Here is a 72,089-nt window from a genome sequence, read left to right on the forward strand (position 1 = left end):
TGGAATGGGAAGGACTTGGATATCACATCTCATGCTATAGGCAGGGTCTCAGGTTTGGAAAGGGAAGGAGATGGATATCACATTTCATGTTAGAGGTAGGATCTCAGGTTTGGTATTAGAGGCATTGAGATATCACATCTCATGCTATCAGAAGGGTCTCAGGATTGGAATGGGAAGGAGTTGGATATCACATTTCATGCTAAAGGGAGGGTCTCAGGTTTGGAAGGGGAAGGATTTGGAAATCACATCTCATATTATAGGAAGGATCTCAGGTTTGGTATTAGAAGCATTGAGATATCACATCTCATGCTTTCGGAAGGATCTCAGGTTTGGTATAAGAGGCATTGAGATATCACATCTCATGCTATCATAAGGGTCTCAGGATTGGAATGGGAAGGAGTTGGATATCACATCTCATGTTATAGGAAGGATCTCAGGTTTGGTATTAGAAGCATTGAGACATCACATCTCATGCTATAGGAAGGGTCTCAGGATTGGAATGGGAAGGAGTTGGATATCACATCTCATGCTATAGGAAGGGTCTCAGGTTTGGTATAAGCATTGAGATATCACATCTCATGCTATAGGAAGGGTCTCAGGATTGGAATAGGAAGGATTTGGATATCACATCTTATGCTATATGAAGGGTCTCAGGATTGGAATGGGAAGGTGTTGGATATCACATCTCATGCTATAGGAAGGGTCTCAGGATTGGAATGGGAAGGAGTTGGATATCACATCTCATGCTATAGGAAGGGTCTCAGATTTGGTATAAGCATTGAGATATCACATCTCATGCTATAGGAAGGGTCTCAGGATTGGAATGGGAAGGAGTTGTATATGACATCTCAGGCCATAGGAAGGGTCTCAGATTTGGTATAAGCATTGAGATATCACATCTCATGATATCGGAAGGGTCTCAGGATTGGAATGGGAAGGAGTTGGATATCACATCTCATGATAATGGAAGGGTCTAAGGTTTGGAAGGGGAAGGATTTGGATATCACATCTCATGTTATAGGACGCGTCTCAGGTTTGGTATTAGAAGCATTGAGATATCAAGTCTCATGGTATAAGAAGGGTCTCAGGATTGGAATGGGAAGGAGTTTGATATCACATCTCATGCCATAGTATGGGTCTCAGGTTTGGTAGAAGCATTGGGATATCACATCTCATGCTATCGGAAGGGTATCAGTATTGGATTTGGAAGGAGTTGGATATCCCATCTCATGCTATAGGAAGGGTCTCAGGTTGGAATGGGAAGGAGTTGGATATCACATTTCATGTTATAGGAAGGGTCTCAGGATTGGAATGGGAAGGACTTGGATATCATATCTCATGCTATAGGAAGGCTCTCAGGTTTGGAAGGGGAAGGAGTTGGATATCACATTTCATGTTAAAGGAAGGATCTCAGGTTTGGTATTAGAGGCCTTGAGATATCACATCTCATGCTATAGGAAGGGTCTCAGGATTGGAATGGGAAGGAGTTGGATATCACATCTCAAGCTATAGGAAGGGTCTCAGGATTGGAATGGGAAGAAGTTGGATATCACATCTCATGCTATAGGAAGGGTCTCAGGATTGGAATGGGAAGGAGTTGTATATGCCATCCCATGCCATAGGAAGGGTCTCAGGTTTGGTATAAGCATTGAGATATCACATCACATGCTATAGGAAGGGTCTCAGGATTGGAATGGGAAGGACTTGGATATCACATATCATGCTATAGGCAGGGTCTCAGGTTTGGAAAGGGAAGGAGATGGATATCACATTTCATGTTAGAGGTAGGATCTCAGGTTTGGTATTAGAGGCCTTGAGATATCACATCTCATGCTATAGGAAGGGTCTCAGGATTGGAATGGGAAGAAGTTGGATATCACATCTCATGCTATAGGAAGGGTCTCAGGATTGGAATGGGAAGGAGTTGTATATGCCATCCCATGCCATAAGAAGGGTCTCAGGTTTGGTATAAGCATTGAGATATCACATCACATGCTATAGGAAGGGTCTCAGGATTGGAATGGGAAGGACTTGGATATCACATATCATGCTATAGGCAGGGTCTCAGGTTTGGAAAGGGAAGGAGATGGATATCACATTTCATGTTAGAGGTAGGATCTCAGGTTTGGTATTAGAGGCATTGAGATATCACATCTCATGCTATCAGAAGGGTCTCAGGATTGGAATGGGAAGGAGTTGGATATCACATTTCATGCTATAGGAAGGGTCTCAGGTTTGGTATAAGCATTGAGATATCACATCTCATGCTATAGGAAGGGTCTCAGGGTTGGAATGGGAAGGAGTTGTATATGACATCTCATGCCATAGGAAGGGTCTCAGGTTTGGTATAAGCATTGAGATATCACATCACATGCTATAGGAAGGGTCTCAGGATTGGAATGGGAAGGACTTGGATATCACATCTCATGCTATAGGCAGGGTCTCAGGTTTGGAAAGGGAAGGAGATGGATATCACATTTCAAGTTAGAGGTAGGATCTCAGGTTTGGTATTAGAGGCATTGAGATATCACATCTCATGCTATCAGAAGGGTCTCAGGATTGGAATGGGAAAGAGTTGGATATCACATTTCATGCTAAAGGGAGGGTCTCAGGTTTGGAAGGGGAAGGATTTGGAAATCACATCTCATATTATAGGAAGGATCTCAGGTTTGGTATTAGAAGCATTGAGATATCACATCTCATGCTATCGGAAGGATCTCAGGTTTGGTGTAAGAGGCATTGAGATATCACATCTCATGCTATCATAAGGGTCTCAGGATTGGAATGGGAAGGAGTTGGATATCACATCTCATGTTATAGGAAGGATCTCAGGTTTGGTATTAGAAGCATTGAGACATCACATCTCATGCTATAGGAAGGGTCTCAGGATTGGAATGGGAAGGATTTGGATATCACATCTTATGCTATAGGAAGGGTCTCAGGTTTGATATAAGCATTGAGATATCATATCTCATGCTATAGGAAGGGTCTCAGGATTGGAATGGGAAGGAGTTGGATATCACATCTCATGCTATAGGAAGGGTCTCAGGTTTGGTATAAGCATTGAGATATCACATCTCATGCTATCGGAAGGGTCTCAGGATTGGAATAGGAAGGATTTGGATATCACATCTTATGCTATAGGAAGGGTCTCAGGATTGGAATGGGAAGGTGTTGGATATCACATCTCATGCTATAGGAAGGGTCTCAGATTTGGTATAAGCATTGAGATATCACATCTCATGCTATAGGAAGGGTCTCAGGATTGGAATGGGAAGGAGTTGTATATGACATCTCAGGCCTTAGGAAGGGTCTCAGGTTTGGTATAAGCATTGAGATATCACATCTCTGCTATCGGAAGGGTCTCAGGATTGGAATGGGAAGGAGTTGGATATCCCATCTCATGTTATAGGAAGGGTCTCAGGTTTGGTATTAGAAGCATTGAGATATCACATCTCATGCTATAGGAAGGGTCTCAGGATTGGAATGGGAAGGACTTGGATGTCACATCTCATGCTATAGGGAGGGTCTCAAGTTTGATATTAGAAGCATTGAGATAACAAATCTCATGCTATCGGAAGGGTCTCAGGATTGGAATGGGAAGGAGTTGGATATCACATCTCATGATAAAGGAAGGGTCTAAGGTTTGGAAAGGGAAGGATTTGGATATCACATCTCATGTTATAGGACGGGTCTCAGGTTTGGTATTAGAAGCATTGAGATATCAAGTCTCATGGTATAAGAAGGGTCTCAGAATTGGAATGGGAAGGAGTTGGATATCACATCTCAAGCTACAGGAAGCGTCTCAGGATTGGAATGGGAAGGAGTTTGATATCACATCTCATGCCATAGTATGGGTCTCAGGTTTGGTAGAAGCATTGGGATATCACATCTCATGCTATAGGAAGGGTATCAGTATTGGATTTGGAAGGAGTTGGATATCCCATCTCATGCTATAGGAAGGGTCTCAGGTTAGAATGGGAAGGAGTTGGATATCACATTTCATGTTATAGGAAGGGTCTCAGGATTGGAATGGGAAGGACTTGGATATCATATCTCATGCTATAGGAAGGCTCTCAGGTTTGGAAGGGGAAGGAGTTGGATATCACATTTCATGTTAGAGGAAGGATCTCAGGTTTGGTATTAGAGGCCTTGAGATATCACATCTCATGCTATAGGAAGGGTCTCAGGATTGGAATGGGAAGGAGTTGGATATCACATCGCAAGCTATAGGAAGGGTCTCAGGTTTGGTATAAGCATTGAGATATCACATCTCATGCTATAGGAAGGGTCTCAGGATTGGAATGGGAAGAAGTTGGATATCACATCTCATGCTATAGGAAGGTTCTCAGGTTTGGTATAAGCATTGAGATATCACATCTCATGCTATAGGAAGGGTCTCAGGGTTGGAATGGGAAGGAGTTGTATATGACATCTCATGCCATAGGAAGGGTCTCAGGTTTGGTATAAGCATTGAGATATCACATCACATGCTATAGGAAGGGTCTCAGGATTGGAATGGGAAGGACTTGGATATCACATCTCATGCTATAGGCAGGGTCTCAGGTTTGGAAAGGGAAGGAGATGGATATCACATTTCATGTTAGAGGTAGGATCTCAGGTTTGGTATTAGAGGCATTGAGATATCACATCTCATGCTATCGGAAGGATCTCAGGTTTGGTGTAAGAGGCATTGAGATATCACATCTCAAGCTATCATAAGGGTCTCAGGATTGGAATGGGAAGGAGTTGGATATCACATTTCATGTTAGAGGTAGGATCTCAGGTTTGGTATTAGAGGCATTGAGATATCACATCTCATGCTATCAGAAGGGTCTCAGGATTGGAATGGGAAGGAGTTGGATATCACATTTCATGCTAAAGGGAGGGTCTCAGGTTTGGAAGGGGAAGGATTTGGAAATCACATCTCATATTATAGGAAGGATCTCAGGTTTGGTATTAGAAGCATTGAGATATCACATCTCATGCTATCGGGAGGATCTCAGGTTTGGTATAAGAGGCATTGAGATATCACATCTCATGCTATCATAAGGGTCTCAGGATTGGAATGGGAAGGAGTTGGATATCACATCTCATGTTATAGGAAGGATCTCAGGTTTGGTATTAGAAGCATTGAGACATCACATCTCATGCTATAGGAAGGGTCTCAGGATTGGAATGGGAAGGATTTGGATATCACATCTCATGCTATAGGAAGGTTCTCAGGTTTGGTATAAGCATTGAGATATCACATCTCATGCTATAGGAAGGGTCTCAGGATTGGAATAGGAAGGATTTGGATATCACATCTTATGCTATAGGAAGGGTCTCAGGTTTGGTATAAGCATGGAGATATCACTTCTCATGCTATAGGAAGTGTCTCAGGATTGGAATGGGAAGGAGTTGGATATCACATCTCATGCTATAGGAAGGGTCTCAGATTTGGTATAAGCATCGAGATATCACATCTCATGCTATAGGAAGGGTCTCAGGATTGGAATGGGAAGGAGTTGTATATGACATCTCAGGCCATAGGAACGGTCTCAGATTTGGTATAAGCATTGAGATATCACATCTCATGATATCGGAAGGGTCTCAGGATTGGAATGGGAAGGAGTTGGATATCACATCTCATGATAATAGAAGGGTCTAAGGTTTGGAAGGGGAAGGATTTGGATATCACATCTCATGTTATAGGACGGGTCTCAGGTTTGGTATTAGAAGCATTGAGATATCAAGTCTCATGGTATAAGAAGGGTCTCAGGATTGGAATGGGAAGGAGTTTGATATCACATCTCATGCCATAGTATGGGTCTCAGGTTTGGTAGAAGCATTGGGATATCACATCTCATGCTATCGGAAGGGTATCAGTATTGGATTTGGAAGGAGTTGGATATCCCATCTCATGCTATAGGAAGGGTCTCAGGTTGGAATGGGAAGGAGTTGGATATCACATTTCATGTTATAGGAAGGGTCTCAGGATTGGAATGGGAAGGACTTGGATATCATATCTCATGCTATAGGAAGGCTCTCAGGTTTGGAAGGGGAAGGAGTTGGATATCACATTTCATGTTAGAGGAAGGATCTCAGGTTTGGTATTAGAGGCCTTGAAATATCACATCTCATGCTATAGGAAGGGTCTCAGGATTGGAATGGGAAGGAGTTGGATATCACATCTCAAGCTATAGGAAGGGTCTCAGGTTTGGTATAAGCATTGAGATATCACATCCCATGCTATAGGAAGGGTCTCAGGATTGGAATGGGAAGAAGTTGGATATCACATCTCATGCTATAGGAAGGGTCTCAGGATTGGAATGGGAAGGAGTTGTATATGCCATCTCATGCCATAGGAAGGGTCTCAGGTTTGGTATAAGCATTGAGATATCACATCACATGCTATAGGAAGGGTCTCAGGATTGGAATGGGAAGGACTTGGATATCACATATCATGCTATAGGCAGGGTCTCAGGTTTGGAAAGGGAAGGAGATGGATATCACATTTCATGTTAGAGGTAGGATCTCAGGTTTGGTATTAGAGGCATTGAGATATCACATCTCATGCTATCAGAAGGGTCTCAGGATTGGAATGGGAAGGAGTTGGATATCACATCTCATGCTAAAGGGAGGGTCTCAGGTTTGGAAGGGGAAGGATTTGGAAATCACATCTCATATTATAGGAAGGATCTCAGGTTTGGTATTAGAAGCATTGAGATATCACATCTCATGCTATCGGAAGGATCTCAGGTTTGGTATAAGAGGCATTGAGATATCACATCTCATGCTATCATAAGGGTCTCAGGATTGGAATGGGAAGGAGTTGGATATCACATCTCATGTTATAGGAAGGATCTCAGGTTTGGTATTGGAAGCATTGAGACATCACATCTCATACTATAGGAAGGGTCTCAGGATTGGAATGGGAAGGAGTTGTATATGACATCTCAGGCCATACGAAGGGTCTCATGTTTGATATAAGCATTGAGATATCACATCTCTGCTATCGTAAGGGTCTCAGGATTGGAATGGGAAGGAGTTGGATATCCCATCTGAGTTGGATATCCCATCTCATGTTATAGGAAGGGTCTCAGGTTTGGTATTAGAAGCATTGAGATATCACATCTCATGCTATAGGAAGGGTCTCAGGATTGGAATGGGGAGGACTTGGATGTCACATCTCATGCTATAGGGAGGGTCTCAAGTTTGATATTAGAAGAATTGAGATAACAAATGTCATGATATCGGAAGGGTCTCAGGATTGGAATGGGAAGGAGTTGGATATCACATCTCATGATAAAGGAAGGGTCTAAGGTTTGGAAGGGGAAGGATTTGGATATCACATCTCATGTTATAGGACGGGTCTCAGGTTTGGTATTAGAAGCATTGAGATATCAAGTCTCATGGTATAGGAAGGGTCTCAGAATTGGAATGGGAAGAAGTTGGATATCACATCTCAAGCTATAGGAAGGGTCTCAGGATTGGAATGGGAAGGAGTTTGATATCACATCTCATGCCATAGTATGGGTCTCAGATTTGGTAGAAGCATTGGGATATCACATCTCATGCTATCGGAATGGTATCAGTATTGGATTTGGAAGGAGTTGGATATCCCATCTCATGCTATAGGAAAGGTCTCAGGTTGGAATGGGATGGAGTTGGATATCACATTTCATGTTATAGGAAGGGTCTCAGGATTGGAATGGGAAGGACTTGGATATCATATCTCATGCTATAGGAAGGCTCTCAGGTTTGGAAGGGGAAGGAGTTGGATATCACATTTCATGTTAGAGGAAGGATCTCAGGTTTGGTATTAGAGGCCTTGAGATATCACATCTCATGCTATAGGAACGGGTCTCAGGTTTGGAATGGGAAGGAGTTGGATATCACATCTCAAGCTATAGGAAGGGTCTCAGGTTTGGTATAAGCATTGAGATATCACATCTCAGGATTGGAATGGGAAGGAGTTGGATATCACATCTCATGTTATAGGAAAGATCTCAGGTTTGGTATTAGAAGCATTGAGACATCACATCTCATGTTATAGGAAGGGTCTCAGGATTGGAATGGGAAGAAGTTGGATATCACATCTCATGCTATAGGAAGGGTCTCAGGTTTGGAAGGGGAAGGAGTTGGATATCCAATCTCATGTTATAGGACTGGTCTCAGGTTTGGTATTAGAAGCATTGAGATATCACATCGCATGCTGTAGGAAGGTTCTCAGGTTTGGAATGGGGAGGAATTGGATATCACATCTCATGTCATAGGAAGGATCTCAGGTTTGGTATTAGAAGCATTGAGATATCACTTCTCATGCTATAGGAATGGTCTCAGGGTTGGAATGGGAAGGAGTTGGATATTACATTCTTGCTATAGGAAGGGTCTCATGTTTGGAATGGGAAGGAGTTGGATATCACATATGCTATAGGAAGGGTCTCAGGTTTGGAACGGGAAGGAGTTGGATATCCGATCTCATGTTATAGGAAGGGTCTCAGGTTTGGTATAAGCATTGAGATATCACATCTCTGCTATCAGAAGTGTCTCAGGATTGGAATGGGAAGGAGTTGGATATCCCATCTCATGTTATAGGACGGGTCTCAGGTTTGTTATTAGAATCATTGAGATATCATATTGCACGCTGCAGGAAGGGTCTAAGGATTGGAATGGGAAGGACTTGGATATCACATCTCATGCTATAGATAGGCTCTCAGATTTGGAAAGGGAAGGAGTTGGATATCACATTTCATGTTAGAGGAAGGATCTCAGGTTTGGTATTAGAGGCATTGAGATATCACATCTCATGCTATAGGAAGCGTCTCGGGATTGGAATGGGAAGGAGTTGGGTATCAAATCTCATGCTATAGGAAGGGTTTCAGGATTGGTATAAGTATTGAGATACAACATCTCATGCTATAGGAAGGGTCTCAGGATTGGAATGGAAGGAGTTGGATATCACATCTCATGTTATAGGAAGGATCTCAGGTCTGGTATTAGAAGCATTGAGACATCACATCTCATGCTATAGGAAGGGTCTCAGGATTGGAATGGGAAGGAGTTGGATATCACATCTCATGCTATAGGAAGGGTCTCAGGTTTGGTATAAGCATTGAGATATCACATCTCATGCTATAGGAAGGGTCTCAGGATTGGAATGGGAAGGAGTTGTATATGACAGCTCATGCCGTAGGAAGGGTCTCAGGTTTCGTATAAGCATTGAGATATCACATCTCTGCTATCGGAAGGGTCTCAGGATTGGAATGGGAAGGAGTTGGATATCCCATCTCATGTTATAGGAAGAGTCTCAGGTTTGGTATTAGAAGCATTGGATATCACATATCATGCTATAGGAAGTGTCTCAGGATTGGAATGGGAAGGACTTGGATATCACATCTCATGCTATAGGGAGGGTCTCAAGTTTGATATTAGAAGCATTGAGATATCACATCTCATGCTATAGGAAGGGTCTCAGGATTGGAATGGGAAGGAGTTTTATATGACATCTCATGCCATAGGAAGGATCTCAGGTTTGGTATTAGAAGCATTGAGACATAACATCTCATGTTATAGGAAGGGTCTCAGGATTGGAATGGGAAGGAGTTGGATATCACATCTCATGCTATAGGAAGGGTTTCAGGTTTGGTATAAGTATTGAGATATCACATCTCATGCTATAGGAAGGGTCTCAGGATTGGAATGGGAAGGAGTTGTATATGACATCTCATGCCACAGGAAGGGTCTCAGGTTTGGTATAAGCATTGAGATATCACATCTCTGCTATCGGAAGGGTCTCAGGATTGGAATGGGAAGGAGTTGGATATCCCATCTTGCGTTATAGGAAGGGTCTCAGGTTTGGTATTAGAAGCATTGAGATATCACATCTCATGCTATAGGAAGGGTCTCAGGATTGGAATGGGAAGGACTTGGATATCACATCTCATTCTATAGGGAGGGTCTCACGTTTGGAAAGGGAAGGAGTTGGATATCACATTTCATGTTAGATGTAGGATCTCAGGTTTGGTATTAGAGGCATTGAGATATCACATCTCATGCTATTAGAAGGGTCTCAGGATTGGAATGGGAAGGAGTTGGATATCACATCTCATGCTAAAGGGAGGGTCTCAGGAATGGAAGGGGAAGGATTTGGATATCACATCTCATGTTATAGGAAGGATCTCAGGTTTGGTATTAGAAGCATTGAGATATCACATCTCATGCTATCGGAAGGATCTCAGGTTTGGTATTAGAGGCATTGAGATATCACATCTCATGCTAAAGGGAGGGTCTCAGATTTGGAAGGGGAAGGATTTGGATATCACATCTCTTGTTATAGGAAGGATCACAGGTTTGGTATTAGAAGCATTGAGATATCACATCTCATGCTATGGGAAGGGTCTCAGGATTGGAATGGGAAGGAGTTGGATATCGCATCTCATGCTATAGGAAGGGTCTCAGGTTTGGAACGGGAAGGAGTTAGATATCACATCTCATGTTATAGTAAGAGTCTCAGGTTTGGTATAAGCATTGAGATTTCACATCTCTGCTATCGGAGGTGTCTCAGGATTGGGATGGGAAGGAATTGGATATCACATCTCATGCTATAGGAAGGGTATCAGGTTTGGAACGGGAAGGAGTTGGATATCCCATCTCATGTTATAGGACGGGTCTCAGTTTTGATATTAGAAGCATTGAGATATCACATCACATGCTGTAGGAAGGGTCTCAGGTTTGGAATGAGAAGGATTTAGATATCACATCTCATGTCATAGGAAGGATCTCACGTTTGGTATAAGCATTGAGATATCACATCTCTGCTATTGGAAAGGTCTCAAGATTGGAATGGGAAGGACTTGGATATCACAATTCATGTTATAGGAAGGGTCTCAGGTTTGGTATTAGAAGCATTGAGATATGACATCTCATGCTATAGGAAGGGTCTCAGGATTGGAATGGGAAGGACTTGGATATCACATCTCATGTTATAGGAAGGGTCTCAGGTTTGGTATTAGAAGCATTGAGATATCACATCTCATGCTTTAGGAAGGGTCTCAGGAGTGGAATGGGAAGGAGTTGGATATCACATCTCATGATAAAGGAAGGGTCTAAGGTTTGGAATGGGAAGGATTTGGATATCACATCTCATGTTATTGGACTGGTCTCAGGTTTGGTATTAGAAGCATTGAGATATCAAGTCTCATGGTATAGGACGGGAGTTTGATATCACATCTCATGCCATGGTATGGGTCTCAGGTTTTGTAGAAGCATTGGGATATCACATCTCATGCTATCGGAAGAATATCAGGATTAGATTTGGAAGGAGTTGGATATCCCATCTCATGCTATAGGAAGGGTCTCAGGTTGGAATGGGAAGGAGTTGGATATCACATCTCATGTTATAGGAAGGGTCTCAGGATTTGAATGGGAAGGACTTGGATATCACATCTCATGCTGTAGGAAGGCTCTCAGGTTTGGAAAGGGAAGGAGTTGGATATCACATCTCATGTTATAGGAAGGATCTCAGGTTTGGTATTAGAAGCATTGAGATATCACATTTCATCCTATCAGAAGGGTATCAGGATTGGAATGGGAAGGAATTGGATATCACATCTCCTGCTAAAGGGAGGGTCTCAGGTTTGGTATTAGAAGCATTGAGATATCACATCTCATGCTATCGGAAGGATCTCAGGTTTGGTATTAGAAGCATTGAGATATTACATCTCATGCTATAGGAAGGGTCTCAGGATTGGAATGGGAAGGAGTTGGATATCACATCTCATGTTATAGGAAGGATCTCAGGTTTGGTATTAGAAGCATTGAGATATCACATTTCATGCTATAGGAAGGGTCTCAGGATTGGAATGGGAAGGAGTTGGATATCACATCTCATGCTAAAGGAAGGGTCTCAGTTTTGGTAGAAGCATTGAGATATCACATCTCATGCTATAGGAAGGGTCTCAGGATTGGAATGGGAAGGAGTTGGATATCACATCTCGTGCTATAGGAAGGGTCTCAGGTTTGGTATAAGCATTGAGATATCACATCTCTGCTATCGGAAGGGTCTCAGGATTGGAATGGGAAGGACTTAGATATCACATCTCATGCTATAGGGAGGGTCTCAGTATTGATATTAGAAGCATTGAGATATCACATCTCATGCTATCGGAAGGGTCTCAGGATTGGAATGGAAGGAGCTGGATATCACATCTCATGCTAAGACCTGATATACCCTTCCTATAAAATGAGATGGGAATATCCAACTCCTTCATATTCCAATCCTGAGACCCTTCCGATAGCAGAGATGTGATATCTCAATGCTTATACCAAACCTGAGATCCTTCCTATAACATGAGGTGTGATATCCAACTCCTTCCCATTCCAATCCTGAGACACTTCCTATAGCATGCGATGTGATATCTCACTGCTTATACCAAACCTGATACCCTTCCTATAGCATGAGATGTGATATCCAACTCCTTCCCATTCCAATCCTGAGTCCCTTCCTATAGCATGAGATGTGATATCTCAATGCTTCTAATATCAAACTTGAGACCCTCCCTATAGCATGAGATGTGATATCCAAGTCCTTCACATTCCAATCCTGAGACACTTCCTATAGCATGAGATGTGATATCTCAATGCTTCTAATACCAAACCTGAGACTCTTCCTATAACATGAGATGGGATATCCAACTCCTTCCCATTCCAATCCTGAGACCCTTCCAAAAGCAGAGATGTGATATCTCAATGCTTATACCAAACCTGAGACCCTTCCTATGGCATGAGATGTCATATACATATCCTTCCCATTCCAATCCTGAGACCCTTCCTATAGCATAAGATGTGATATCTCAATGCTATACCAAACCTGAGACCCTTCCTATAGCATGAGATGTGATATCCAACTCCTTCCCATTCCAATCCTGAGACCCTTCCTATAGCATGAGATGTGATATCTCAATGCCTCTAATACCAAACCTGAGATCCTTCCTCTAACATGAAATGTGATATCCAACTCCTTCCCTTTCCAAACCTGAGAGCCTACCTATAGCTTGAGATGTGATATCCAAGTCCTTCCCATTCCAATCCTTAGACCCTTCCTACAGCATGCAATATGATATCTCAATGATTCTAATAACAAACCTGAGACCCGTCCTATAACATGAGATGGGATATCCAACTCCTTCCCATTCCAATCCTGAGACACTTCCGATAGCAGAGATGTGATATCTCAATGCTTATACCAAACCTGAGACCCTTACTATAACATGAGATGTGATATCCAACTCCTTCCAAATCCAATCCTGATACCGTTCCGATAGCATGAGATGTGATATCCCAATGCTTCTACCAAACCTGAGACCCATACTATGGCATGAGATGTGATATCAAACTCCTTCCCATTCCAATCCTGAGACCCTTCCTATAGCTTGAGATGTGATATCCAACAACTTCCCATTCCAATTTTGAGACCCTTCCTATACCATGAGACTTGATATCTCAATGCTTCTAATACCAAACCTGAGACCCGTCCTATAACATGAGATGTGATATCCAAATCCTTCCCCTTCCAAACCTTAGACCCTTCCTTTATCATGAGATGTGATATCCAACTCCTTCCCATTCCAATCCTGATAGCCTTCCTATAGCATGAGATGTGATATCTCAATGCCTCTAATACCAAACCTGAGATCCTTCCTCTAACATGAAATGTGATATCCAACTCCTTCCCTTTCCAAACCTGAGAGCCTACCTATAGCATGAGATGTGATATCCAAGTCCTTCCCATTCCAATCCTTAGACCCTTCCTATAGCATGCAATATGATATCTCAATGATTCTAATAACAAACCTGAGACCCGTCCTATAACATGAGATGGGATATCCAACTCCTTCCCATTCCAATCCTGAGACACTTCCGATAGCAGAGATGTGATATCTCAATGCTTATACCAAACCTGAGACCCTTCTTATAACATGAGATGTAATATCCAACTCCTTCCCATTCCAAACCTGAGACCCTTCCTATAGCATATGTGATATCCAACTCCTTCCAATTCCAAACATGAGACCGTTCCCATAGCAAGAATGTAATATCCAACTCCTTCCCATTCCAATCCTGAGACCATTCCTATAGCATGAGATGTGATATCTCAATGCTTCTAATACCAAACCTGAGATCCTTCCTATGACATGAGATGTGATATCCAATTCCTTCCCATTCCAAACCTGAGACCCTTCCTACAGCATGCGATGTGATATCTCAATGCTTCTAATACCAAACCTGAGACCAGTCCTATAACATGAGATGGGATATCCAACTCCTTCCCGTTCCAATCCTGAGACACTTCCGATTGCAGAGATGTGATATCTCAATGCTTATACCAAACCTGAGACTCTTCCTATAACATGAGATGTGATATCCAACTCCTTCCCGTTCCAAACCTGAGACCCTTCCTATAGCATGAGATGTGATATCCAACTCCTTCCCATTCCAATCCTGAGACCCTTCCGATAGCATGAGATGTGATATCTCAATGCCTCTAATACCAAACCTGAGATCCTTCCTATAACATGTGATGTGATATTCAATTCCTTCCCCTTCCAAACCTGAGACCCTCCCTTTAGCATGAGATGTGATATCCAACTCCTTCCCATTCCAATCCTGAGACCCTTATGATAGCATGAGATGTGATATCTCAATGCCTCTAATACCAAACCTGAGATCCTACCTCTAGCATGAAATGTGATATCCAACTCCTTCCCTTTCCAAACCTGAGAGCCTACCTATAGCATGAGATGTGATATCCAAGTCCTTCCCATTCCAATCCTTAGACCCTTCCTATAGCATGCAATATGATATCTCAATGATTCTAATAACAAACCTGAGACCCGTCCTATAACATGAGATGGGATATCCAACTCCTTCCCATTCCAATCCTGAGACACTTCCGATAGCAGAGATGTGATATCTCAATGCTTATACCAAACCTGAGACCCTTCCTATAACATGAGATGTGATATCCAACTACTTCCAATTCCAAACATGAGACCCTTCCCATAGCAAGAATGTAATATCCAACTCCTTCCCATTCCAATCCTGAGACCATTCCTATAGCATGAGATGTGATATCTCAATGCTTCTAATACCAAACCTGAGATCCTTCCTATGACATGAGATGTGATATCCAATTCCTTCCCATTCTCAACCTGAGACCCTTCCTACAGCGTGCGATGTGATATCTCAATGCTTCTAATACCAAACCTGAGACCAGTCCTATAACATGAGATGGGATATCCAACTCCTTCCCGTTCCAATCCTGAGACACTTCCGATTGCAGAGATGTGATATCTCAATGCTTATACCAAACCTGAGACTCTTCCTATAACATGAGATGTGATATACAACTCCTTCCCGTTCCAAACCTGAGACCCTTCCTATAGCATGAGATGTGATATCCAACTCCTTCCCATTCCAATCCTGAGACCCTTCCGATAGCATGAGATGTGATATCTCAATGCCTCTAATACCAAACCTGAGATCCTTCCTATAACATGTGATGTGATATTCAATTCCTTCCCCTTCCAAACCTGAGACCCTCCCTTTAGCATGAGATGTGATATCCAACTCCTTCCCATTCCAATCCTGAGACCCTTATGATAGCATGAGATGTGATATCTCAATGCCTCTAATACCAAACCTGAGATACTTCCGATAGCATGAGATGTGATATCTCAATGCTTCTAATACCAAACCTGAGATCCTTCCTATAACATGAGATGTGATATCCAACTCCTTCCCATTCCAATCCTGAGACCCTTCTGATAGCATGAGATGTGATATCTCAATGCCTCTAATACCAAACCTAAGATCCTACCTCTAAAATGAAATGTGATATCCAACTCCTTCCCTTTCCAAACCTGAGACCCTGCCTATAGCATGAGATGTGATATCCAAGTCCTTCCCATTCCAATCCTGAGACCCTTCCTATAGCATGAGATGTGATATCTCAATGTCTCGTCGTCGTGTTGAGTCTGCAGCAGCAGAGTTGAGTAAAAGACGTCCCAAACGAAGGAACCCGCACAGTTTGTTACCACAGCAGGGCAATGGAGCGGCGGTGTGTATCTGAGCCAAATGTACACTACTCACTTCAGACCTGGGAACGCCAAGTGTACGAATCATGTGAGAGTGACAAGGACTCGATATACTGCACAACCTGGCAGCGGTTACAGAGCAAGACTCCTGTGTAGGCTGGTCAGTCTGCTGGATGGCCCAGAGACGCTTCCGAAGGCTTACTAGCAGGAGATGGTGAAGATGCCGAAAATAGCTGTCCCCGCTATTCCAAGGGTCGAAGTATCAGTACAGGCCTTCTGGTTCGATCAAAGGTGAAAAGGGTTTCACAAGGCGACAGCAGTGCAGAGGAGCAGTCCTTCAGCGGGTCACCAGCGATTCCTCGGTTCAGCCTCTTGGTTGCAGGATACTTGGCTCCTGTATTCCTTCGTTCGTGAGAACTCAGGAGATCGACATGGTAGTGGTGTTTCCAGCCCCCTCTTATCCACGGTTCCCTTCGCGCCAAAACGGAGGGGACCCAATGGGAGATCCGCTCATCAACACTCACACCATTCGTGGACCTATCACGGACCACGGTGGTCCCAGGCATTCACACCACCCTAGACTCTCTGGCACCCAGGATGTGTATTGGGACCAGACATCCCAGCCCACATCCTGGAGGCACACACAACACATGTAGAAGCCAGCGAAAGCATCTGTGTTTCGCGGGAAAGTACATGCCCAAATAAGGAAGGCCCCAGGTCGGCTCGACCTGGGGAAGGTGAAGGGAGCAAGATGGTCAGCGGACAGGACAAAGGAGCCTCGTGGTCTGGCCATTTTGGGCTCTAGGCCACCCTTTTGGGTTAAGCGCGAGAAACGCGCTTAGAACGCCAAGAGGAGCTCAAAACACAATAAACGATCGCTGCCACCATTCCCATCCGTGAATCACTTGCACTGATCAGTTACAATCCTGGAAGAGTATCTAGGGCCTGTAGAAGGCTAGAGACCCAAGAGAGCAGTAACTTATCTTACAGTGCCCTCTTGTGTCATGTTGCACGAAAGCCGCAACATGATAAAAGAAACTACGGAAACGAGCGTTTCCTGGTACTGACTGTCTTAAGGGCATGACAGTTTCCCCGTAAGAAAGGAGCGAAAGCCCAGAGGAGTGAGGCAGAAGGCTGCACTTCTCTGGCAAAGTCGAGAACAAGGTGAAAAACAACAGCAAAAAGTTTAGGGGTTGCCACATGGAAGGAAAATTACCTACAATTACGAAATCTTTCCTAACACTCGCCCCTCCCAGACTATGGACAGGGGGAACTAATCCACCCCTGGATGAGTCTCTTGTTCAGGTCGGTTAAACATTCTGCACAACCCATCAGCATTGCTATGTTGGACACCTGGCCTATGCTCAATAGTGAAGTCGAAGCCTTGTAGACTTATGGACCACCTAAGCAACTTTGGACTCTCCCCCTTCATGTTTATTAGCCACTTTAAGGGCTTATGGTCAGTTTGCACAGTGAAGTGGGTCCCATAGAGGTAGGGCCTCAGCTTCCTTAGGGCCCACACAACAGAGTAACATTCTTTCTCTACCGTGGACCATCTGAGCTCTCTGTCCTTAAACTGGCGACTAATAAAACCAATAGGGTGTTCCTTACCCTTCTCATCTACTTGCGATAGTACAGCTCCTATCCCAGTGTCAGAGGCGTCCGTCTGCACGATAAAAGGTCTTTGATAATCAGGGGCCCTGAGGACAGGGGCCTGGCACAAGGAGTCTTTTAAGCCATTGAAGGCCTTCTCACACTCGTCGGTCCAAGTTACCTTCTTGGGTTTCTTCAGAGTTGTGAGGGCAGTCAGAGGGGCAGCTATGGTGCCATAGTCTGCCACAAAATTGCGGTAATACCCCGTGAGTCCTAAGAAGGATCTCACTTGGGTTTGTGTAGTGGGGGTAGGCCAGTCTTGTACTGCTTGTACTTTACTGGGTACAGGCTGTATCCTCCCGCCACCTACTTCATGTCCAAGGTAAAACACTGAGCCTTGTCCAATCTGGCATTTACTAGCCTTTATGGTCAAGTGTGCTTTCTGAAGAGCCTGGAGCACAATCCCGAGGTGTTTCACATGGTCTTCCCAGGTGGCACTGAAAACTGCTATATCGTCCAACCCATTCAAAACATGATGCACAAGCCTCTGGAAAGTGGCAGGTGCATTCTTCAACCCGATCGGCATTCCCCGGAATTGGTAAAGGCCGTCTGGAGTAGAAAACGCTGTCTTCTCCTTGGCATGTTCTGCTAAAGCTATTTGCCAATAGCCAGCAGTGAGGTCAAACGTGCTGAGGTACTTGGAGGCACCCTAAGTATCCACCAGCTCATCTGTTCGAGGCAAGGGGTGTGCATCTGTCTTGGTGACAGCATTCAGAGCCCTGTAATCCACGCAGAACCTCAATTCAGAAGTGCCTGCCTTTGGAACGAAAACCACAGGGCTGGACCAAGGACTACTAGAGGGTTCAATCACCCCAAGGTCTAACATCTTGTTGACCTCGGTCTTAATATAAGACCGTACTTTGTCTGACATCCTGTATCCCCTACTTTTGGTAGGTACACTGTCTCCTGTGTCTATGTTATGTTTGCACCAAGGTGTCAAACCAGGCGACTGTGAAAACAGGGGGGAAAACTGCCTAAGCAAACTTTTCACCTCAGCCTGCTGATCAGAAGTCAGGTGAGGGGCCCCTCGGACACCCTCAAAGGAGCTATCTGAAGGACCGCTTTGGAACAGGTCGGGGAGAGGTTCAGACTCCTCTTCCTCAACATCTGAAGCCAGTAACAGTGCTGCGATTTCGACTCTTGGGACGAAAGCCTTCAGCCTATTCACGTGAAACACTTTTGGAGCCTGTCCAGGCCTTCCAAGGTCCACTAAATAGTTAACCTCACCCAGGGGCTCCGCCACTGTGTAAGGGCCTGACCATTTGTCCTGTAAAGCTCAAGGCCTTATGGGATTCATGATCAGGACTTGCTGACCAGGTGTAAAGTTGATGAGGGAAGCTTTCTGGTCGTACCAATGTTTCACCAGTGCTTGTCCTGCCTTCAATTTATCACTAGCCAAGCCCATCAGAAGTACCATCCGTTTTCTGAGCCCTAGCACATAATCAACTACGTTGGTAGTAACAGGGGGAGTGGGCATCTCCCATCCCTCTTTGACTATGGCTAAGGGTCCCCGTACAGGATGACCAAACAGAAGTTTGAAGGGGCTGAAGCCAACACCCTCCTGTGGTACCTCTCGGTAGGCAAACAGTAAGCATGGTAAAAGAAGATCCCATTGTCTTCTCTGAAGCTTCTCCAGAGCCCCAATCATGCTTTTTAACGTTCTGTTGAAACGTTCCACCAGACCATTGGTCTGGGGGTGGTATGCAGAAGAGAACTTGTAGGTGACCCCACATTCTTTCCACATAGCCTGCATATACTTCGACATAAAGTTGCTGCCACGATCTGACACAACTTCTTTAGGGAAGCCAACCCTAGTAAATATGCCAAGTAAAGCTTTTGCAACTGACTTGGCAGTTACAGTTTTCAATGGGATGGCCTCAGGATATCTGGTTGCATGGTCGACCAGCACCAGGATAAACCTATTGCCCGAGGATGTTTGCGGGTCAAGGGGACCAACGATGTCGATCCCTACCCTTTCAAATGGTACCCCCACAACTGGGAGCGGTACCAACGGAGCTTGGATTGTCGAGCCAACCTTACCAGATAACTGGCAGGAGGCACAACTCCTGCAGTGACTTTCTACTTGCACCCCCATCTTGGGCCAGTAGAAGTGCATGGATAACCTTTGCTTGCTCCTCTTAATACCAAGGTGACCAGCAAGGAGCACTTCATGCGCCAACTGCAGGAGGAAGGGCCTAACAGCAAGGGGAACCACCAACCTCCTATGGTCTCCTTCTGTAGACTCTGTGGGCTCACTATACAGGAGTCCACCTTCCCAATACATCCTATGCGTCCCAGGAGGTTCACCCTCAAGCTGGGAGCAGGCCTGTCTCCTTAGGCCTTCCAGAGATGGGCACTCACGTTGGCCTTTACTGAATTGGTCCCTGTCAGGACCTCCTTCAACTTACAAGTCTTTTAGTTCAGGATGGTCGTTGGGGTCAAATACTTCAGGCATCGCCACCTCCTCGTCAGGCCCGGGCGATTGACCAACTTCCTCCACCACAGTGGTAGGCGAGCTCGGGGGAATATTCTCTTTCCCTCGTCTTGACTTGTTGACTCCTTTCGCCTTGGGTTTCCCCTTCGGCTGGGGCGGCGTATTGGTCTTGGCCAATGCTGCCCGTGCTTGAGACCGTGTGTAGGGTCTTTCGGCAGTGTCTCCTACGAGCCCTAAAGCTCTGAGATCATTACCTAACAAGACCTTTCCCGGGACATTTCTCTGAATGCTCACTGGAATCCTGACTGCTGTACCATTTAAAGTAAGATTTACAGGTATTACTGGGAACATACAGAGTGGGCCGTCAGCCAACTTAGTGGGCATCAGAGTACCTCTGGCAACTTCCTCTGAGTCTACCAAGGTAGAATCCACTACAGTGCGACTGCACCCACTATCCCTAAGAGCTGGAGTATCCACTCCATTGATCAGCACACTGTCTTTAAAGTAGTGCTTGGTATTATCCGGAATCCTAGCATAAGCCTCTGCGACTTTAGGCTCCCAGGAACCCAGGGACACTAAAACTACCTCAGCCTCTATCCCGCTGGGAAATGAGTCTGAGGAGAAGGATGCTCCTGTAATCTCTTCTTCCTCGTAGGAGGAGAAGGCCAGATTAGCGGAGTGGACCCCCAAAGGTCTAACCTTACAACGGGGATCCCCCTTCACATGGTCAGTTGATCCACAAGCAAAACACGATCCATTGGGTCTGTTTACATAGGGAGGCTTATTGTAACCAGAGTTCTGTTTCGGAGGCGGACCTCCACTACCCTGCGAGTTCTCTTGTGTCTTACCCTTATTTTTCTTTTTGTGGCCCTTATGAGAAGAAGATTTAGCAGATTCTCCACCCTCCATATCTTTGGACTTTTTCCCTTCCTCCTGCTTACCAGGATGAGTTTTGTCCTTATGGGACACTCGATGTGACACCCATAAGTCTGCTGCAATGGCCAGCTTCTTAGGATCTATCTCCTTCGAATCGGCCAAATGCTGCTTAAGCTACGGGGAAGAAGAAGCAAAAATGTGTTCCAGCATGACAAGATTTATCATGCCTTCGAAGGTAGAACCTTATAACCTTCGACCCAGCCAGTTAAGTTTTTCAAGGATTCAGTGACATAAGATACCCAAGTACCACCTTCCTTTTTCTTATACTCTCTGAAACGTTTCAAATATTGGGCCGGAGTCTTCCCAAACTTTAAAATGAGAGTTTGCTTTAACATTGCGAAATCAGCTCGCTCAGCCTTCGACATTTCCATAATGGCACTACAGCCAGAATGGGGCAGTCTGCTGAGTAACCAGGCAATCTTATCAGCATTGTCAACTTGTTGAACTTCGCATGCAGACTCAAGCGCATTCAGCCAGTCCATAATGTCATTCCGTTCTTCATACACACTGAGCAGATCTTTCGGAAACCGTGGATGAGAGGAAGCCCCAGACCCATGTCCAGGACCCTTGGACCCATTTGCAAACTGAAGCTTGGCCAGTTCCAACTGGTGATCCCTGTCTTTTTGTTTTTCTGCCTGTTCGATTTTTAGTTTGGCTATGCTGAATTCAAGCTCCTGCTGCCTAAACCGCAGCTCTTGCTTCTTGAATTCAAGCATAGCCTCCCCATCAACACTGGCAGAGGAAACATTAGACATCACATCCTCCCTGTCCTCGTGGTCGCGATGGATCAGTGCAGCGGCAGAACCGTCGGTTCTACCAGTGAGAGCAGCCCCACCACCTTCTGCACTGTCCTCAGAAGTTATAGCGTCAAGCTGCGCTTCTTGCCACGCCACGATTCTTTGGATCATTTCCAATTTAGTGCCTTGAGAGGAAACACCTCTCTCCGCACACATCTTCTTCAATGTTTCTGATTTGGAAGCATTTAAAGTTAACAAGGTATTTGTTTCCATACTGTTAGATAGGACTATGGCCTTTTTAAAGTTATACTACAACAATTCACTACGTGTCCTGGTTGGAATAACCTGAAATGCCCTAGTTCGTGCGCAACACTGGATACCTTCAGTCGTATCCCACCACTGTACACCAATTTGTTAAGACGGATTTCTGAACTCTGTCCTGGTGGCGCAGAAGTTCAGAAGGCCAACCTAATTATTTGGAACAGGGTAACTTCTGGACGAGCCAGACCAATCAAGGTAGCGATCGCGGCGGTCAAGACTAGGTCTCAAGAGGGGTGAGGGTGACTGAAAGCCCGCAATGAGCACACAAAGCAAGATCACTTACAAACTACTCCAAACAGTTGTTATATCAAAAATATATACAAATTTATTTTAAGGCCTTTAAAACAATGACCGTAGCGAGAAAATCACAATATCACAATATTAAGCCAACACATACCATATCAACACAATATATATACAAATACGACAGTCGCAAGCGTTATATGCACGAAATGTGTAGTCCACCTGAAAGGGAAGGAAAACAGGCAGTGCGATAATGCTTTAGACTCAGTTCGCCTTCAGGGGCACCTAACTAGATGGAAGTCCGAGCCCTGCGAAGAGTGGAGCCTTGTGCTCAAAGTACCTGCACACGCTGGTGCCAACGGGCAAAAGGAGAAGCTCTTCGGAGGAAGTCAGGCAGTTCGGGTTAGTGCACAACAGAAGAAGAACAGGTTCCGCGACTCAAGCGCAGCCTCCACAGTGAGCAGAAGCAGAGCGCTAGTACGGACAAAAGGGTGCTGTTTTTACACAGCGGGGAAAAGCAATGGGCTACTGCAGGAGGGCGACCAGATCCTAGCTATACTACTCACCGGTCCCCGATGCAAGCAGACCCAGGCTTCTCCACATTAGTTTCAGCAGCTGGCAGGTTCAGAAGAGCCGGGAATGCCTTGTCGTCGTGTAGAGAAAAAAGACGTCCCAATCGAAGAAACCTGCACAGTTTTGTCACCACAGCAGGGCAACGGAGCGGCCGTGTTTATCTGAGCCAAATGTACACTACTCACTTCAGACTTGGGAACGCCAAGTGTACTAAGCGTGTGAGAGTGACAAGGACTCGAAATACAACACAACCTGGCGGCGGTTACAGAGCAGGACTCCCGTGTAAGCTGGTCAGTCAACTGGATGGCCCAGAGACACTTCCGAAGGCTTACTGGCAGGAGATGATGAAGTCGCCGAGAATAGCTGTTCCTGCTATTCCAAAGGTCGAAGCACCAGTACAGGCCTTCTGGTTCGATCAAAGGAGGAAAGGGTTTCACAGGACGACAGCAGTGCAAAGGAGGAGTCCTTCAGCGGGTCACCAGCGATTCCTGCTTGTCATGCTGGAACACATTTTTGCATCTTTTTCCCCGGAGCTTAAGCAGCATTTGGCCTATTCGAAGGAGATAGATCCTAAGAAGCTGGCCATTGCAGCAGACTTATGGGTGTCACATCGAGTGTCCCATAAGGACAAACCTCATCCTGGTAAGCAGGAGGAAGGGAAAAAGTCCAAAGATAAGGAGGGTGGAGAATCTGATAAATCTTCTTCTCAAAAGGGCCACAAAAAGAAAAATAAGGGTAAGACACAAGAGAACTCACAGGGTAGTGGAGGTCAGCCTCCGAAACAGAACTCTGGTTACAATAAGCCTCCCTATGTAAACAGACCCAATGGATCTTGTTTTGCTTGTGGAGCAACTGACCACGTGAAGGGGGATCCCTGGTGTAAGGTTAGACCTTTGGGGGTCCACTCCGCTAATCTGGCCTTCTCCTCCTACGAGGAAGAAGAGATTACAGGAGCATCCTTCTCCTCAGACTCATTTCCCAGCGGGATAGAGGCTGAGGTAGTTTTAGTTTCCCTGGGTTCCTGGGAGCCTAAAGTCGCAGAGGCTTATGCTAGGATTCCAGATAATACCAAGCACTACTTTAAAGACAGTGGCCCTCATTACGACCCTGGCGGAAATCGAAAAACGATGGCGGAAATGGAATACCGCCATCGAATAGCGCTCGGTGCGATTATGACCCGTCACCGTAAAGTACGATGCCATTAGCGACACCGTAGTGAACGCCAACGCTAACTGCACCAAGTACGCGCACGCGCGCCATGCCAAACCGTAATTACCACCATGGCGCAATGGTACGCGAATTCTGACCCTAGCGGACATGTACCTAACGCCATCAAGCATGGCGGAAAGTACCATTCCGCCATGGTGAGAAGTACGGCATCGCGAATCAACCGTAAACGGCCCTACTGAGTGCCTGTACACCACTCCCTGGCCACATTGCACAACTCCTCGTAGGTGCAATGAAGTCACACAATGCAACCAGTCAAATGTACAAGTCACCCATGCATGCCAACGAACAAATGAATCTAGGGGCTCCAAGTGCCTTGTGAGTGGCCATCCATATTTGCCATGGCACCATTGCCGCACTGATGCAGCACAGGCATGTGAAGGTTCAAGTACAGCAACATGAGCAGAAAAATGAGACAAACAAAAACAGGCCCCCCCATCGACTGACACCAGTGTAAGGCAACAATCAAAGCAGTATCCTGAGTGAGACTGCACCAGCCCTGTACTCCTGCCAGTAAACAAACCAACCATCAGCATAAGCATGTACCACACAAGTTGGCAGAGTGACTGAGCAGCCAGGCACATCTCAAGAGGGGCCAATGGGAGCTGCAGGGCACAGATGGCACGAATACAGAAGCTATTCCAATGGACATGACCTCAGTCTCCCTCCAAGAAGCGCACGCAAACACAGGCACCTGTGACCAGCCATATACTGATAATCACATCATTCCACCAATCCACCTGGCTGACCGGCATCTGTTACACAAAAGCTAATCCCCCGCCCCTGAGCATGACATCATCAAAACAGTCATAATGGTAGCCCCTATCCCTGACCACACTGGGCTTCGTAGGCAAACGCGGCCAGTACAGTACCACGCAACTATACTCAGAAGCCGGAACCCAATGCAGATCTACTCACAATACATCGCTCCACAAATAGGAATATGCTACATTACTTGCAAAGAATAACGCTACACGGTTAATATCAGAATAGAAATTTAATGCACCACAAAATCACCAAGCCCATACAGCCATTAGGTCATGAACCCCAAAATATATTTCATCATTGTGGGCTGCATCCGCAATAAATGACCAGCTTCTTCTTGTGTGACGCCCTGTTCCTTCATGGTACACAGGGGCTACATTCACGTTAAAAAAGGCAACATGGAAGCGCCTAGAACCGCAGGGCCGTCCCATTAGGTAGGCACTAGTCCAGCTGAAAGGTCGAAATGTTGCTCCTAGCCACTAGTACCGCGTAAGGGCATGTGGCCCATTGGCGATCGTCCCATAAGATCGTAATGGTGCTCCACTGATTAACTCGAAGCAGCAGGTGTCGGGAGTAAAAGCCATCTGCAGGAGTGGCATACAGATGGCAGCGGCAAAAGGGGAGGAGATACCTGTCACCCAAATGAAATGAAAAAGAATAGTATGGCCATCAGAACTTGATTTGTATTACTCACTTCAATGATCACACTAAATCTACAGCCATATGCATGCTAGCCCACTCCAAAGGATTATTCCCACCCAAATATCACTTGCGAATCATAACTATAAATATCGAGGTGAAAACACTATTACAAACGAGTGTTTGTGTGCATGCGTCTGTCAAAACAGAATCCATTCGATGGGATTAGTAACGTGCATAGACACAAGTGTTTGAAGGCGCGTCGAGACAGGGAGGGTTCAACAAGGCCAGATAGACGATGGTCCCACTATGGCAGCTCTGCATCACATAGCGCAGGGGAGGTGGATAGATTCCAAAAAGCCCTGTACATGGCAAACTCTCCATCAAATCATCTGTCCATGCATCCATACATCATTCCCTCATCCCGGTATGAAAACGCCTGATTATGTACTCACATAACATGTGAAATTTCCATTGAGTCTGTGCGTAATGCAGTCTGCAAAATCCACTGTGCTCCAGGTCGGAATTCCAGTGTTGTGAAGTAACATGTATTTGGGAACGTCCTGACTTATCGTCCACCACGCTATTGCGCATCCCATACTATTCATATCAATCATTGCATTCTCGCCATGGCCCCTGTCCCAAGGACATTAAACAATAGAACGTTATATTTGCAGTCAGACCTGTGGGCGTCTCCTCGCCGCTAGCTGAAGACCGAAAGCGCCGTCCTTCGAATTCCTCATTTGCAACATCACGTCGAAAAGGCATCTGTGACCGCTTGAAATAACAAATCCATCCATGTAGTGCGGCAATGTGTGAAAATGCAAAGTGGCTTCACTCACAAATGGGACGCCCCGCCCGTCGGTGAACCGCGGTACAGTGCTGCATGAGGGTCCACCGTTAATCGAGTACTACATTCCACTGACCCTTCACAAGTTTGTTCGCGACTGCAAAGATAGTATGTGAAACAATGGGACCATAGCAGAATGAACATATGAACCAATATTTCACTGCCATCGGGATCAAATACATGATTGTAATAGCAAGATGCCATGCGTCGAATTGCAGCGTTGCGTGCGGGACGTGCTCGCCCAAAGGGGATTGCAGCTTGCACAGGTGGAATGAATCACCACAGGTGGAGGCAATACAGCTTGAAAACACATAAATTGCACACCCAACCCCCTCACACAACCACACCCACTCCAAAATGCTACCGGCAGGACTAGCGATGTTGGCCCTGGGGGACCTGATAGCACTGCAAGTACTCCAACTTCAAGAAGAAGACGAACACCAACTACTACAACAACCGGCCGCACAGAGGAGACGCAGGAGGAGGAGGAGGGCAAGGCAGGGCCAGCAAGGCCCGCCAGCACAGCCACTACCACCACGCAGGCAGCCCGCAATCCCACGCCTCCGAGCACATCCGTTCAACCTCACGGATGAGCAGATCCACACCCTCTACCGTTTGGACCGGGACACTATAACCGCCATTGTGGACATGACACAGGCTGACCTTGTCAGCATGGTAGATAGCCCAACCGCCATCCCACCCCTACTGAAGGTGGTGTCTGTACTCCACTTCCTGGCCACAGGCACCTACCAGCACACAGTCGGACAGTTGCATGGCATTTCACAGCCAGTGTTCTCACGGACACTATTGTAAGTGCTCGATGCCCTCCTGAAGCACGCAGACGACTACATCTCTCTACCACGCTCGGAGCAGGAAATTACGAACACAAAAGTGGGATTCCATGCACTTGGCGGCATACCGGGTTGCATTGGTGCCATCGACTGCACCCATGTTGAATTGGTCGTCCCACATGCCATGGAGGCTCAGTACCGCAACCGAAAACAATTTCATTCTCTTAATGTACAAATGGTGTGTGACTCCAACAGGATCATTACACATTGTTGTGCACGCTTTCCTGGATCAACCCATGATTCTATGGTCTTGAGGAACTCTAGAATACCACGCTACATGGAGCGACACGCAGGGAACAGATCCTGGCTACTCGGTGAGTCTCATTTCATGCATGATAATGTGGGGTATGTGATGCGGCAATGACCTGGCAGGAGGGGGGGGGGCGTACGTAGCAATGTCATTCCACAAACATCCTTTATTGTCCACATACAGGTGATGCCGGGTATCCACTGAAGAGATGGCTCCTTACACCACTCCGGAACCCACAGAACCAGCCTGAGGAGGACTACAACCATGCCCACTCACGTACCCGTGTAGTCATAGAACAGGCATTCGGCCTACTGAAGACTTGTTTCCGCTGCCTCAGCTGGTCTGGCGGGGCACTCCTGTACCGCCATGAGAAGGTTGCAAAGATGGTCATGGCATGTGTCATGCTACACAACATGTGCGTACGTAGAAATGTGCCCATGCCCCCTGACGCAGAACTGCAAGCACCTGAAGATGGTCATGATGAGGGTGGGGATGTGGCAGCACCTCAAGGAGTCCGCGAGGCACAGGAGGGCCGTGAGATTCGTCAGAATATCATAGATGCATGCTTCTAGCACTCACGCCTGGTGGCTGTTACATGGACACGGGACTTGTGGCACTGTGTGTGTCTGGAACATGCACAATGTGGACTGTACGCCTATAAAGGCCTCGTACACAAAGATCAATGTCCACACATCTCATTGGATGATTATGAAATGTTTATAGCATATGTGAAATTATGTTACACACCCCATCGACCCGCCACCCAAGTGAGCCCAACACACCCCCTCCACCCTCCTACCTCCCCCCCGAACACCAGTGTCCGAAGATGCTCATTGTCAGTGGGCAGACGCTATTGCAAGCCCCCTCTCCGGGTATCAGGGGCACCCCTGCCTGTGGAGCGCAGGTTCCTCCCAGATCTACGTGGGGGGCTGCCCTGGACGGAACTTGCAACGGATGATGTCTCTGCCTGCTCACGTCCATGCATGTCCCTAAGGGTTTGTGAGAGCTCAGTGAGCACACGGCGCACAGCGGCAAGTTCAGCACATACGTCTTTGGACGTCGCATGCAGTTGCCCCCTCAGGCTCTCGGTGCTTCTCTCCATTTGTGCCCTTAGTGTCTCTGTACTTCTCTCCATTTCTGCCCTAAGTGTCTCAGTTGATGTTTCTATGGCTGCCTTAGTGCCCCCACATTCATCAGCATGGTCCTTGAGGAGCGTGGCCAGTTGCTGCTGTTGCACGATCACCTGGTCGAGGGACTGTTGCCTCTGCTGTGCCATGGCCATTTGCGGTGGTGTCACAGAGGGGCTGGACACCTCATGTTGCCTTGCCACAGGGCTTGTGGGGGATGGCCAGTCATCGTCTTGTGGGTTCCCCTGCGTGGTATCCTCATGGTGTACGGGATGGAACAAACAGGGGGATTGAGACAGGTCATGGATGGATCTTACTTCGACATCCCCGTTTTCTGTGTCGGAGCATGCTGCCATTAATGCAGTGTCACCTATGGTGCTGCTGCCACCAGAAGCAGTGCCTTCTGTGGCATCCATTGGGGGGACCTGTGGTGGTGCTGTTGTGGGCATGCTGGCTGCTGGGGTGCCTGTTGAAGTTCCCTCCTGTGTGCTGCCACTTGATTTGTGCTGCTGCCGTGTCTTGATGCGTGCAGCTGAGGTGGAGGGTCTTTGGCCGTTGGTCTTGGCCGTCTTTGCAGGTGTGCTGGTAGGGGTGTCCTGGAGCTCGTCATTTGAATCGGACCCTGTGGTGGAGTAAAGGAGGGCGAGCGTTATTAATGGGTCTGTTGAAATTGGAATGGCAATGTATCACATGCATTGGGGTGGTACCTAAGGGTGATTTGGGTCGGGGCCTTGGAGGTGGTTTCATTTTTGTGTGGATTGAGGATGCAGTTGTTTTGCAGCCTGCAGTTAGGGTGTGCCTGCTGCACGTGTAGAGGGTGTTTTTAGGATTTTTAATGATTTCTGTATTTAATGTGAGTTTTAAAGTGCGCTATCAGGCCAATGTATGTGGACGTTCTCCTGGACATGTGTTACTGTTGCACTATGTGGACACATGGTACTTCACATGATTGGACATTGTGAATTTAGCATTGTTTTATTTGGCCCACCTACCTGATTCTTCGGATGTCTGCACTCCTTTCTCCATCCCTCCGACTCCCTCTATACTCTCCATTCCAATGGTGGAGGCACAGATTTCTTCCCAGGGGGTCAACTTGATGGGTGATTCCGATCCTCCCCCGGTAGCTGTGGCAATGTTACGGTTGGCGGATAGTATGCTCCGTACGCGTATCCGCAGGTCGTCCCATCGCTTTCTGCATTGCTGTGGGTTGCGGGGTGCGGTCCCCACCGCATTTACCCGCTGTGCCACCAGGGCCCATATGGCCTTCTTGTTCGCAAGTGCTGCCCTGGTCATTTGCGTCGAGAAGACGACGGCAGCATTCTCCTGGAGGGTCTCTGTGAGCACGGTGAGTTCCTCACGGGAGAAGTGGACCTGCCGCTTGTGGTCGCACGCTTTTTTCGCTACTTTTCCCATTTTTATTGCTTTCACTGGGGTGGATGACGGGTTGGGATGTGTCTCAGGGTAGTATTTTTTATGGTTGTGTGGGAATTCAGATTTTATAGGTGTATGCCGTGCTGTTTCCCGTTCCGGGACCATTTTTTAACTTCCGCTTCCGTATATTTACGGTCACCGTACTTTCCGATTGCCGCTCATTACGGTGACCGCTCAGATGGGTGGCGGAATTGCACCTAGGGCGCCGTACGACGGCGGTGAGGGGCGTTTTGGGGACATTTCCGCCATCGCAGACTTTGCACTTCCGCCATGGCGTAGTGCTCGTGCACGATGGGTCGGAATTAGCCAAACTTTGCTACGTCGTGCAATGGCGGAAACGCTATTTACGCTATGGCGGTCAGGTCAGTCACTTTCCGCCAGGGTCGTAATGAGGGCCAGTGTGCTGATCAATGGAGTAGATACTCCAGCTCTTAGGGATATTGGGTGCAGTCGAACTGTAGTGGATTCTACTTTGGTAGACTCAGAGGAAGTTGCCAGAGCTACTCTGATGCCCACTAAGTTGGCTGACGGCCCACTCCGTATGTTCCCAGTAATACCTGTAAATCTTACTTTAAATGGTACAGCAGTCAGGATTCCAGTGAGCATTCAGAGAAACGTCCCGGGAAAGGTCTTGTTAGGTAATGATCTCAGAGCTTTAGGGCTCGTAGGAGACACTGCCGAAAGACCCAACACACGGTCTCAAGCACGGGCAGCATTGGCCAAGACCAATACGCCGCCCCAGCCGAAGGGGAAACCCAAGGCGAAAGGAGTCAACAAGTCAAGACGAGGGAAAGAGAATATTCCCCCGAGCTCGCCTACCACTGCGGTGGAGGAAGTTGGTCAATCGCCCGGGCCTGACGAGGAGGTGGCGATGCCTGAAGTATTTGACCCCAACGACCATCCTGAACTAAAAGACTTGTTAGTTGAAGGAGGTCCTGATAGGGACGAATTCAGTAAAGGCCAACGTGATTGCCCATCTCTGGAAGGCCTAAGGAGACAGGCCTGCTCCCAGCTTGAGGGTGAACCTCCTGGGACGCATAGGATTTATTGGGAAGGTGGACTCCTGTATAGTGAGCCCACAGAGTCTACAGAAGGAGACCATAGGAGGTTGGTGGTTCCCCTTGCTGTTAGGCCCTTCCTCCTGCAGTTGGCGCATGAAGTGCTCCTTGCTGGTCACCTTGGTATTAAGAGGACCAAGCAAAGGTTATCCATGCACTTCTACTGGCCCAAGATGGGGGTGCAAGTAGAAAGTCACTGCAGGAGTTGTGCCTCCTGCCAGTTATCTGGTAAGGTTGGCTCGACAATCCAAGCTCCGTTGGTACCGCTCCCAGTTGTGGGGGTACCATTTGAAAGGGTAGGGATCGACATCGTTGGTCCCCTTGACCCGCAAACATCCTCGGGCAATAGGTTTATCCTGGTGCTGGTCGACCATGCAAACAGATATCCTGAGGCCATCCCATTGAAAACTGTAACTGCCAAGTCAGTTGCAAAAGCTTTACTTGGCATATTTACTAGGGTTGGCTTCCCTAAAGAAGTTGTGTCAGATCGTGGCAGCAACTTTATGTCGAAGTATATGCAGGCTATGTGGAAAGAATGTGGGGTCACCTACAAGTTCTCTTCTGCATACCACCCCCAGACCAATGGTCTGGTGGAACGTTTCAACAGAACGTTAAAAAGCATGATTGGGGCTCTGGAGAAGCTTCAGAGAAGACAATGGGATCTTCTTTTACCATGCTTACTGTTTGCCTACCGAGAGGTACCACAGGAGGGTGTTGGCTTCAGCCCCTTCAAACTTCTGTTTGGTCATCCTGTACGGGGACCCTTAGCCATAGTCAAAGAGGGATGGGAGATGCCCACTCCCCCTGTTATTACCAACGTAGTTGATTATGTGCTAGGGCTCAGAAAACGGATGGTACTTCTCATGGGCTTGGCTAGTGATAAATTGAAGGCAGTACAAGCGCTGGTGAAACATTGGTACGACCAGAAAGCTTCCCTCATCAACTTTACACCTGGTCAGCAAGTCCTGATCATGAATCCCATAAGGCCTTGAGCTTTACAGGACAAATGGTCAGGCCCTTACACAGTGGTGGAGCCCCTGGGTGAGGTTAACTATTTAGTGGACCTTGGAAGGCCTGGACAGGCTCCAAAAGTGTTTCACGTGAATAGGCTGAAGGCTTTCGTCCCAAGAGTCGAAATCGCAGCACTGTTACTGGCTTCAGATGTTGAGGAAGAGGAGTCTGAACCTTTCCCCGACCTGTTCCAAAGCGGTCCTTCAGATAGCTCCTTTGAGGGTGTCCGAGTGGCCCCTCACCTGACTTCTGATCAGCAGGCTGAGGTGAAAAGTTTGCTTAGGCAGTTTTCCCCCCTGTTTTCACAGTCGCCTGGTTTGACACCTTGGTGCAAACATAACATAGACACAGGAGACAGTGTACCTACCAAAAGTAGGGGATACAGGATGTCAGACAAAGTACGGTCTTATATTAAGACCGAGGTCAACAAGATGTTAGACCTTGGGGTGATTGAACCCTCTAGTAGTCTTTGGTCCAGCCCTGTGGTTTTCGTTCCAAAGGCAGGCACTTCTGAATTGAGGTTCTGCGTGGATTACAGGGCTCTGAATGCTGTCACCAAGACAGATGCACACCCCTTGCCTCGAACAGATGAGCTGGTGGATACTTTGGGTGCCTCCAAGTACCTCAGCACGTTTGACCTCACTGCTGGCTATTGGCAAATAGCTTTAGCAGAACATGCCAAGGAGAAGACAGCGTTTTCTACTCCAGACGGCCTTTACCAATTCCGGGTAATGCCGTTCGGGTTGAAGAATGCACCTGCCACTTTCCAGAGGCTTGTGCATCATGTTTTGAATGGGTTGGACGAATTCTGTCTTGCATATCTGGACGATATAGCAGTTTTCAGTGCCACCTGGGAAGACCATGTGAAACACCTCGGGATTGTGCTCCAGGCTCTTCAGAAAGTACACTTGACCATAAAGGCTAGTAAACGCCAGATTGGACAAGGCTCAGTGTTTTACCTTGGACATGAAGTAGGTGGAGGGAGGATACAGCCTCTACCCAGTAAAGTACAAGCAGTACAAGACTGGCCTACCCCCACTACACAAACCCAAGTGAGAGCCTTCTTAGGACTCACAGGGTATTACCGCAATTTTGTGGCAGACTATGGCACCATAGCTGCCCCTCTGACTGCCCTCACAACTCTGAAGAAACCCAAGAAGGTAACTTGGACCGACGAGTGTGAGAAGGCCTTCAATGGCTTAAAAGACTCCTTGTGCCAGGCCCCTGTCCTCAGGGCCCCTGATTATCAAAGACCTTTTATCGTGCAGACGGACGCCTCTGACACTGTGATAGGAGCTGTACTATTGCAAGTAGATGAGAAGGGTAAGGAACACCCTATTGGTTTTATTAGTCGCCAGTTTAAGGACAGAGAGCTCAGATGGTCCACGGTAGAGAAAGAATGTTTCTCTGTTGTGTGGGCCCTAAGGAAGCTGAGGCCCTACCTCTATGGGACCCACTTCACTGTGCAAACTGACCATAAGCCCTTAAAGTGGCTAATAAACATGAAGGGGGAGAATCCAAAGTTGCTTAGGTGGTCCATAAGTCTACAAGGCTTCGACTTCACTATTGAGCATAGGCCAGGTGTCCAACATAGCAATGCTGATGGGTTGTGCAGAATGTTTAACCGACCTGAACAAGAGACTCATCCAGGGGTGGAATAGTTCCCCCTGTCCATAGTCTGGGAGGGGCGAGTGTTAGGAAAGATTTCGTAATTGTAGGTAATTTTCCTTCCATGTGGCAACCCCTAAACTTTTTGCTGTTGTTTTTCACCTTGTTCTCGACTTTGCCCGAGAAGTACAGCCTTCTGCCGCACTCCTCTGGGCTTTCGCTCCTTTCTTACGGGGAAACTGTCATGCCCTTAAGACAGTCAGTACCAGGAAACGCTGGTTTCCGTAGTTTCTTGTATCATGTTGCGGCTTTCGTGCAACATGACACAAGAGGGCACTGTAAGCTAAGTTACTGCTCTCTTGGGTCTCTAGCCTTCTACAGGCCCTAGATACTCTTTCAGGATTGTAACTGATCGGTGCAAGTGATTCACGGACGGGAATGGTGGCAGCGATCGTTTCTTGTGTTTTGAGCTCCTTTTGGCGTTCTAAGCGCGTTTCTCGCGCTTAACCCAAAATGGTGGCCTAGATCCCAAAATGGCCAGACCACGAGGCTCCTTTGTCCTGTCCGCTGACCGTCTTGCTCCCTTCACCTTCCCCAGGTCGAGCCGACCTGGGGCCTTCCTTATTTGGGCATGTGCTTTCCCGCGAAACACAGATGCTTTCGCAGGCTTCTACATGTCTTGTGTGTGCCTCCAGGATGTGGGCTGGGATGTCTGGTCCCAATACACATCCTGGGTGCCAGAGAGTCTAGGGTGGTGTGAATGCCTGGGACCACCGTGGTCCGTGATAGGTCCACGAATGGTGTGAGTGTTGATGAGCGGATCTCCCATTGGGTCCCCTCCGTTTTGGCGCGAAGGGAACCGTGGATAAGAGGGGGCTGGAAACACCACTACCATGTCGATCTCCTGAGTTCTCACGAACGAAGGAATACAGGAGCCAAGTATCCTGCAACCAAGAGGCTGAACCGAGGAATCGCTGGTGACCCGCTGAAGGACTGCTCCTCTGCACTGCTGTCGCCTTGTGAAACCCTTTTCACCTTTGATCGAACCAGAAGGCCTGTACTGGTACTTCGACCCTTGGAATAGCGGGGACAGCTATTCTCGGCATCTTCACCATCTCCTGCTAGTAAGCCTTCGGAAGCGTCTCTGGGCCATCCAGCAGACTGACCAGCCTACACAGGAGTCTTGCTCTGTAACCGCCGCCAGGTTGTGTAGTATATCGAGTCCTTGTCACTCTCACATGATTCGTACACTTGGCGTTCCCAGGTCTGAAGTGAGTAGTGTACATTTGGCTCAGATACACACCGCCGCTCCGTTGCCCTGCTGTGGTAACAAACTGTGCGGGTTCCTTCGTTTGGGACGTCTTTTACTCAACTCTGCTGCTGCAGACTAAACACGATGACGAGACGTCCCCTGCTCTTCTGAACCTGCCAGCGACTGAAACTGATGCGGAGAAGCCTGGGTCTGCTTGCATCGTGGACCGGTGAGTAGCATAGCTAGGAACTGGTCGCCCTCCTGCAGGAGCCCATAGCTTTTCCCCGCTGTGTCAAAACAGCACGCCTTTCCGTACTCGCGCTCTGCTTCTGCCCACAGTGGAGGCTGCGCTTGAGTCGCGGAACACTGTTCTTCTTCGTTTGTGCACTAAACTGAACTGCCTGATCTCCCTCGAAGAGACTCCCCTTTTGCCCGTTGGCACCAGCGTGTGCAGGTACTTTTGAGCACAAGGCTCCACTCTTCGTAGGGCTCGGACTTCCTTTTAGTTAGGTGCCTCTGAAGGCGGACTGGGTCTAAGCATTATTTCGCACTGCCTGTTTTCCTTCCCTTTTAGGTGGACTACACATTTCGTGCATCTAACGCTTGAGACTTGTTTGTATTTGTATATATATTGTATTGGTATGGTATGTGTTGGTTTACTAGAGTTGTATTGTGATTTCTCGCTACGGTCATTGTTTTAAAGGCCTTGGAATAAATGTGTATATATTTTTAATATAGCACCTGTTTGGAGTAGTTTGTAAGTGTCCTTGCTTTGTGTGCTCATTGCGGGCTTTCAGTCACCCTCACCTCTCTTGAGACCTAGTCTTGACCGCCGCGATCGCTACCTTGATTGGTCTGGCTTGTCCAGAGGTTACCCTGTTCCAAGAAATTAGGTTGGCCATCTGAACTTCTGCGCCACCAGGACAGAGTTCAGAAATCCGTCTTAACAATATCCAACTCCTTCCCGTTCCAAACCTGAGACCCTTCCTATAGCATGAGATGTGATATCCAACTCCTTCCCATCCCAATCCTGAGACATTTCCGATTGCAGAGATGTGATATCTCAATGCTTATACCAAACCTGAGACTCTTCCTATAACATGAGATGTGATATCCAACTCCTTCCCGTTCCAAACCTGAGACCCTTCCTATAGCATGAGATGTGATATCCAACTCCTTCCCATTCCAATCCTGAGACCCTTCCGATGGCATGAGATGTGATATCTCAATGCTTCTAATACCAAACCTGAGATCCTTCCTATAACATGTGATGTGATATCCAAATTCTTCCCCTTCCAAACCTGAGACCCTCCCTTTAGCATGAGATGTGATATCCAACTCCTTCCCATTCCAATCCTGAGACCCTTATGATAGCATGAGATGTGATATCTCAATGCCTCTAATACCAAACCTGAGATCCTTCCTATAACATGAGATGTGATATCCAAATCCTTCCCCTTCCAAACCTGAGACCCTCCCTTTAGCATGAGATGTGATATCCAACTCCTTCCCATTCCAATCCTGAGACCCTTCTGATAGCATGAGATGTGATATCTCAATGCCTCTAATACCAAACCTGATATCCTACCTCTAACATGAAATGTGATATCCAACTCCTTCCCTTTCCAAACCTGAGACCCTGTCTATAGCATGAGATGTGATATCCAAGTCCTTCCCATTCCAATCCTGAGACCCTTCCTATGGCATGAGATGTCATATACAACTCCTTCCCATTCCAATCCTGAGACCCTTCCTATAGCATGTGATGTGATATCTCAATGCTTATACCAAACCTGAGACCCTTCCTATAGCTTGAGATGTGATATCCAACTCCTTCCCATTCCAATCCTGAGACCCTTCCTATAGTATGAGATGTGATATCTCAATACTTCTAATACCAAACCTGAGATCCTTCCGATAACATGAGATGTGATATCCAAATCCTTCCCCTTCCAAACCTGAGACCCTCCCTTTAGCATGAGATGTGATATCCAACTCCTTCCCATTCCAATCCTGAGACCCTTCTGATAGCATGAGATGTGATATCTCAATGCTTCTAATACCAAACCTGAGATCCTTCCGATAGCATGAGATGTGATATCTCAATGCTTCTAATACCAAACCTGAGCTCCTTCTTATAACATGAGATGTGATATGCAAATCCTTCCCCTTCCAAACCTGAGACCCTCCCTTTAGCATGAGATGTGATATCCAACTCCTTCCCATTCCAATCCTGAGACCCTTCTGATAGCATGAGATGTGATATCTCAATGCCTCTAATACCAAACCTGAGATCCTACCTCTAACATGAAATGTGATATCCAACTCTTTCCCCTTCCAAACCTGAGAGCCTTCCTATAGCATGAGATGTGATATCCAACTCCTTCCCGTTCCAAACCTGAGACCCTTCCTATAGCATGAGATGTGATATCCAACTCATTCCCATCCCAATCCTGAGACATTTCCGATTGCAGAGATGTGATATCTCAATGCTTATACCAAACCTGAGACTCTTCCTATAACATGAGATGTGATATCCAACTCCTTCCCGTTCCAAACCTGAGACCCTTCCTATAGCATGAGATGTGATATCCAACTCCTTTCCATTCCAATCCTGAGACCCTTCCGATAGCATGAGATGTGATATCTCAATGCTTCTAATACCAAACCTGAGATCCTTCCTATAACATGTGATGTGATATCCAAATTCTTCCCCTTCCAAACCTGAGACCCTCCCTTTAGCATGAGATGTGATATCCAACTCCTTCCCATTCCAATCCTGAGACCCTTATGATAGCATGAGATGTGATATCTCAATGCCTCTAATACCAAACCTGAGATCCTTCCTATAACATGAGATGTGATATCCAAATCCTTCCCCTTCCAAACCTGGGACTCTCCCTTTAGCATGAGATGTGATATCCAACTCCTTCCCATTCCAATCCTGAGACCCTTCTGATAGCATGAGATGTGATATCTCAATGCCTCTAATACCAAACCTGATATCCTACCTCTAACATGAAATGTGATATCCAACTCCTTCCCTTTCCAAACCTGAGACCCTGCCTATAGCATGAGATGTGATATCCAAGTCCTTCCCATTCCAATCCTGAGACCCTTCCTATAGCATGTGATGTGATATCTCAATGCTTATACCAAACCTGAGACCCTTCCTATGGCATGAGATGTCATATACAACACCTTCCCATTCCAATCCTGAGACCCTTCCTATAGCATGTGATGTGATATCTCAATGCTTATACCAAACCTGAGACCCTTCCTATAGCTTGAGATGTGATATCCAACTCCTTCCCATTCCAATCCTGAGACCCTTCCTATAGCATGAGATGTGATATCTCAATACTTCTAATACCAAACCTGAGATCCTTCCGATAACATGAGATGTGATATCCAAATCCTTCCCCTTCCAAACCTGAGACCCTCCCTTTAGCATGAGATGTGATATCCAACTCCTTCCCATTCCAATCCTGAGACCCTTCTGATAGCATGAGATGTGATATCTCAATGCTTCTAATACCAAACCTGAGATCCTTCCGATAGCATGAGATGTGTTATCTCAATGCTTCTAATACCAAACCTGAGCTCCTTCTTATAACATGAGATGTGATATCCAAATCCTTCCCCTTCCAAACCTGAGACCCTCCCTTTAGCATGAAATGTGATATCCAACTCATTCCCATTCCAATCCTGAGACCCTTCTGATAGCATGAGATGTGATATCTCAATGCCTCTATTACCAAACCTGAGATCCTACCTCTAACATGAAATGTGATATCCAACTCTTTCCCCTTCCAAACCTGAGAACCTTCCTATAGCATGAGATGTGATATCCAAGTCCTTCCCATTCCAATCCTGAGACCCTTCCTATAACATGAGATGTGATATCCAACTCCTTCCCATTCCAACCTGAGACCCTTTCTATAGCATGAGATGGGATATCCAACTCCTTCCAAATCCAATCCTGATACCCTTCCGATAGCATGAGATGTGATATCCCAATGCTTATACCAAACCTGAGACCCATACTATGGCATGAGATGTGATATCAAACTCCTTCCCATTCCAATCCTGAGACCCTTCCTATAGCTTGAGATGTGATATCCAACTCCTTCCCATTCTAATTCTGAGACCCTTCCTATACCATGAGACTTGATATCTCAATGCTTCTAATACCAAACCCGAGACCCGCCCTATAACATGAGATGTGATATCCAAATCCTTCCCCTTCCAAACCTTAGACCCTTCCTTTATCATGAGATGTGATATCCAACTCCTTCCCATTCCAATCCTGAGACCCTTCCGATATCATGAGATGTGATATCTCAATGCTTCTAATATCAAACTTGAGACCCTCCCTATAGCATGAGATGAGATATCCAAGTCCTTCCCATTCCAATCCTGAGACCCTTCCTATAGCATGAGATGTGATGTCTCAATGCTTCTAATACCAAACCTGAGACCCTTCCTATAACATGAGATGGGAATATCCAACTCCTTCCCATTCCAATCCTGAGACCCTTCCGATAGCAGAGATGTGATATCTCAATGCTTATACCAAACCTGAGATCCTTCCTATAACATGAGATGTGATATCCAACTCCTTCCCATTCCAATCCTGAGACACTTCCTATAGCATGAGATGTGATATCTCACTGCTTATACCAAACCTGAGACCCATCCTATAGCATGAGATGTGATATCCAACTCCTTCCCATTCCAATCCTGAGACCCTTCCTATAGCATGAGATGTGATATCTCAATGCTTCTAATATCAAACGTGAGATCCTCCCTATAGCATGAGATGTGATATCCAAGTCCTTCCCATTCCAATCCTGAGACACTTCCTATAGCATGAGATGTGATATCTCAATGCTTCTAATACCAAACCTGAGACTCTTCCTATAACATGAGATGGGATATCCAACTCCTTCCCATTCCAATCCTGAGACCTTTCCGATAGCAGAGATGTGATATCTCAATGCTTATACCAAACCTGAGACCCTTCCTGCGGCATGAGATGTCATATACAACTCCTTCCCATTCCAATCCTGAGACCCTTCCTATAGCATGAGATGTGATATCTCAATGCTTATAGCAAACCAGAGACCCTTCCTATAGCATGAGATGTGATATCCAACTCCTTCCCATTCCAATCCTGAGACCCTTCCTATAGCATGAGATGTGATCTCTCAATGCTTCTAATACCAAACCTGAGATCCTTCATATAACATGAGATGTGATATCCAACTCCTTCCCATTCCAATCCTGAGACCCTTATGATAGCATGAGATGTGATATCTCAATGCCTCTTATACCAAACCTGAGATCCTTCCGATAGCATGAGATGTGATATCTCAATGCTTCTAATACCAAACCTGAGATCCTTCCTATAATATGAGATGTGATTTCCAAATCCTTCCCCTTCCAAACCTGAGACCCTGCCTTTATCATGAAATGTGATATCCAACTCCTTCCCATTCCAATCCTGAGACCCTTCTGATAGCATGAGATGTGATATCTCAATGCCTCTAATACCAAACCTGAGATCCTACCTCTAACATGAAATGTGATATCCATCTCCTTCCCTTTCCAAACCTGAGACCCTGCCTATAGCATGAGATGTGATATCCAAGTCCTTCCTATTCCAATCCTGAGACCCTTCCTATAGCATGTGATGTGATATCTCAATGCTTATACCAAACCTGAGACCCTTCCTATGGCATGAGATGTCATATACAACTCCTTCCCATTCCAACCCTGAGACCCTTCCTATAGCATGAGATGTGATATCTCAATGCATATACCAAACCTGAGACCCTTCCGATAGCATGAGATGTGATATCCAACTTCTTCCCATTCCAATCCTGAGACCCTTCCTATAGCATGAGATGTGATATCTCAATGCTTATACCAAACCTGAGACCCTTCCTATAGCTTGAGATGTGATATCCAACTCCTTCCCATTCCAATCCTGAGACCCTTCCTATAGCATGAGATGTGATATCTCAAGGCCTCTAATACCAAACCTGAGATCCTTCCTCTAACATGAAATGTGATATCCAACTCCTTCCCCTTCCAAACCTGAGAGCCTTCCTATAGCATGAGATATGATATCCAAGTCCTTCCCATTCCAATCCTGAGACCCTTCCTATAACATGAAATGTGATATCCAACTCCTTCCCATTCTAACCTGAGACCCTTCCTATAGCATGAGATGGGATATCCAACTCCTTCCAAATCCAATACTGATACCCTTCCGATAGCATGAGATGTGATATCCCAATGCTTCTACCAAACCTGAGACCCATACTATGGCATGAGATGTGATATCAAACTCCTTCCCATTCCAATCCTGAGACGCTTCCTATAGCTTGAGATGTGATATCCAACTCCTTCCCATTCCAATTCTGAGACCCTTCTTATACCATGACACTTGATATCTCAATGCTTCTAATACCAAACCTGAGACCCGTCCTATAACATGAGATGTGATATCCAAATCCTTCCCCTTCCAAACCTTAGACCCTTCCTTTATAATGAGATGTGACATCCAAGTCCTTCCCATTCCAATCCTGAGACCCTTCCTATAGCATGAGATGTGATATCTCAATGCTTCTAATACCAAACCTGAGACCCTTCCTATAACATGAGATGGGATATCCAACTCCTTCCCATTCCAATCCTGAGACCCTTCCGATAGCAGAGATGTGATATCTCAATGCTTATACCAAACCTGAGACCCTTCTTAAGGCCTGAGATGTCATATACAACTCCTTCCCATTGCAATCCTGAGACCCTTCCTATAGCATGAGATGTGATATCTCAATGCTTATACCAAATCTGAGACCCTTCCTATAGCATGAAATGTGATATCCAACACCTTCCCATTCCAATTCTGAGACCCTTCCTATAGCATGAGAAGTGATATCTCCATGCTTATACCAAACCTGAGACCCTTCCTATAGCATGAGATGTGATATCCAAATCCTTCCCATTCCAATCATGAGACCCTTCCTATAGCATTAGATGTGATATCTCAATGCTTATACCAAACCTGAGAGCCTACCTATAGCATGAGATGTGATATCCAAGTCCATCCCATTCCAATCCTTAGACCCTTCCTACAGCATGCGATTGTTAAGACGGATTTCTGAACTCTGTCCTGGTGGCGCAGAAGTTCAGAAGGCCAACCTAATTACTTGGAACAGGGTAACCTCTGGACAAGCCAGACCAATCAAGGTAGCGATCGCGGCGGTCAAGACTAGGTCTCAAGAGGGGTGAGGGTGACTGAAAGCCCGCAATGAGCACACAAAGCAAGAGCGCTTACAAACTACTCCAAACAGTTGTTATATCAAAAATAGATAACCATTTATTTTAAGGCCTTTAAAATAATGACCGTAGCGAGAAAATCACAATATCACAATATTAAACCAACACATACCATATCAACACAATATATATACAAATACACAGTCGCAAGCGTTTAAAGCACGAAATATGTAGTCCACCTGCCAGGGAAGGAAAACAGGCAGTGCGATACCGCTTTAGACTCAGTTCGCCTTCAGAGGCACCTACTAGATGGAAGTCCGAGCCCTGCGAAGAGTGGAGCCTTGTGCTCAAAGTGCCTGCCACGCCGGTGCCAACGGGCAAAAGGGGAAGCTCTTCGGAGGAAGTCAGGCAGTTCGGGTTAGTGCACAGCAGAAGGAGAACAGGTTCCGTAACTCAAGCGCAGCCTCCACAGCGGGCAGAAGCAGAGCGCGAGTACGGCCAAAAGGGTGCTGTTTTTACACAGCAGGGAAAAGCAATGGGATACTGCAGGAGGGCGACCAGATCCTAGCTAAACTACTCACCGGTCCCCGAAGCAAGCAGACCCAGGCTTCTCCACGTTCGTTTCAGCAGCTGGCAGGTTCAGAAGAGCAGGGAACGCCTCGTAGTCGTGTAGAGCAAAAAGACGTCCCAATCGACGAAACCAGCACAGTTTGTTGCCGCAGCAGGACAACGGAGCGGCCGTGTGTATTCGAGCCAAATGTACACTCCTCCCTTCAGACTTGGGAACGCCAAGTGTACGAAGCGTGGGAGAGTGACAAGGACTCGGAATACAACACAACCTGGCGGCGGTTACAGAGCAGGACTCCCTTGTAAGCTGGTCAGTCAACTGGATGGCCCAGAGACACTTCCGAAGGCTTACTTGGCAGGAGAGGATGAAGTCGCCGGGAATAGCTGTTCCTGCTATTCCAAAGGTCGAAGCACCAGTACAGGCCTTCTGGTTCGATCCAAGGAGGAAAGGGTTTCACAGGACGACAGCAGTGCAAAGGAGGATTCCTTCAGCGGGTCACCAGCGATTCCTCGGTCCAGCCTCTTGGTTGCAGGATACTTGGCTCCTGTATTCCTTCGTTCGTGAGAACTCAGGAGATCGACCTGGTAGTGGTGTTTCCAGCTCCCTCTTATCCACGGTTCCCTTCGCGCCAAAACGGAGGGGAGCAAATGGGAGATCCGCTCATCAACACACATACCATACGTGGACCAATCACGGACCACGGTGGTCCCAGGCATTCACACCACCCTAGACTCTCTGGCACCCAGGATGTGTATTGGGACCAGACATCCCAGCCCCCACCCTGGAGGCACACAAACGACATGTAGAAGCCCGCGAAAGCAACCACGTTTCGCGGGAAAGTACATGCCCAAATAAGGAAGGCCCCGGGTCGCCCGACCTGGGGAAGGTGAAGGGAGCAAGACGGTCAGTGGACAGGACAAAGGAGCCTCGTGGTCTGGCCATTTTGGGAGCCAGGCCACCATTTTGGGTTCAGTGCGAAAAACGTGCTCAGAACGCCAAAAGGAGCTCAAAATAAACAAAACGATCGCTGCCACCATTCCAGTCCCTGAATGACTTGCACCGATCAAATACCATCCTAAAAGAGTATCTAGGGCCTGTAGAAGGCTAGAGACCCAAGAGAGCTGTAACTTAGCTTACAGTGCCCTCTTGTGTCATGTTGCACTAAAGCCGCAACATGATAAAAGAAACTACGGGAAACAGCGTTCCCCGGTACTGACTGCCTTAAGGGCATGTCAGTTTCCCCGTAAGAAAGGAGCGAAAGCCCAGAGAAGTGCGGCAGAAGGCTGTACTTCTCTGGCAAAGTCAAGAACAAGGTTAAAAACAATAGCAAAAAGTTCAGGGGTTGCCACATGGAAGGAAAATTCCCTACAATTACGAAATCTTTCCTAACACTCGCCCCTCCCAGACTATGGACAGGGGGAACTAATCCACCCCTGGATGAGTCTCTTGTTCAGGTCGGTTAAACATTCTGGACAACCCATCAGCATTGCTATGTTGGACACCTGGCCTATGCTCAATAGTGAAGTCGAAGCCTTGTAGACTTATGGACCACCTAAGCAACTTTGGATTCTCCCCCTTCATGTTCATTAGCCACTTTAACGGCTTATGGTCAGTCTGCACAGTGAAGTGGGTCCCATAGAGGTAGGGCCTCAGCTTCCTTAGGGCCCACACAACAGAGAAACATTCTTTCTCTACCTTGGACCATCTGAGCTCTCTGTCCTTAAGCTGGCGACTAATAAAACCGATAGGGTGTTCCTTACCCTTCTCATCTACTTGTGATCGTACAGCTCCTATCCCAGTGTCAGAGGCATCCGTCTGCACGATAAAAGGTCTTTGATAATCCGGGGCCCTAAGGACAGGGGCCTGGCACAAGGAGTCTTTTAAGCCATTGAAGGCCTTCTCACACTCGTCGGTCCAAGTTACCTTCTTGGGTTTCTTCGGAGTTGTGAGGGCAGTCAGAGGAGCAGCTATGGTGCCATAGTCTGCCACAAAAGTGCGGTAATACCCCGTGAGTCCTAAAAAGGCTCTCACTTGGGTTTGCGTAGTGGGGGTAGGCCAGTCTTGTACTGCTTGTACCTGACTGAGTAGAGGCTGTCTCCTCCCTCCACCTACTTCATGTCCAAGGTAAACCACTGAGCCTTGTCCATTTTGGTGAGGGGCCACGCGGACACCCTCAAAAGAGCTCTCTGAAGGACTGCTTTGGAACAGGTCGGGGAGAGGTTCAGACTCCTCTTCCTCAACGTCTGAAGCCAATAGCAGTGCTGCGATTTCGCCGCTTGGGACGAAAGCCTTCAGCCTATTCATGTGAAACACTTTGGGAGCCTTTCCAGGCCTTCCAAGGTCCACTGAATAGTTAACCTCACCCAGGGGCTCCACCACTGGGTAAGGGCCTGACCAATTGTCCTGTAAAGCTCGAGGCCTTATGGGATTCATGATCAGGACTTGCTGACCAAGTGTAAAGTTGATGAGGGAAGCTTTCTGGTCGTACCAAGGTTTCACCAGCGCTTGCCCTGCCTTCAATTTATCACTAGCCAAGCCCATCAGAAGTACCATCCGTTTTCTGAGCCCTAGCACATAATCAACTACATTGGTAGTAACAGGGGGAGTGGGCGTCTCCCATCCCTCCTTGACAATGGCTAAGGGTCCCCGTACGGGATGACCGAACAGAAGTTTGAAGGGGCTGAAGCCAACACCCTCCTGTGGTACCTCTCGGTAGGCAAACAGTAAGCATGAAACAAGAAGATCCCATTTTCTTCTCTGGGGCTCCTCCAGAGCCCCAATCATGCTCGTTAACGTCCTGTCGAAACGCCCCCCCAGACCATTGGTCTGGGGGTGGTATGCAGAAGAGAACCTGTAGGTGACCCCACATTCTTTCCACATAGCCTGCCTATACTTCGACATAAAGTTGCTGCCATGATCCGACACAACTTCTTTAGGGAAGCCAACCCTAGTAAACATGCCGAGTAAAGCTTCTGCAACTGGCTTGGCAGTTACAGTTGTAAATGGGACGGCCTCAGGATACCTGGTTGCATGGTCGACCAGTACCAGGATAAACCTATTGCCTGAGGATGTTTGCGGGTCAAGGGGACCAACCATGTCGATCCCTACCCTTTCAAATGGTACCCCCACAACTGGGAGCGGTACCAACGGAGCTTGGATTGTCGCGCCAACCTTACCAGACAACTGGCAGGAGGCACAACTCCTGCAGTGACTTTCTACTTGCTCCCCCATCTTGGGCCAGTAGAAGTGCATGGATAACCTTTGCTTGGTTTTCCTCATACCGAGGTGACCAGCAATGGGAACTTCATGCGCCAACTGCAGGAGGAAGGGCCTAACAGCAAGGGGAACCTCCAACCTCCTATGGTCTCCTTCTGTAGACTCTGTGGGCTCACTATACAGGAGTCCACCTTCCTGGTAAATCCTACGCATCCCAGGAGGTTCACCCTCAAGCTGGGAGCAGGCCTGTCTCCTTAGGCCTTCCAGAGATGGGCACTCACGTTGGCCTTTACTGAATTCGTCCCTATCAGGACCTCCTTCAACTAACAAGTCTTTTAGTTCAGGATGATCGTTGGGGTCGAATACTTCAGGCATCGCCACCTCCTCGTCAGGCCCGGGCGATTGACCAACTTCCTCCACCGCAGTGGTAGGCGAGCTCGGGGGAATATTCTCTTTCCCTCGTTTTGACTTGTAGACTCCTTTCGCCTTGGGCTTCCCCTTCGGCTGGGGCGGCGTATTGGACTTGGCCAATGCTGCCGTGCTTGAGACCGTGTGTAGGGTCTTTCGGCAGTGTCTCCTACGAGCCCTAAAGCTCTGAGATCATTACCTAACAAGACCTTTCCCGGGACGTTTCTCTGAATGCTCACTGGAATCCTGACTGCTGTACCATTTAAAGTAAGATTTACAGGGATCACGGGAAACATACGGAGGGGGCTGTCAGCCAACTTAGTGGGCATCAGAGTAGCTCTGGCAACTTCCTCTGAGTCTACCAAGGTAGAATCCACTACAGTGCGACTGCACCCACTATCCCTAAGAGCTGGAGTATCCACTCCATTGATCAGCACACTGTCTTTAAAGTAGTGCTTGGTATTATCCGGAATCCTAGCATAAGCCTCTGCGACTTTAGGCTCCCAGGAACCCAGGGACACTAAAACTACCTCAGCCTCTATCCCGCTGGGAAATGAGTCTGAGGAGAAGGATGCTCCTGTAATCTCTTCTTCCTCGTAGGAGGAGAAGGCCAGATTAGCGGAGTGGACCCCCAAAGGTCTAACCTTACACCGGGGATCCCCCTTCACATGGTCAGTTGCTCCACAAGACAAACAAGCCCCAGTGGGTCTGTTTACGTAGGGAGGCTTATTGTAACCAGAGTTCTGTTTCGGAGGCTGACCTCCACTACCCTGTGAGTTCTCTTGTGTCTTACCCTTGTTTTTCTTTTTGTGGCCCTTATGGGAAGAAGATTTAGCAGATTCCCCACCCTCCATATCTTTGGACTTTTTCCCTTCCTCCTGCTTACCAGGATGAGTTTTGTCCTTATGGGACACTCGATGTGACACCCATAAGTCTGCTGCAATGGCCAGCTTCTTAGGATCTATCTCCTTCGAATCGGCCAAATGCTGCTTAAGCTCCGGGGAAGAAGAAGCAAAAATATGTTCCAGCATGACAAGATTTATCATGCCTTCGAAGGTAGAAACCTTATAATCTTCGACCCAGCCAGTTAAGTTTTTCAAGGATTCAGCGACATAAGATACCCAAGTACCACCTTCCTTTTTCTTATACTCTCGAAAACGCTTTAAATATTGGGCCGGAGTCTTCCCAAACTTTAAAATGAGAGTTTGCTTTAACATTGCGAAATCAGCCCGCTCAGCCTTCGACATTTCCATAATGGCACTACAGCCAGAATGGGGCAGTCTACTGAGCAACCACGCAATCTTATCAGCACTGTCAACTTTTTGAACCTCGCATGCATACTCAAACGCATTCAGCCAGTCCATAATGTCATTCCTTTCTTCATATACACTGAGCAGATCTTTTGGAAACCGTGGATGAGAGGAAGCCCCAGACCCATGTCCAGGACCCTTGGACCCATTTGCAACCTGAAGCTTGGCCAGTTCCAACTGGTGATCCCTGTCTTTCTGTTTTTCTGCCTGTTCGATTTTTAGTTTGGCTATGCTGAATTCAAGCTCCTGCTGCCTAAACCGCAGCTCTTGCTTCTTGAATTCAAGCATAGCCTCCCCATCAACACTGGCAGAGGAAACATTAGACATTACATCCTCCCTGTCCTCGTGGTCGCGATGGATCAGTGCAGCGGCAGAACCGTCGGTTCTACCAGTGAGAGCAGCCCCACCACCTTCTGCACTGTCCTCGGAAGTTATAGCGTCAAGCTGCGCTTCTTGCCACGCCACGATTCTCTGGATCATTTCCAATTTTGTGCCTTGAGAGGAAACACCTCTCTCCGCACACATCTTTTTCAATGTTTCTGATTTGGAAGCATTTAAAGTTAACAAGGTATTTGCTTCCATACTGTTTGATAGGACTATGGCCTTTTTAAAGTTATTCTATAACAATTCACTACGTGTACTGTTTGGAATAACCTGAAATGCCTTAGTTCGAGCGCAACACTGGATACCTTCAGTCGTATCCCACCGCTGTACACCAATTTGTTAAGACGGATTTCTGAACTCTGTCCTGGTGGCGCAGAAGTTCAGAAGGCCAACCTAATAACTTGGAACAGGGTAACCTCTGGACAAGCCAGACCAATCAAGGTAGCGATCGCGGCGGTCAAGACTAGGTCTCAAGAGGGGTGAGGGTGACTGAAAGCCCGCAATGAGCACACAAAGCAAGAGCGCTTACAAACTACTCCAAACAGTTGTTATATCAAAAATAGATATACATTTATTTTAAGGCCTTTAAAATAATGACCGTAGCGAGAAAATCACAATATCACAATATTAAACCAACACATACCATATCAACACAATATATATACAAATACACAGTCGCAAGCGTTTAAAGCACGAAATATGTAGTCCACCTGCCAGGGAAGGAAAACAGGCAGTGCGATACCGCTTTAGACTCAGTTCGCCTTCAGAGGCACCTACTAGATGGAAGTCCGAGCCCTGCGAAGAGTGGAGCCTTGTGCTCAAAGTACCTGCCACGCCGGTGCCAACGGGCAAAAGGGGAAGCTCTTCGGAGGAAGTCAGGCAGTTCGGGTTAGTGCACAGCAGAAGGAGAACAGGTTCCGTAACTCAAGCGCAGCCTCCACAGCGGGCAGAAGCAGAGCGCGAGTACGGCCAAAAGGGTGCTGTTTTTACACAGCAGGGAAAAGCAATGGGATACTGCAGGAGGGCGACCAGATCCTAGCTAAACTACTCACCGGTCCCCGAAGCAAGCAGACCCAGGCTTCTCCATGTTCGTTTTAGCAGCTGGCAGGTTCAGAAGAGCAGGGAACGCCTCGTAGTCGTGTAGAGCAAAAAGACGTCCCAATCGACGAAACCAGCACAGTTTGTTGCCGCAGCAGGACAACGGAGCGGCCGTGTGTATTCGAGCCAAATGTACACTCCTCCCTTCAGACTTGGGAACGCCAAGTGTACGAAGCGTGGGAGAGTGACAAGGACTCGGAATACAACACAACCTGGTGGCGGTTACAGAGCAGGACTCCCTTGTAAGCTGGTCAGTCAACTGGATGGCCCAGAGACACTTCCGAAGGCTTACTTGGCAGGAGAGGATGAAGTCGCCGGGAATAGCTGTTCCTGCTATTCCAAAGGTCGAAGCACCAGTACAGGCCTTCTGGTTCGATCCAAGGAGGAAAGGGTTTCACAGGACGACAGCAGTGCAAAGGAGGATTCCTTCAGCGGGTCACCAGCGATTCCTCGGTCCAGCCTCTTGGTTGCAGGATACTTGGCTCCTGTATTCCTTCGTTCGTGAGAACTCAGGAGATCGACCTGGTAGTGGTGTTTCCAGCTCCCTCTTATCCACGGTTCCCTTCGCGCCAAAACGGAGGGGAGCCAATGGGAGATCCGCTCATCAACACACATACCATACGTGGACCAATCACGGACCACGGTGGTCCCAGGCATTCACAATACCCTAGACTCTCTGGCACCCAGGATGTGTATTGGGACCAGACATCCCAGCCCCCACCCTGGAGGCACACAAACGACATGTAGAAGCCCGCGAAAGCAACCACGTTTCGCGGGAAAGTACATGCCCAAATAAGGAAGGCCCCGGGTCGCCCGACCTGGGGAAGGTGAAGGGAGCAAGACGGTCAGTGGACAGGACAAAGGAGCCTCGTGGTCTGGCCATTTTGGGAGCCAGGCCACCATTTTGGGTTCAGTGCGAAAAACGTGCTCAGAACGCCAAAAGGAGCTCAAAATAAACAAAACGATCGCTGCCACCATTCCAGTCCCTGAATGACTTGCACCGATCAAATACCATCCTAAAAGAGTATCTAGGGCCTGTAGAAGGCTAGAGACCCAAGAGAGCTGTAACTTAGCTTACAGTGCCCTCTTGTGTCATGTTGCACTAAAGCCGCAACATGATAAAAGAAACTACGGGAAACAGCGTTCCCCGGTACTGACTGTCTTAAGGGCATGTCAGTTTCCCCGTAAGAAAGGAGCGAAAGCCCAGATAAGTGTGGCAGAAGGCTGTACTTCTCTGGCAAAGTCAAGAACAAGGTTAAAAACAATAGCAAAAAGTTTAGGGGTTGCCACATGGAAGGAAAATTCCCTACAATTACGAAATCTTTCCTAACAGCGATGTGATATCTCAATGATTCTAATACCAAACCAGAGACCCGTCCTTTAACATGAGATGGGATATCCAACTCCTTCCCATTCCAATCCTGAGCCACTCCTGATAGCAGAGATGTGATATCTCAATGCTTATACCAAACCTGAGACCCTTCCTATAACATGAGATGTGATATCCAACTCCTTCCCGTTCCAAACCTAAGACACTTCCTATAGCATATGTGATATCCAACTCCTTCCCATTCCAAACATGAGACCCTTCCTATAGCAAGAATGTAATATCCAACTCCTACCCATTCCAATCCTGAGACCATTCCTATAGCATGAGATGTGATGTCTCAATGCTTCCAATACCAAACCTGAGATCCTTCCTATAACATGAGATGTGATATCCAACTCCTTCCCATTCCAATCCTGAGACCCTTATGATAGCATGAGATGTGATATCTCAATGCCTCTTATACCAAACCTGAGATCCTTCCGATAGCATGAGATGTGATATCTCAATGCTTCTAATACCAAACCTGAGATCCTTCCTATAATATGAGATGTGATTTCCAAATCCTTCCCCTTCCAAACCTGAGACCCTCCCTTTAGCATGAGATCTGATATCCAACTCCTTCCCATTCCAATCCTGAGACCCTTCTGATAGCATAAGATGTGATTTCTCAATGCCTCTAATACCAAACCTGAGATCCTACCTCTAACATGAAATGTGATATCCATCTCCTTCCCTTTCCAAACCTGAGACCCTGCCTATAGCATGATATGTGATATCCAAGTCCTTCCCATTCCAATCCTGAGACCCTTCCTATAGCATGTGATGTGATATCTCAATGCTTATACCAAACCTGAGACCCTTCCTATGGCATGAGATGGCATATACAACTCCTTCCCATTCCAATCCTGAGACCCTTCCTATAGCATGAGATGTGATATCTCAATGCTTATACCAAACCTGAGACCCTTCCTATAGCATGAGATGTGATATCCAACTTCTTCCCATTCCAATCCTGAGACCCTTCCTATAGCATGAGATGTGATATCTCAATGCTTATACCAAACCTGAGACCCTTCCTATAGCTTGAGATGTGATATCCAACTCCTTCCCATTCCAATCCTGAGACCCTTCCTATAGCATGAGATGTGATATCTCAAGGCCTCTAATACCAAACCTGAGATCCTTCCTCTAACATGAAATGTGATATCCAACTCCTTCCCCTTCCAAACCTGAGAGCCTTCCTATAGCATGAGATATGATATCCAAGTCCTTCCCATTCCAATCCTGAGACCCTTCCTATAACATGAAATGTGATATCCAACTCCTTCCAATTCCAACCTGAGACCCTTCCTATAGCATGAGATGGGATATCCAACTCCTTCCAAATCCAATACTGATACCCTTCCGATAGCATGAGATGTGATATCCCAATGCTTCTACCAAACCTGAGACCCATACTATGGCATGAGATGTGATATCAAACTCCTTCCCATTCCAATCCTGAGACCCTTCTTATACCATGAGACTTGATATCTCAATGCTTCTAATACCAAACCTGAGACCCGTCCTATAACATGAGATGTGATATCCAAATCCTTCCCCTTCCAAACCTTAGACCCTTCCTTTATCATGAAATGTGATATCCAACTCCTTCCCATTCCAATCCTGAGACCCTTCCGATATCATGAGATGTGATATCTCAATGCTTATACCAAATCTGAGACCCTTCCTATGGCCTGAGATGTCATATACAACTCCTTCCCATTCCAATCCTGAGACCCTTCCTATAGCATGAGATGTGATATCTCAATGCTTATACCAAATCTGAGACCCTTCCTATAGCATGAGATGTGATATCCAACTCCTTCCCATTCCAATCCTGAGACCCTTCCTATAGCATGAGAAGTGATATCTCCATGCTTATACCAAACCTGAGACCCTTCCTATAGCATAAGATGTGATATCCAAATCCTTCCCATTCCAATCCTGAGACCCTTCCTATAGCATGAGATGTGATATCTCAATGCTTATACCAAACCTGAGACCCTTCCTATAGCATGAGATGTGATATCCAACTCCTTCCCATTCCAATCCTGAGACCCTTCCTATAGCATGAGATGTGATGTCTCAATGCTTCTAATACCAAACCTGAGATCCTTCCTATAACATGAGATGTGATATCCAACTCCTTCCCATTCCAATCCTGAGACCCTTATGATAGCATGAGATGTGATATCTCAATGCCTCTTATACCAAACCTGAGATCCTTCCGATAGCATGAGATGTGATATCTCAATGCTTCTAATACCAAACCTGAGATCCTTCCTATAATATGAGATGTGATTTCCAAATCCTTCCCCTTCCAAACCTGAACCCTCCCTTTAGCATGAAATGTGATATCCAACTCCTTCCCATTCCAATCCTGAGACCCTTCTGATAGCATGAGATGTGATATCTCAATGCCTCTAATACCAAACCTGAGATCCTACCTCTAACATGAAATGTGATATCCATCTCCTTCCCTTTCCAAACCTGAGACCCTGCCTATAGCATGAGAAGTGATATCCAAGTCCTTCCCATTCCAATCCTGAGACCCTTCCTATAGCATGTGATGTGATATCTCAATGCTTATACCAAACCTGAGACACTTCCTATGGCATGAGATGTCATATACAACTCCTTCCCATTCCAACCCTAAGACCCTTCCTATAGCATGAGATGTGATATCTCAATGCTTATACCAAACCTGAGACCCTTCCTATAGCATGAGATGTGATATCCAACTTCTTCCCATTCCAATCCTGAGACCCTTCCTATAGCATGAGATGTGATATCTCAATGCTTATACCAAACCTGAGACCCTTCCTATAGCATAAGATGTGATATCCAAATCCTTCCCATTCCAATCCTGAGACCCTTCCTATAGCATGAGATGTGATATCTCAATGCTTATACCAAACCTGAGACCCTTCCTATAGCATGAGATGTGATATCCAACTCCTTCCCATTCCAATCCTGAGACCCTTCCTATAGCATGAGATGTGATGTCTCAATGCTTCTAATACCAAACCTGAGATCCTTCCTATAACATGAGATGTGATATCCAACTCCTTCCCATTCCAATCCTGAGACCCTTATGATAGCATGAGATGTGATATCTCAATGCCTCTTATACCAAACCTGAGATCCTTCCGATAGCATGAGATGTGATATCTCAATGCTTCTAATACCAAACCTGAGATCCTTCCTATAATATGAGATGTGATTTCCAAATCCTTCCACTTCCAAACCTGAGACCCTCCCTTTAGCATGAAATGTGATATCCAACTCCTTCCCATTCCAATCCTGAGACCCTTCTGATAGCATGAGATGTGATATCTCATTGCCTCTAATACCAAACCTGAGATCCTACCTCTAACATGAAATGTGATATCCATCTCCTTCCCTTTCCAAACCTGAGACCCTGCCTATAGCATGAGATGTGATATCCAAGTCCTTCCCATTCCAATCCTGAGACCCTTCCTATAGCATGTGATGTGATATCCAAGTCCTTCCCATTCCAATCCTGAGACCCTTCCTATAGCATGTGATGTGAAATCTCAATGCTTATACCAAACCTGAGACCCTTCCTATGGCATGAGATGTCATATACAACTCCTTCCCATTCCAACCCTGAGACCCTTCCTATAGCATGAGATGTGATATCTCAATGCTTATACCAAACCTGAGACCCTTCCTATAGCTTGAGATGTGATATCCAACTTCTTCCCATTCCAATCCTGAGACCCTTCCTATAGCATGAGATGTGATATCCCAATGCTTCTACCAAACCTGAGACCCATACTATGGCATGAGATGTGATATCAAACTCCTTCCCATTCCAATCCTGAGACGCTTCCTATAGCTTGAGATGTGATATCCAACTCCTTCCCATTCCAATTCTGAGACCCTTCTTATACCATGAGACTTGATATCTCAATGCTTCTAATACCAAACCTGAGACCCGTCCTATGACATGAGATGTGATATCCAAATCCTTCCCCTTCCAAACCTTAGACCCTTCCTTTATAATGAGATGTGATATCCAACTCCTTCCCATTCCAATCCTGAGACCCTTCCGATATCATGAGATTTGTTATCTCAATGCTTCTAATATCAAACTTGAGACCCTCCCTATAGCATGAGATGTGACATCCAAGTCCTTCCCATTCCAATCCTGAGACCCTTCCTATAGCATGAGATGTGATATCTCAATGCTTCTAATACCAAACCTGAGACCCTTCCTATAACATGAGATGGGATATCCAACTCCTTCCCATTCCAATCCTGAGACCCTTCCGATAGCAGAGATGTGATATCTCAATGCTTATACCAAACCTGAGACCCTTCCTAAGGCTTGAGATGTCATATACAACTCCTTCCCATTCCAATCCTGAGACCCTTCCTATAGCATGAGATGTGATATCTCAATGCTTATACCAAATCTGAGACCCTTCCTATAGCATGAGATGTGATATCCAAATCCTTCCCATTCCAATCCTGAGACCCTTCCTATAGCATGAGATGTGATATCTCAATGCTTATACCAAACCTGAGAGCCTACCTATAGCAAGAGATGTGATATCCAAATCCTTCCCATTCCAATCCTGAGACCCTTCCTATAACATGAGATGTGATATTCAACTCCTTCCCATTCCAACCTGAGACACTTCCTATAGCATGGGAAGGGATATCCAACTCCTTCCCAATCCAATCCTGAGAACCTTCCGATAGCAGAGATGTGATATCTCAATGCTTATACCAAACCTGAGACCCTTCCTATGGCATGAGATGTGATATCCAACTCCTTGCCATTCAAATCCTGAGAACCTTCCTATAGCATGAGATGTGATATCTCAATGCTTCTACCAAACCTGAGACCCTTCCTTTAGCATGAGATGTGATATCCAAATCCTTCACATTCCAATCCTGAGACCCTTCCTATAGCATGAGATGTGATATCTCAATGCTTCTAATACCAAACCTGAGATCCTTCCTATAACATGAGATGTGATATCCAACTCCTTCCCATTCCAACCCTGAGACCCTTCCTATACCATGAGATGTGATATCTCAATGCTTCTAATACCAAACCTGGGAACCGTCCTATAACATGAGATGTGATATCTCAATGTTTCTAATAAAAAACCTGAGACCCTTCCTATAACATGAGATGTGATATCCAATTCCTTCCCATTCCAAACCTGAGACCCTTCCTATTGGATGAGATGTGATATCCAAATCCTTCCCCTTCCAAACCTGAGACCCTTCCTTTAGCATGAGATGTGATATCCAAATACTTCCCATTCCAATCCTAAAACCCTTCCTATAGCATGAGATGTGATATCTCAATGTTTCTAATAAAAAACCTGAGACCCTTCCTATAGCAAGAGATGTGATATCCAAATCCTTCCCATTCCAATCCTGAGACCCTTCCTGTATATAACATGAGATGTGATATCCAACTCCTTCCCATTCCAACCTGAGACCCTTCCTATAACATGAGATGTGATATCCAACTCCTTCCCATTCCAAACCTGAGACCCTTCCGATAGCATGAGATGTGATATCTCAATGCTTCAAAAACCAAACATGAGAACCATCCTATAACATGAGATGTGAAATCCAAATCCTTCCCTTCCCAAACCTGAGACTCTTCCTATAGCATGAGATGTGATATCTCAATGCTTCTACCAAACCTGAAACCCTTCCTATAGCATGAGATGTGATATCCAACTCCTTCCCATTCCAATCCTGAGACACATCCTATAGCATGAGATGTGATATCACAATGCTTCTAATACCAAACCTGAGACCCGTCCTATAACATGAGATGTGATATCCAAATCCTTCCCCTTCCAAACCTGAGACCCTTCCTTTAGCATGAGATGTGATATATAGCTCCTCCCATTCCAATCCTGAGATCCTTCCGATAGCAGAGATGTGACATTTCAATGCTTATACCAAACCTGAGACCCTTCCCATAGCATGAGATGTGATATCCAACTCCTTCCCATTCCAATCCTGAGACCCTTCCTATAGCATGAGATGTGATATCTCAATGCTTCTAATACCAAACCTGAGATCCTTCCTATAACATGAGATGTGATATCCAACTCCTTCCCATTCCAATCCCGAGACCCTTCCTATAGCATGAGATGTGATATCTCAATGCTTCTAATACCAAACCTAAGGTCCTTCCTATAACATGAGATGTGATATCCAAATCCTTCCCATTCCAAACCTGAGACCCTCCCTTTAGCATGAGATGTGATATCCAACTCCTTCCCATTCCAATCCTGATACCCTTCGGATAGCATGAGATCTGATATCTCAATGCCTCTAATACCAAACCTGAGATCCTACCTCTAACATGAAATGTGATATCCAACTCCTTCCTTTTCAAAACCTGAGACCCTTCCTACAGCATGAGATGTGATATCCAAGTCCTTCCCATTCCAATCCTGAGACCCTTCCTATAACATGAGATGTGATATCCAACTCCTTCTATTCCAACCTGAGACCCTTCCTATAGCATGAGATGGGATATCCAACTCCTTCCAAATCCAATCCTGATACCCTTCCGATAGCATGAGATGTGATATACCAATGCTTCTACAAAACCTGAGACCCATACCATGGCATGAGATGTGATATCAAACTCCCGTCCTATACCATGAGACTTGATATCTCAATGCTTCTAATACCAAACCTGAGACCGGTCCAATAACATGAGATGTGATATCCAAATCCTTCCCCTTCCAAACCTTAGACCCTTCCTTTATCATGAGATGTGATATCCAAGTCCTTCCCATTCCATTCCTGAGACCCTTCCTATAGCATGAGATGTGATATCTCAATGCTTCTAATACCAAACCTGAGACCCTTCCTATAACATGAGATGTGATATCCAAGTCCTTCCCATTCCAATCCTGAGACCCTTCCTATAGCATGAGATGTGATATCTCAATGCTTCTAATACCAAACCTGAGACCCTTCCTATAACATGAATTATGATATCCAAATCCTTCCCATTCCAATCCTGAGACCCTTCCGATAGCAGAGATGTGATATCTCAATGCTTATACCAAACCTAAGACCCTTCCGATAGCATGAGATGTGATATCTCAATGCTTCTAATACCAAACCTGAGATCCTTCCAATAACATGAGATGTGATATCCAACTCCTTCCCATTCCAATCCCGAGACCCTTCCTATAGCATGAGATGTGATATCTCAATGCTTCTAATACCAAACCTAAGGTCCTTCCTATAACATGAGATGTGATATCCAAATCCTTCCCATTCCAAACCTGAGACCCTCCCTTTAGCATGAGATGTGATATCCAACTCCTTCCCCTTCCAAACCTGAGACCCTTCCTTTAGCATGAGATGTGATATCCAGCTCCTCCCATTCCAATCCTGAGACCCTTCCGATAGCAGAGATGTGATATTTCAATGCTTATACCAAACCTGAGACCCTTCCCATAGCATGAGATGTGATATCCAGCTCCTCCCATTCCAATCCTGAGACCCTTCCGATAGCAGAGATCTGATATTTCAATGCTTATACCAAACCTGAGACCCTTCCCATAGCATGAGATGTGATATCCAACTCCTTCCCATTCCAATCCTGAGACCCTTCCTATAGCATGAGATGTGATATCTCAATGCTTCTAATACCAAACCTGAGATCCTTCCTATAACATGAGATGTGATATCCAACTCCTTCCCATTCCAATCCCGAGACACTTCCTATAGCATGAGATGTGATATCTCAATGCTTCTAATACCAAACCTAAGGTCCTTCCTATAACATGAGATGTGATATCCAAATCCTTCCCATTCCAAACCTGAGACCCTCCCTTTAGCATGAGATGTGATATCCAACTCCTTCCCATTCCAATCCTGATACCCTTCTGATAGCATGAGATGTGATATCTCAATGCCTCTAATACCAAACCTGAGATCCTACCTCTAACATGAAATGTGATATCCAACTCCTTCCTTTTCCAAACCTGAGACCCTTCCTACAGCATGAGATGTGATATCCAAGTCCTTCCCATTCCAATCCTGAGACCCTTCCTATAACATGAGATGTGATATCCAACTCCTTCTATTCCAACCTGAGACCCTTCCTATAGCATGAGATGGGATATCCAACTCCTTCCAAATCCAATCCTGATACCCTTCCGATAGCATGAGATGTGATATTCCAATGCTTCTACAAAACCTGAGACCCATACCATGGCATGAGATGTGATATCAAACTCCCGTCCTATACCATGAGACTTGATATCTCAATGCTTCTAATACCAAACCTGAGACCGGTCCAATAACATGAGATGTGATATCCAAATCCTTCCCCCCCCAAACCTTAGACCCTTCCTTTATCATGAGATGTGATATCCAAGTCCTTCCCATTCCATTCCTGAGACCCTTCCTATAGCATGAGATGTGATATCTCAATGCTTCTAATACCAAACCTGAGACCCTTCCTATAACATGAGATGTGATATCCAAGTCCTTCCCATTCCAATCCTGAGACCCTTCCTATAGCATGAGATGTGATATCTCAATGCTTCTAATACCAAACCTGAGACCCTTCCTATAACATGAATTGTGATATCCAAATCCTTCCCATTCCAATCCTGAGACCCTTCCGATAGCAGAGATGTGATATCTCAATGCTTATACCAAACCTAAGACCCTTCCGATAGCATGAGATGTGATATCTCAATGCTTCTAATACCAAACCTGAGACCGGTCCAATAACATGAGATGTGATATCCAAATCCTTCCCCTTCCAAACCTTAGACCATCCCTTTAGCATGAGATTTGATATCCAACTCCTTTCCATTCCAATCCTGAGACCCTTCTGATGGCATGAGATGTGATATCTCAATGCCTCTAAAACCAAACCTGAGATCCTACCTCTAACATGAAATGTGATATCCAACTCCTTCCCCTTCCAACCATGAGAGCCTTCCTCTAGAATGAGATGTGATATCCAAGTCCTTCCCATTCCAATCCTGAGACCCTTCCTATAACATGAGATGTGATATCCAACTCCTTCCCATTCCAATCATGAGACCCTTCCTATAGCTTGAGATGTGATATCCAACTCCTTCTCATTCCAATTCTGAGACCCGTCCTATACCATGAGACTTGATATCTCAATGCTTCAAATACCAAACCTGAGACCGGTCCTATAACATGAGATGTGATACCCAAATCCGTCCCCTTCCAAACCTTAGACCCTTCCTATAGCATGAGATGTGATATCTCATTGCTTCTAATACCAAACCTGAGACCCTTCCTATAACGAGATGGGATATCCAACTCCTTCCCATTCCAATCCTGAGACCCTTCAGATAGCAGAGATGTGATATCCAACTCCTTCCCATTCCAAACCTGAGACCCTTCCTATAGCATGAGATGTTATAATTTAATGCTTCTAAAACCAAACCTGAGAAACATCCTATAACATGTGAAATCCAAATCCTTCCCTTTCCAAACCTGAGACCCTTCCGATAGCATGAGATGTGATATCTCAATGCTTCTAAAACCAAACATGAGAACCATCCTATAACATGAGATGTGAAATCCAAATCCTTCCCTTTCCAAACCTGAGACCCTTCCTATAGCTTGAGATGAAATATCAAACTCCTTCCCATTCCAATCCTGAGATAGCTTGAGATGTGATATCCAACTCCATCCCATTCCAATCCTGAGACCCTTCCGATAGCATGAGATGTGATAGCTCAATGCTTCTAATATCAAAACTGAGACCCTCCCTATAGTATGAGATGTGAATTCTAAGTCCTTACCATTCCTATCCTGAGACCCTTCCGATAGCAGAGATGTGATATCTCAATGCTTATACCAAACCTGATGACCCTTCCTATGGCATTAGATGTGATATCCAACTCCTTCCCATTCCAATCCTGAGTTCCTTCCTATAGCATGAGATGTGATATCTCAATGCTTCTATCAAACCTGATACCCTTCCTTTAGCATGAGAGGTGATATTCAACTCCTGCCCATTCCAATTCTGAGACCCTTCCTATATCATGAGACGTGATATCAAACTCCTTCCCATTCCAATCCTGAGACTCCTCCTATAGCATGAGATGTGATATCTCAATGCTTCTAATACCAGACCTGGGACCGGTCCTATAACATGAGATATGATATCCAAATCCTTCCCCTTCCAAACCTGAGACCCTTCCTATAGCAAGAGATGTGATATCAAATTCCTTCCCATTCCAATCCTGAGACCCTTCCTATAACGAGATGTGATATCCAACTCCTTCCCATTCCAACCTGAGACCCTTCCTGTAGCATGAGAAGGGAGATCCAACTCCTTCCCATTCCAATCCTGAGACCCTTCCTATACCATGAGATGTGATATCTCAATGCTTCTAATACCAAACCTGGGACCCGTCCGATAACATGAGATATGTCCTATAACATGAGATATGATATCCAAATCCTTCCCCTTCCAAACCTGAGACCCTTCCTTTAGCATGAGATGTGATATACAAATCCTTCCCATTCCAATACTGAAACCCTTCCTATAGCATGAGATGTCATATCTCAATGTTTCTAATAGAAAACCTGAGACCCTTCCTATAGCAAGAGATGTGATATCCAAATCCTTCCCATTTCAATCTTGAGACCCTTCCTATAACATGAGATGTGATATCCAACTCCTACCCATTCCAACCTGAGACCCTTCCTATAGCATGAGAAGGGATATCCAATTCCTTCCCAATCCAATCCTTAGACCCTTCCGATAGCAGAGATGTGATATCTCAATGCTTATACCAAACCTGAGACCCTTCCTTTAGCATGAGATGTGATATCCAAATGCTTCACATTCCAATCCTGAGACCCTTCCTATAGCATGAGATGTGATATCTCAATGCTTCTAATACAAAACCTGAGATCCTTCCTATAACATGAGATGTGATATCCAAGTCCTTCCCATTCCAATCCTGAGACCCTTCCTATAACATGAGATGTGATATCCAACTCCTTCTACTCCAACCTGAGACCCTTCCTATAGCATGAGATGGGATATCCAACTCCTTCCAAATCCAATCCTGATACCCTTCCAATAGCATGAGATGTGATATCCCAATGCTTCTACAAAACCTGAGACCCATACCATGGCATGAGATGTGATATCAAACTCCCGTCCTATACCATGAGACTTGATATCTCAATGCTTCTAATACCAAACCTGAGACCGGTCCAATAACATGAGATGTGATATCCAAATCCTTCCCCTTCCAAACCTTAGACCCTTCCTTTATCATGAGATGTGATATCCAAGTCCTTCCCATTCCATTCCTGAGACCCTTAATATAGCATGAGATGTGATATCTCAATGATTCTAATACCAAACCTGAGACCCTTCCTATAACATGAGATGTGATATCCAAATCCTTCCCATTCCAATCCTGAGACCCTTCCGATAGCAGAGATGTGATATCTCAATGCTTATACCAAACCTGAGACCCTTCCGATAGCATGAGATGTGATATCTCAATGCTTCTAATACCAAACCTCAGATCCTTCCAATAACATGAGATGTGATGTCCAAATCCTTCCCCTTCCAAACCTTAGACCCTCCCTTTAGCATGAGATGTGATATCCAACTCCTTCCCATTCCAATCCTGAGACCCTTCTGATGGCATGAGATGTCATATCTCAATGCCTCTAATACCAAACCTGAGATCCTACCTCTAACATGAGATGTGATATCAAACTCCTTCCCATTCCAAACCTGAGACCCTTCAGATAGCATGAGATGTGATATTTCAATGCTTCTAAAACCAAACATGAGAACCATCCTATAACATGAGATGTGAAATCCAAATCATTCCCATTCCAAACATGAGGCCCTTCCTATAGCTTGAGATGTGATATCAAACTCCTTCCCATTCAATGTGATATCCAACTCCTTCCCATTCCAATCCTGGGACCCTTCCTATACCATGAGATGTGATAGTTCAATGCTTCTAATACCAAACCTGAGACCCGTCCTAAAACATGAGATGTGAGATCCAAATCCTTCCCCTTCCAGACCTGAGACCTTTCCTTTAGCATGAGATGGGATAACCAACTCCTTACCATTCCAAACCTGAGACCCTTCCCATAGCATGAGATGTGATATCTCAATGCTTCTAAAACCAAACATGAGAACCATCCTATAACATGAGATGTGACATCCAAATCCTTCCCTTTCCAAACCTGAGACCCTTCCTATAGCTTGAGATGAAATATCAAACTCCTTCCCATTCCAATCCTGAGATAGCTTGAGATGTGAGATCCAAATCCTTCCCCTTCCAAACCTGAGACCCTTCGTTTAGCTTGATATGTGATATCAAACTCCTTCCCATTACAATCCTGAGATAGCTTGAGATGTGATATCCAACTCCTTCCCATTCCTATCCTGAGACCCTTCCGATAGCAGAGATGTGATATCTCAATGCTTATACCGAACCTGATGACCCTTCCTTTAGCATGAGATGTGATATTCAACACCTTCCCATTCCAAACCTGAGACCCTTCCTATAACATGAGACGTGATATCCAACTCCTTCCCATTCCAAACCTGAGACCTTTCCTTTAGCATATGTGATATCCAACTCCTTCCAATTCCAATACTGAGACCCTTCCAATAGCATATGTGATATCTCAATGCTTCTAATATCAAAACTGAGACCCTCCCTATAACATGAGATGTGATATCCAACTCCTTCCCATTCCAATACTGAGACCCTTCCAATAGCATATGTGATATCTCAATGCTTCTAATATGAAAACTGAGACCCTCCCTATAACATGAATTGTGATATCCAAATCCTTCCCATTCCAATCCTGAGACCCTTCCGATAGCAGAGATGTGATATCTCAATGCTTATACCAAACCTAAGACCCTTCCGATAGCATGAGATGTGATATCTCAATGCTTCTAATACCAAACCTGAGATCCTTCCAATAACATGAGATATGATGTCCAAATCCCTCCCCTTCCAAACCTTAGACCATCCCTTTAGCATGAGATTTGATATCCAACTCCTTCCCATTCCAATCCTGAGACCCTTCTGATAGCATGAGATGTGATATCTCAATGCCTCTAATACCAAACCTGAGATCCTACCTCTAACATGAAATGTGATATCCATCTCCTTCCCTTTCCAAACCTGAGACCCTGCCTATAGCATGAGATGTGATATCCAAGTCTTTCCCATTCCAATCCTGAGACCCTTCCTATAGCATGTGATGTGATATCTCAATGCTTATACCAAACCTGAGACCCTTCCTATGGCATGAGATGTCATATACAACTCCTTCCCATTCCAACCCTGAGACGCTTCCTATAGCATGAGATGTGATATCTCAATGCTTATACCAAACCTGAGACCCTTCCTATAGCATGAGATGTGATATCCAACTTCTTCCCATTCCAATCCTGAGAACCTTCCTATAGCATGAGATGTGATATCTCAAGGCCTCTAATACCAAACCTGAGATCCTTCCTCTAACATGAAATGTGATATCCAACTCCTTCCCCTTCCAAACCTGAGAGCCTTCCTATAGCATGAGATATGATATCCAAGTCCTTCCCATTCCAATCCTGAGACCCTTCCTATAACATGAAATGTGATATCCAACTCCTTCCCATTCTAACCTGAGACCCTTCCTATAGCATGAGATGGGATATCCAACTCCTTCCAAATCCAATACTGATACCCTTCCGATAGCATGAGATGTGATATCCCAATGCTTCTACCAAACCTGAGACCCATACTATGGCATGAGATGTGATATCAAACTCCTTCCCATTCCAATCCTGAGACGCTTCCTATAGCTTGAGATGTGATATCCAACTCCTTCCCATTCCAATTCTGAGACCCTTCTTATACCATGACACTTGATATCTCAATGCTTCTAATACCAAACCTGAGACCCGTCCTATAACATGAGATGTGATATCCAAATCCACCCCCTTCCAAACCTTAGACCCTTCCTTTATAATGAGATGTGATATCCAACTCCTTCCCATTCCAATCCTGAGACCCTTCCGATATCATGAGATTTGTTATCTCAATGCTTCTAATATCAAACTTGAGACCCTCCCTATAGCATGAGATGTGACATCCAAGTCCTTCCCATTCCAATCCTGAGACCCTTCCTATAGCATGAGATGTGATATCTCAATGCTTCTAATACCAAACCTGAGACCCTTCCTATAACATGAGATGGGATATCCAACTCCTTCCCATTCCAATCCTGAGACCCTTCCGATAGCAGAGATGTGATATCTCAATGCTTATACCAAACCTGAGACCCTTCCTAAGGCCTGAGATGTCATATACAACTCCTTCCCATTGAAATCCTGAGACCCTTCCTAGAGCATGAGATGTGATATCTCAATGCTTATACCAAATCTGAGACCCTTCCTATAGCATGAGATGTGATATCCAACACCTTCCCATTCCAATCCTGAGACCCTTCCTATAGCATGAGAAGTGATATCTCCATGCTTATACCAAACCTGAGACCCTTCCTATAGCATGAGATGTGATATCCAAATCCTTCCCATTCCAATCCTGAGACCCTTCCTATAGCATGAGATGTGATATCTCAATGCTTATACCAAACCTGAGAGCCTACCTATAGCATGAGATGTGATATCCAAGTCCATCCCATTCCAATCCTTAGACCCTTCCTACAGCATGCGATGTGATATCTCAATGATTCTAATACCAAACCAGAGACCCGTCCTTTAACATGAGATGGGATATCCAACTCCTTCCCATTCCAATCCTGAGCCACTCCTGATAGCAGAGATGTGATACCTCAATGCTTATACCAAACCTGAGACCCTTCCTATAACATGAGATGTGATATCCAACTCCTTCCCGTTCCAAACCTGAGACACTTCCTATAGCATATGTGATATCCAACTCCTTCCCATTCCAAACATGAGACCCTTCCTATAGCAAGAATGTAATATCCAACTCCTACCCATTCCAATCCTGAGACCATTCCTATAGCATGAGATGTGATGTCTCAATGCTTCCAATACCAAACCTGAGATCCTTCCTCTAACATGAGATGTGATATCCAACTCCTTCCCATTCCAATCCTGAGACCCTTATGATAGCATGAGATGTGATATCTCAATGCCTCTTATACCAAACCTGAGATCCTTCCGATAGCATGAGATGTGATATCTCAATGCTTCTAATACCAAACCTGAGATCCTTCCTATAATATGAGATGTGATTTCCAAATCCTTCCCCTTCCAAACCTGAGACCCTCCCTTTAGCATGAGATGTGATATCCAACTCCGTCCCATTCCAATCATGAGACCCTTCCTATAGCATGAGATGTGATGTCTCAATGCTTCTAATACCAAACCTGAGATCCTTCCTATAACATGAGATGTGATATCCAACTCCTTCCATTCCAATCCTGGACCCTTCCTATAGCATGAGATGTGATATCTCAATGCTTATACCAAACCTGAGACCCTTCCTATAGCATGAGATGTGATATCCAACTCCTTCCCATTCCAATCCTGAGACCCTTCCTATAGCCTGAGATGTGATATCTCAATGCCTCTAATACCAAACCTGAGATCCTTCCTCTAACATGAAATGTGATATCCAACTCCTTCACTTTCCAAACCTGAGAGCCTATCTATAGCATGAGATGTGATATCCAAGTCCTTCCCATTCCAATCCTTAGACCCTTCCTACAGCATGCAATATGATATCTCAATGATTCTAATAAAAAACCTGAGACCCGTCCTATAGCATGAGATGGGATATCCAACTCCTTCCAAATCCAATACTGATACCCTTCCGATAGCATGAGATGTGATATCCCAATGCTTCTACCAAACCTGAGACCCATACTATGGCATAAGATGTGATATCAAACTCCTTCCCATTCCAATCCTGAGACCCTTCTTATACCATGAGACTTGATATCTCAATGCTTCTAATTCCAAACCTGAGACCCGTCCTATAACATGAGATGTGATATCCAAATCCTTCCCCTTCCAAACCTTAGACCCTTCCTTTATCATGAAATGTGATATCCAACTCCTTCCCATTCCAATCCTGAGACCCTTCCGATATCATGAGATGTGATATCTCAATGCTTATACCAAATCTGAGACCCTTCCTATGGCCTGAGATGTCATATACAACTCCTTCCCATTCCAATCCTGAGACCCTTCCTATAGCATGAGATGTGATATCTCAATGCTTATACCAAATCTGAGACCCTTCCTATAGCATGAGATGTGATATCCAACTCCTTCCCATTCCAATCCTGAGACCCTTCCTATAGCATGAGATGTGATGTCTCAATGCTTCTAATACCAAACCTGAGATCCTTCCTATAACATGAGATGTGATATCCAACTCCTTCCCATTCCAATCCTGAGACCCTTATGATAGCATGAGATGTGATATCTCAATGCCTCTTATACCAAACCTGAGATCTTTCCGATAGCATGAGATGTGATATCTCAATGCTTCTAATAACAAACCTGAGATCCTTCCTATAATATGAGATGTGATTTCCAAATCCTTCCCCTTCCAAACCTGAGACCCTCCCTTTAGCATGAAATGTGATATCCAACTCCTTCCCATTCCAATCCTGAGACTCTTCTGATAGCATGAGATGTGATATCTCAATGCCTCTAATACCAAACCTGAGATCCTACCTATAACATGAAATGTGATATCCATCTCCTTCCCTTTCCAAACCTGAGACCCTGCCTATAGCATGAGATGTGATATCCAAGTCCTTCCCATTCCAATCGTGAGACCCTTCCTATAGCATGTGATGTGATATCTCAATGCTTCTAATAACAAACCTGAGATCCTTCCTATAATATGAGATGTGATTTCCAAATCCTTCCCCTTCCAAACCTGAGACCCTCCCTTTAGCATGAAATGTGATATCCAACTCCTTCCCATTCCAATCCTGAGACTCTTCTGATAGCATGAGATGTGATATCTCAATGCCTCTAATACCAAACCTGAGATCCTACCTATAACATGAAATGTGATATCCATCTCCTTCCCTTTCCAAACCTGAGACCCTGCCTATAGCATGAGATGTGATATCCAAGTCCTTCCCATTCCAATCCTGAGACCCTTCCTATAGCATGAGATGTGATATCTCAGTGCTTATACCAAACCTGAGACCCTTCCTATAGCATAAGATGTGATATCCAAATCCTTCCCATTCCAATCCTGAGACCCTTCCTATAGCATGAGATGTGATATCTCAATGCTTATACCAAACCTGAGACCCTTCCTATAGCATGAGATGTGATATCCAACTCCTTCCCATTCCAATCCTGAGACCCTTCCTATAGCATGAGATGTGATGTCTCAATGCTTCTAATACCAAACCTGAGATCCTTCCTATAACATGAGATGTGATATCCAACTCCTTCCCATTCCAATCCTGAGACCCTTATGATAGCATGAGATGTGATATCTCAATGCCTCTTATACCAAACCTGAGACCCTTCCTATAGCATGAGATGTGATATCCAACTTCTTCCCATTCCAATCCTGAGACCCTTCCTATAGCATGAGATGTGATATCTCAGTGCTTATACCAAACCTGAGACCCTTCCTATAGCATAAGATGTGATATCCAAATCCTTCCCATTCCAATCCTGAGACCCTTCCTATAGCATGAGATGTGATATCTCAATGCTTATACCAAACCTGAGACCCTTCCTATAGCATGAGATGTGATATCCAACTCCTTCCCATTCCAATCCTTAGACCCTTCCTATAGCATGAGATGTGATGTCTCAATGCTTCTAATACCAAACCTGAGATCCTTCCTATAACATGAGATGTGATATCCAACTCCTTCCCATTCCAATCCTGAGACCCTTATGATAGCATGAGATGTGATATCTCAATGCCTCTTATACCAAACCTGAGATCCTTCCTATAACATGAGATGTGATATCCAACTCCTTCCCATTCCAATCCTGAGACCCTTATGATAGCATGAGATGTGATATCTCAATGCCTCTTATACCAAACCTGAGATCCTTCCGATAGCATGAGATGTGATATCTCAATGCTTCTAATACCAAACCTGAGATCCTTCCTATAATATGAGATGTGATTTCCAAATCCTTCCCCTTCCAAACCTGAGACCCTCCCTTTAGCATGAGATGTGATATCTCATTGCCTCTAATACCAAACCTGAGATCCTACCTCTAACATGAAATGTGATATCCATCTCCTTCCCTTTCCAAACCTGAGACCCTGCCTATAGCATGAGATGTGATATCCAAGTCCTTCCCATTCCAATCCTGAGACCCTTCCTATAGCATGTGATGTGATATCCAAGTCCTTCCCATTCCAATCCTGAGACCCTTCCTATAGCATGTGATGTGATATCTCAATGCTTATACCAAACCTGAGACCCTTCCTATGGCATGAGATGTCATATACAACTCCTTCCCATTCCAACCCTGAGACCCTTCCTATAGCATGAGATGTGATATCTCAATGCTTATACCAAACCTGAGACCCTTCCTATAGCTTGAGATGTGATATCCAACTTCTTCCCATTCCAATCCTGAGACCCTTCCTATAGCATGAGATGTGATATCCCAATGCTTCTACCAAACCTGAGACCCATACTATGGCATGAGATGTGATATCAAACTCCTTCCCATTCCAATCCTGAGACGCTTCCTATAGCTTGAGATGTGATATCCAACTCCTTCCCATTCCAATTCTGAGACCCTTCTTATACCATGAGACTTGATATCTCAATGCTTCTAATACCAAACCTGAGACCCGTCCTATAACATGAGATGTGATATCCAAATCCTTCCCCTTCCAAACCTTAGACCCTTCCTTTATAATGAGATGTGATATCCAACTCCTTCCCATTCCAATCCTGAGACCCTTCCGATATCATGAGATTTGTTATCTCAATGCTTCTAATATCAAACTTGAGACCCTCCCTATAGCATGAGATGTGACATCCAAGTCCTTCCCATTCCAATCCTGAGACCCTTCCTATAGCATGAGATGTGATATCTCAATGCTTCTAATACCAAACCTGAGACCCTTCCTATAACATGAGATGGGATATCCAACTCCTTCCCATTCCAATCCTGAGACCCTTCCGATAGCAGAGATGTGATATCTCAATGCTTATACCAAACCTGAGACCCTTCCTAAGGCTTGAGATGTCATATACAACTCCTTCCCATTCCAATCCTGAGACCCTTCCTATATCATGAGATGTGATATCTCAATGCTTATACCAAATCTGAGACCCTTCCTATAGCATGAGATGTGATATCCAAATCCTTCCCATTCCAATCCTGAGACCCTTCCTATAGCATGAGATGTGATATCTCAATGCTTATACCAAACCTGAGACCCTTCCTATAACATGAGATGTGATATCCAACTCCTTCCCGTTCCAAACCTGAGACACTTCCTATAGCATATGTGATATCCAACTCCTTCCCATTCCAAACATGAGACCCTTACTATAGCAAGAATGTAATATCCAACTCCTACCCATTCCAATCCTGAGACCATTCCTATAGCATGAGATGTGATATATCAATGCTTCTAATACCAAACCTGAGATCCTTCCTATGACATGAGATGTGATATCCAAATCCTTCCCATTCCAATCCTGAGACCCTTCCTATAGCAAGAGATGTGATATCCAAATCCTTCCCATTCCAATCCTGAGACCCTTCCAGAGTTGAGATGTGATATTCAACTCCTTCCCATTCCAACCTGAGACACTTCCTATAGCATGGGAAGGGATATCCAACTCCTTCCCAATCCAATCCTGAGAACCTTCCGATAGCAGAGATGTGATATCTCAATGCTTATACCAAACCTGAGACGCTTCCTATGGCATGAGATGTGATATCCAACTCCTTGCCATTCAAATCCTGAGACCCTTCCTATAGCATGAGATGTGATATCTCAATGCTTCTACCAAACCTGAGACCCTTCCTTTAGCATGAGATGTGATATCCAAATCCTTCACATTCCAATCCTGAGACCCTTCCTATAGCATGAGATGTGATATCTCAATGCTTCTAATACCAAACCTGAGATCCTTCCTATAACATGAGATGTGATATCCAATTCCTTCCCATTCCAAACCTGAGACCCTTCCTATTGGATGAGATGTGATATCCAACTCCTTCCCATTCCAACCCTGAGACCCTTCCTATACCATGAGATGTGATATCTCAATGCTTCTAATACCAAACCTGGGAACCGTCCTATAACATGAGATGTGATATCTCAATGTTTCTAATAAAAAACCTGAGACCCTTCCTATAACATGAGATGTGATATCCAATTCCTTCCCATTCCAAACCTGAGACCCTTCCTATTGGATGAGATGTGATATCCAAATCCTTCCCCTTCCAAACCTGAGACCCTTCCTTTAGCATGAGATGTGATATCCAAATACTTCCCATTCCAATCCTAAAACCCTTCCTATAGCATGAGATGTGATATCTCAATGTTTCTAATAAAAAACCTGAGACCCTTCCTATAGCAAGAGATGTGATATCCAAATCCTTCCCATTCCAATCCTGAGACCCTTCCTGTATATAACATGAGATGTGATATCCAACTCCTTCCCATTCCAACCTGAGACCCTTCCTATAGCATGAGATGTGATATCCAACTCCTTACCATTCAAATCCTGAGACCCTTCCGATAGCATGAGATGTGATATCTCAATGCTTCAAAAACCAAACATGAGAACCATCCTATAACATGAGATGTGAAATCCAAATCCTTCCCTTCCCAAACCTGAGACTCTTCCTATAGCATGAGATGTGATATCTCAATGCTTCTACCAAACCTGAAACCCTTCCTATAGCATGAGATGTGATATCCAACTCCTTTCAATTCCAATCCTGAGACACATCCTATAGCATGAGATGTGATATCACAATGCTTCTAATACCAAACCTGAGACCCGTCCTATAACATGAGATGTGATATCCAAATCCTTCCCCTTCCAAACCTGAGACCCTTCCTTTAGCATGAGATGTGATATATAGCTCCTCCCATTCCAATCCTGAGACCCTTCCTATAGCATGAGATGGGATATCCAACTCCTTCCAAATCCAATCCTGATACCCTTCCGATAGCATGAGATGTGATATACCAATGCTTCTACAAAACCTGAGACCCATACCATGGCATGAGATGTGATATCAAACTCCCGTCCTATACCATGAGACTTGATATCTCAATGCTTCTAATACCAAACCTGAGACCGGTCCAATAACATGAGATGTGATATCCAAATCCTTCCCC

The sequence above is a fragment of the Ambystoma mexicanum genome, unplaced genomic scaffold (genome assembly GCF_040938575.1).
Source record: "Ambystoma mexicanum isolate Mex_15411 unplaced genomic scaffold, UKY_AmexF1_1 Mex_scaf5, whole genome shotgun sequence".
Classification (NCBI taxonomy): Eukaryota; Metazoa; Chordata; class Amphibia; order Caudata; family Ambystomatidae; genus Ambystoma; species Ambystoma mexicanum.